This window comes from Thalassophryne amazonica, chromosome 10 (assembly GCF_902500255.1).
Source record: "Thalassophryne amazonica chromosome 10, fThaAma1.1, whole genome shotgun sequence".
NCBI lineage: Eukaryota > Metazoa > Chordata > Actinopteri > Batrachoidiformes > Batrachoididae > Thalassophryne > Thalassophryne amazonica.
Window position 1 is genome coordinate 113,252,283 of NC_047112.1, and position 72,089 is coordinate 113,324,371.

Genomic DNA, 72,089 nt, shown 5'->3' on the forward strand with positions numbered 1-72,089 from the left:
TTCCTTGTAGGAGAAGTCCTCGTAATCGAGTTATTGTGCCTTGGTGGAACAAAGCTTGTGACAAGGTGGTTAAAAATAGGAAGCAGGCATTTAAGAATTTAAGGAAGAATCCTACTCTGGAAAATGTTATTGAGTTTAAGAGGTGTAGAGCCCTGGCTTGGAAGACAATAAAAGTGGAAAAAAAGAAATGCTGGAGGGCATTTTGTAATACAATAAACTCTAATACCCCAGTGAAGCAGGTTTGGGCTAGAATCCATAAGATGTCAGGTAAGGTAAACAATTCTTCAATTCCGGTTTTAGTAGATGGGTGTAGAGAAGCTATTTGTAGTAAGGATAAGGCTGGAATGTGTGTTGAAGCATTCGAAGATGTTCACAATTCAAAATTATTAAGTGAAGAAAGCCTGAGATTGAGAGAAGAACTTTTGCATGTAGAAGGTTGGAAACCGAAAGGTAGTGTAGATACAAATGACTGTGCTTTTAATTTGTATTTTTCCCTTGATGAACTAAAAGAGGCAGTACAAGCTGGTGCAAACACGTCACCAGGACAAGATGGGATTAGTTACAAACTGTTGCAACACCTTGACAATGAAGTATTAATGGTGATTCTTGTCCTCTTTAATTATGTCTGGGATGCTGGAACTTTGCCAACAGCTTGGAAACAAGCTATTGTGCTCCCAGTTTTGAAGCCGGGAAAGGACCCTTCCTCTCCATCATTGTACAGACCCATAGCACTTACTGTGGTGTTGTGTAAGGTGATGGAGAGAATGGTAACAAACAGACTTCTTTATTATTTAGAAGTTGGGGGTTTCTTTGTTGATTATCAAAATGGCTTTAGAATTGGAAGAAATACTATGGACTCAGTTGCAGTGTTAGACCAAGATATAAGACGAGCTATAATCAATAAGGAAGCAGTAGTTGCAGTGTTTCTTGATATTGAGAAAGCTTATGATAGTTTGTGGAGAGAGGGATTGTTGATTAAGTTACATAATGCAGGTATTTGTGGTAGGATGTTCATATGGATCAAAGATTTCTTAAGTGACAGAACTATACAAGTAAGAGTTGAAGTTGAATTATCTGAAATAGTAAGTATTTTTAATGGTACTCCGCAAGGATCAGTTATTAGTCCAGTTTATTCAATGTTATGATTAATGACATTTTTTCTGATATCAATGTAGGATTCGGGAGGTCCTTGTTTGCTGATGATGGCGCCATTTGGAGAAGGGGTAGAAACATTGCGTTTTTAATGAAACACTCAAATTGCCTTAAATCAAATAGTGCAGTTGGCAAATAAATGGGGTTTTAAGATTTCTATATCAAAGAGTAATTATATGATTTTTGGACTTAAAAAGAAAATCCCAGATATAACCCTTATCATGTATGGCTGTCCTTTAGAGAAGGTGAAAGTTTTTAAATTTTTAGGTATGTGGATGATGAAAAACTAACGTGGACTACACATATAGAAAAAACTGTTGTGAAATGTGAAAGGATTAATAATGTACTTCGTAGTCTGTCTGGTAGTGATTGGGGGGCAGAAAGGTCAACGTTGCACATGATTTACGAGGGCTGTCAATAAAGTAACGGTCCTTTTTATTTTTTTCAAAAACTATATGGATTTCATTCATATGTTTTTACGTCAGACATGCTTGAACCCTCGTGCGCATGCGTGAGTTTTTCCATGCCTGTCGATGACGTCATTCGCCTGTGAGCACTCCTTGTGGGAGGAGTCGTCCAGCCCCTCATCGGAATTCCTTTGTCTGAGAAGTTGCTGAGAGACTGGCGCTTTGTTTGATCAAACTTTTTTCTAAACCTGTGAGACACATCGAAGTGGACACGGTTCGAAAAATTAAGCTGGTTTTCGGTGAAAATTTTAACGGCTGATGAGAGATTTTGAGGTGATACTGTCGCTTTAAGGACTTCCCACGGTGCGAGACGTCGTGCAGCGGTCCCAGGCGCCGTCGTCAGCCTGTTCAAGCTGAAAACCTCCACATTTCAGGCTCGATTGATCCAGGACGTCGTGAGAGAACAGACGTTTCAGAAGAAGTCGGTTTCAGCATTTTATCCGGATATTCCACTGTTAAAGGAGATTTTTTTAATGAAAGACGTGCGGATGGGTCCGCGCGTCGGGACGCAGCCGGCACGGTGCGGCGGCACAGTAAAAACACCTCCGTGTTGATAACCATTTGTAAAATCCAGGCGGCTTTTGATGGCTTTCAATGGAGTGCGTATATGAGAAATTGTTTAACAGCTGGACATGTTCCAACTTGTCCTTAAGGCTTCCAACAGAGGTGTTTTTCCTGTGGCAGAGCGTCGCGGCGACTGCGAGCCGACGCTGCAATCCGGATAACAGATTGGGACAGCATGGGATACCATCGGACATCGTATCAGATCGTGGTCCCCAGTTCTCTTCGCAGGTTTGGAGGAGTTTCTGTAAGGAGCTGGGGGCCACCGTGAGTCTCTCGTCCGGGTACCACCCCCAGACAAACGGCCAGGCAGAGCGGGCTAACCAGGAGTTGGAGCAGGCCCTTCGCTGCGTCACCTCCGCGCACCCGGCGGCCTGGAGTCACCATCTGGCCTGGATTGAGTATGCCCATAACAGCCAAGTCTCGTCTGCTACCGGCCTTTCCCCTTTTGAAGCATGTTTGGGGTACCAGCCCCCATTGTTCCCGCTGGTGGAGGGAGAGGTCGATGTGCCCTCGGTCCAGGCCCACCTCAGGAGGTGCCGCCGGGTGTGGCGGACCGCCCGCTCTGCCCTGTTAAAAGCCTGGACGAGGGCCAAGACCCATGCGGACAGCCGGCGTTCCCCGGCCCCCACATACCAGCCCGGGCAGGAGGTGTGGCTCTCGACAAAGGCCATCCCTCTCTGTGTGGACTCCCCTAAATTAAAGGACAGATTCATAGGACCCTTCAGGATCATCAAAATCATCAACCCGGCCGCAGTGAAGCTCCAACTCCCAGCTTCACTGCGGATCCACCCTGTGTTCCACGTGTCAGAGGGCGCCCTGCTTGGAGTGCGGGCTCCAAGCACGAGAGGGCGCCAGACCCAGAAGAAGTGACAGCTGTCACTCATCCTCAGCTCCAGCTGTCACTCATTCCTCATCATCACCATCACCATAAAGGCCGGACTGCAACTCCACCTCCTCGCCGAGAAATCAACTACCGAAGAGGTACTTTTCTCTGCTGACTCATATCGTTGAGTGATAATCTGAACTTCTTTTGCAGCCGTTATCCTGTGGTGTTTGTCCTTATCTGTGGGATTGGCGTTTGGTGTGACAGCGACGGCTTCGCCTCACACCCCAAACCAGATAAGTGGTTAAACAGGAGCTGCACGAGTGTGTGATTGGAGGTGGAGGTGCTCCCTCCTAACTGAGTGCAGACTGTGGATTACTGAGTGTGCGGATTCACACTCATTCAGCTTGTCTTTGTTTTCTGCCAGCAGTACCAGGGTCGACAGCCGAAGACAGAGGCCACCTGGGGATTCGGGACTTGGCGGCTCCGGTGTTCTTCAGACCGTTGGTGGTGGAAGCCGTGTGGGACGCGGCTCCTCTCTCGTCGGGGGTCTTCTATCTTCGAGCCTGCCCACACGTCACCTGGTGTTAATTGACTTTACTGATTTTGTGTGTTTAGTTGTGTGTTGTCACAACATTAAATTGTTACTTTTTGGCTTATTCATTGTCCGTTCTTTAGCGCCCCCTGTTGTGGGTCCGTGCTACGACACCTTCCCAACAAACTTACTGTCTCCTCTTCTGGAGAGAGCACAAAACTGGCTACCTGCTGTGCTGCCGTCTTGTGCTCCTTAACTGCAATGGCCGTGTGGCCCCTCTCCACCTGGATCCTGTTCTTCCACTCTTCAACCTGCAGAAAACACAGGACAGTGGATTAATTGATGCTGTCAGTGTTGCTGGCACGTAAAAAATAAAGCACTGGTGAACATTAAAGGCCAACACTCACAGTCATGTGCTCCACCACACCAGGCCTCTGCAGGTGCTTCAGGATGACCACAGCCTCCAAGTAGTACAGGACAAGGAGGCACTCTGAAGTCTCCAGTTGGATGGCGTAGCAGGGCGCAGCCTCAAAAATCTTGGTGATGACCTCTTTGCTGATGCCCTTGCTCAGCTGTGTCCCAAGTGCACCGATGTAGTCTATAAAATGCTTGGTGTCCGTGTGGAGCTCCCGGTCGTCAAACAGCATGTTGGTGCACACTGTGTGGTTCGTGAGGAATCTGTTCAACCAAGTCACAAACAGTTTTGTTGGACATTAGTAAGCAGCTAAAAACACCAGTCAGTCAATATTCAAACATTTTCCAACGTTTGACCTTGTGGTCACACGGGCAAAGACAAATGTTACCAACCTCTTCAAGCTCTTCAGGTAGTTCACCTGAGTCTGCTTGGCGAGCTGGGCCTCAGCAAGCTTTCCTCAGGTATTCCTTGGTCCTCTCTCTGTCACGCACAAACAGGAGAGAGGGGCGGGCTGGCTCCATATAAAACAGGAACCTAGCAACGTTATCCACCTGAGGGACACAAGACACACACACACATTTAGAAGTTACAGTGGGACCTGCTCTTCACTTCGATCTCACTCTGACTTTGTGACCTTATGAATAACAAAAACCAAGTAGCAGTTATTTTTAAATGGTCAAAAACTGTTTTTCTTGAAATACTCACTTCCTGTTTATAGTTCAGGCCACAGTGTGCTGATCCAAATCTGACCCAGGTCCCATAAAGCAGCATCAATATTCAAGGATTTTATATCTAATGAATGTGTGAGTTATGCCCTTTCCATCAAGAATAAGCTAGTAATTGTGGCAGAAACACTGTGCCTAAAATCAGCCAGTAAGTGTGGTCAATTGTTAAATTGTTTCTGCCGTCTCAGGACAAAGGGTTTGATATCTGCAGCCCTGTTCCTGCCAAACTCAATCTAAACCCTAAATCTCAGCTTCATGACTACACTGCTTTTCAATTTGGACACATTTTTCTTTGAATATGCACAGCTTATTCTCTTATTCTTTTTTAAAGTCAGGGAGGAGGGAACTTCACACAAAACACATAAACTATGAGTTGATATGGTTGCAAAGCTGAAACTTAAATGAACTGACAGAAGAGCACAACCAGGACTGGAGCCTGTAGCAAATGTTGAAGTCCCACAAGACAACAAACAGCACAGCAAACAATGCTGCAGAACAATCTGCAGAACAACAACCTTCAATAATGGACCCCACTGAGAGACAAAGGAGAAGTGCTTAAAGTCCCAGCAGGGGAGGACGACTGAAGAGGTACATGAATCAAAGTGCCAAGGAAAGTAACTGAACAGTCCAGACTGAGTGAAATAAGGAACCACAAAAAGAATTTACTACAACAAGCAGAACTGAAGAGGTGGAGCGATTTACTTTGGAGACCAAGCATTCAACACTGTTAAAACTATTGCATTTATTCATCCTATTAGCTCAACCAATAATTTACATCACTTTTTTACCAAAACTGGAGCAACTTTAACTTTTGACCCCTGTACAAAATGAACTGACCTTTGTCACCATCCTTGCTGTTTTTATCCTGTAAATGTTTAGATTTGATGGGTGGTGAACTTCATGCAGTAAGTCTTGTTCAGAGGCTCTGCAAACCACAGTGAGAGGGAGTGTGTGTTTGCTGCACTTACAATCAGACTTTCCATCTACAAGTACACAAGATATGATAAAATCAGTGGCATGCCAAAAAGTAAGACTCAATCCAAGGTCACTTGTAATGCAAAATGCACGACTGTCACTGTTCTGTTTGCTGTCCTGCAGGCTCCTGCACTTGGACTTCCAGGTCAGAGAGAAAGCTGACCCACCTTATGTCAAAAAGTGATTAATGACCCTGTCAGCCAATCAGAATCGACTATGTCACTAAGCCCCGCCCCTAATCCCGCCCCCTTACGACATCACAGCCAATCAGAATCGATTACGTCACTATGTATAACATTTATTGATTGCTTGCTTGCCTCTACTGGTGGTTGGCTCTCACTGCGGTATTGTATCACTTCCTGTTCCGGAGCACAGCGGTGTTTTTCTGTATCTGTTAGCTGTTTAATCTGCGCAGTTAGATTGATCTAGTTATCTAGATTACGATTTGTTTCCCAGTGTAATCTTTACGTGCCTTAACTAAAGCACTCCTTCTGCTGAATCACCTCTAAATTATTTACACATTATTCACTTTGCGTGTTTTTAGGAATCCGCTAGCCTAGCGTAGCTACTAGCTCTTAGCCGATTTAGCATGGCGGCTTCTCCTGTCTCTCCCGCACTTTTCTGCTCTGGGTGTGAAATGTTTAGTTATTCCTCGGCCTCCTTTAGCAGTAATGGTACTTGTAATAAGTGTAGCTTATTCGTAGCTTTGGAGGCCAGGCTGGGCGAATTGGAGACTCGGCTCCGCACCGTGGAAAATTCTACAGCTAGCCAGGCCCCTGTAGTCGGTGCGGACCAAGGTAGCTTAGCCGCCGTTAGTTACCCCCTGGCAGATCCCGAGCAGCCGGGAAAGCAGGCCGACTGGGTGACTGTGAGGAGGAAGCGTAGCCCTAAACAGAAGCCCCGTGTACACCGCCAACCCGTTCACATCTCTAACCGTTTTTCCCCACTCGACGACACACCCGCCGAGGATCAAACTCTGGTTATTGGCAACTCTGTTTTGAGAAATGTGAAGTTAGCGACACCAGCAACCATAATCAATTGTCTTCCGGGGGCCAGAGCAGGCGACATTGAAGGAAATTTGAAACTGCTGGCTAAGGCTAAGCATAAATTTGGTAAGATTGTAATTCACGTCGGCAGTAATGACACCCGGTTACGCCAATCGGAGGTCACTAAAATTAACATTAAATCGGTGTGTAACTTTGCAAAAACAATGTCGGACTCTGTAGTTATCTCTGGGCCCCTCCCCAATCGGACCGGGAGTGACATGTTTAGCCGCATGTTCTCGTTGAATTGCTGGCTGTCTGAGTGGTGTCCAAAAAATGAGGTGGGCTTCATAGATAATTGGCAAAGCTTCTGGGGAAAACCTGGTCTTGTTAGGAGAGACGGCATCCATCCCACTTTGGATGGAGCAGCTCTCATTTCTAGAAATCTGGCCAATTTTCTTAAATCCTCCAAACCGTGACTATCCAGGGTTGGGACCAGGAAGCAGAGTTGTAGTCTTACACACCTCTCTGCAGCTTCTCTCCCCCTGCCATCCCCTCATTACCCCATCCCCGTAGAGACGGTGCCTGCTCCCAGACCACCAATAACCAGCAAAAATCTATTTAAGCATAAAAATTCAAAAAGAAAAAATAATATAGCACCTTCAACTGCACCACAGACTAAAACAGTTAAATGTGGTCTATTAAACATTAGGTCTCTCTCTTCTAAGTCCCTGTTGGTAAATGATATAATAATTGATCAACATATTGATTTATTCTGCCTAACAGAAACCTGGTTACAGCAGGATGAATATGTTAGTTTAAATGAGTCAACACCCCCGAGTCACACTAACTGTCAGAATGCTCGTAGCACGGGCCGGGGCGGAGGATTAGCAGCAATCTTCCATCCCAGCTTATTAATTAATCAAAAACCCAGACAGAGCTTTAATTCATTTGAAAGCTTGTCTCTTAGTCTTGTCCATCCAAATTGGAAGTCCCAAAAACCAGTTTTATTTGTTATTATCTATCGTCCACCTGGTCGTTACTGTGAGTTTCTCTGTGAATTTTCAGACCTTTTGTCTGACTTAGTGCTTAGCTCAGATAAGATAATTATAGTGGGCGATTTTAACATCCACACAGATGCTGAAAATGACAGCCTCAACACTGCATTTAATCTATTATTAGACTCTATTGGCTTTGCTCAAAAAGTAAATGAGTCCACCCACCACTTTAATCATATCTTAGATCTTGTTCTGACTTATGGTATGGAAATAGAAGACTTAACAGTATTCCCTGAAAACTCCCTTCTGTCTGATCATTTCTTAATAACATTTACATTTACTCTGATGGACTACCCAGCAGTGGGGAATAAGTTTCATTACACTAGAAGTCTTTCAGAAAGCGCTGTAACTAGGTTTAAGGATATGATTCCTTCTTTATGTTCTCTAATGCCATATACCAACACAGTGCAGAGTAGCTACCTAAACTCTGTAAGGGAGATAGAGTATCTCGTCAATAGTTTTACATCCTCATTGAAGACAACTTTGGATGCTGTAGCTCCTCTGAAAAAGAGAGCTTTAAATCAGAAGTGTCTGACTCCGTGGTATAACTCACAAACTCGTAGCTTAAAGCAGATAACCCGTAAGTTGGAGAGGAAATGGCGTCTCACTAATTTAGAAGATCTTCACTTAGCCTGGAAAAAGAGTCTGTTGCTCTATAAAAAAGCCCTCCGTAAAGCTAGGACATCTTTCTACTCATCACTAATTGAAGAAAATAAGAACAACCCCAGGTTTCTTTTCAGCACTGTAGCCAGGCTGACAAAGAGTCAGAGCTCTATTGAGCTGAGTATTCCATTAACTTTAACTAGTAATGACTTCATGACTTTCTTTGCTAACAAAATTTTAACTATTAGAGAAAAAATTACTCATAACCATCCCAAAGACGTATCGTTATCTTTGGCTGCTTTCAGTGATGCCGGTATTTGGTTAGACTCTTTCTCTCCGATTGTTCTGTCTGAGTTATTTTCATTAGTTAGTTCATCCAAACCATCAACATGTTTATTAGACCCCATTCCTACCAGGCTGCTCAAGGAAGCCCTACCATTATTTAATGCTTCGATCTTAAATATGATCAATCTATCTTTGTTAGTTGGCTATGTACCACAGGCTTTTAAGGTGGCAGTAATTAAACCATTACTTAAAAAGCCATCACTTGACCCAGCTATCTTAGCTAATTATAGGCCAATCTCCAACCTTCCTTTTCTCTCAAAAATTCTTGAAAGGGTAGTTGTAAAACAGCTAACTGATCATCTGCAGAGGAATGGTCTATTTGAAGAGTTTCAGTCAGGTTTTAGAATTCATCATAGTACAGAAACAGCATTAGTGAAGGTTACAAATGATCTTCTTATGGCCTCGGACAGTGGACTCATCTCTGTGCTTGTTCTGTTAGACCTCAGTGCTGCTTTTGATACTGTTGACCATAAAATTTTATTACAGAGATTAGAGCATGCCATAGGTATTAAAGGCACTGCGCTGCGGTGGTTTGAATCATATTTGTCTAATAGATTACAATTTGTTCATGTAAATGGGGAATCTTCTTCACAGACTAAAGTTAATTATGGAGTTCCACAAGGTTCTGTGCTAGGACCAATTTTATTCACTTTATACATGCTTCCCTTAGGCAGTATTATTAGACGGTATTGCTTAAATTTTCATTGTTACGCAGATGATACCCAGCTTTATCTATCCATGAAGCCAGAGGACACACACCAATTAGCTAAACTGCAGGATTGTCTTACAGACATAAAGACATGGATGACCTCTAATTTCTTGCTTTTAAACTCAGATAAAACTGAAGTTATTGTACTTGGCCCCACAAATCTTAGAAACATGGTGTCTAACCAGATCCTTACTCTGGATGGCATTACCCTGACCTCTAGTAATACTGTGAGAAATCTTGGAGTCATTTTTGATCAGGATATGTCATTCAAAGCGCATATTAAACAAATATGTAGGACTGCTTTTTTGCATTTACGCAATATCTCTAAAATCAGAAAGGTCTTGTCTCAGAGTGATGCTGAAAAACTAATTCATGCATTTATTTCCTCTAGGCTGGACTATTGTAATTCATTATTATCAGGTTGTCCTAAAAGTTCCCTAAAAAGCCTTCAGTTAATTCAAAGTGCTGCAGCTAGAGTACTGACGGGGACTAGAAGGAGAGAGCATATCTCACCCATATTGGTCTCTCTTCATTGGCTTCCTGTTAATTCTAGAATAGAATTTAAAATTCTTTTTCTTACTTATAAGGTTTTGAATAATCAGGTCCCATCTTATCTTAGGGACCTCGTAGTACCATATCACCCCAATAGAGCGCTTCGCTCTCAGACTGCAGGCTTACTTGTAGTTCCTAGGGTTTGTAAGAGTAGAATGGGAGGCAGAGCCTTCAGCTTTCAGGCTCCTCTCCTGTGGAACCAGCTCCCAATTCAGATCAGGGAGACAGACACCCTCTCTACTTTTAAGATTAGGCTTAAAACTTTCCTTTTTGCTAAAGCTTATAGTTAGGGCTGGATCAGGTGACCCTGAACCATCCCTTAGTTATGCTGCTATAGACGTAGACTGCTGGGGGGTTCCCATGATGCACTGTTTCTTTCTCTTTTTGCTCTATATGCACCACTCTGCATTTAATCATTAGTGATTGATCTCTGCTCCCCTCCACAGCATGTCTTTTTCCTGGTTCTCTCCCTCAGCCCCAACCAGTCCCAGCAGAAGACTGCCCCTCCCTGAGCCTGGTTCTGCTGGAGGTTTCTTCCTGTTAAAAGGGAGTTTTTCCTTCCCACTGTAGCCAAGTGCTTGCTCACAGGGGGTCGTTTTGACCGTTGGGGTTTTACATAATTATTGTATGGCCTTGCCTTACAATATAAAGCGCCTTGGGGCAACTGTTTGTTGTGATTTGGCGCTATATAAAAAAATTGATTGATTGATTGATTGATGTTCCGCCCCTAATCCCGCCCCCTTATGACATCACAGCCAATCAGAATTGATTACGTCACTATGTCCCGCCCCTAAGCCCCACCCCTAACCCCTCCCCTAGTCCCGCCTCCAAGCCCCGCCCCTGGCTCCTCCCCTAGTCCCGCCCCTGGCTCCTCCCCTAGCCCCACCCCCAAGCTCCTCCCCTAACCCCGCCCCAAGCACCGCCTCCAAGCCCTACCTCCCCTCCCACCCGGGTCTAATATTTTAATGTCATTTTATTTCATGAATTAAAGAACGATTAAAAAATACCTAGATCTTTTTAATGTATTAAAGAATTAACTAATTCTGAAATAATTAAACATAAATCAGTGTCTATTATTTAATACCCCTTTAATATTTTTAATTCTTAAATTAAAGTGCGTCCTTTTATGGTTTTTAATGCCTCAATTAAAGAAGGAATAAAAAATACCGTATCTTATGCATAATTATGGGAGGTTTTCTTCAATTTAGTGATTAAACACGAATATTTTAATACGCCTTTAATATTTTTTAATTCTTAAATTAATGCGTCTCCTTTTCTGTTTTTTAATTCTTAAATTAAAGAAGGGTTAAAAAAAATAGCCGTCTCTCGGCTGTAAGTCTTTGCAGCAAGACGGTCAAATACCCACGCATAGAGCTCCTCACGGAAACATGACCCCACAGCTGTAATACCTGTTGCAGACGCTAACTGTGTGTGTGTGTGTGTGTGTGTGTGTGTGTGTGTGTGTGTGTGTGTGTGTGTGTGTGTGTGTGTGTGTGTGTGTGTGTGTGTGTGTGTGTGTGTGTGTGTGTGTGTGACCTGCGGAGCGGGGGTGTCAGGCCGGATGGTCTTTTATAACATAGTAGAGAAGCTTGAATCTTTGGTTGAAGCTTGAATGTTTTATTACCTCCGATTTCCTGATGACGGGGTCGTTCGCTGGGCTTGTTTGAAGACAGAAAAACAAAGCCCCTTCTCAGTTACGTGAGATCCAGTTTCTTTTAAGATATTAACCAATCGACAGCGGACACCCGCTGATCAGAGATGCTGCCCCGAGGTGATGAAGCCGGAAAAAAACGTTTCTTCTCACTCACGTCCGTGGGAAGGAGTCACCGCTCATTTCCACTACGACCGGTGAAGAGTGAAGGCGCCTGGACCCGCGATGGGTATAAAATAGAATTAATTTGCGGAAAAAAAAAATAAAATCCTGAAAAACCATGTTGTTTAATTAAGTTTTCTTGTCTTCGAGCAGAGTGCGAAAACCGCATCAGCTTTCAGGGTAAGTGATTTACGTAATATTTTTTGATAGAAATGACTGTTTTTAAATGATGCACGCCGTCTGAAACTGTGTCTTTTTTAGACAAAACCACGCAGACGCTCCAGAGTGCGTTCGGATCCGGCCTCGGTAATATATTTGAAATATTACAGAATATCTGCTTGCAAGGGTGATGCTTTTTATTGATTTATTTATGTTAATTCTAGAAATCAAGTCAGAGCCCCCTAAAGAAGTTCGAAGGCTGGAAGCCCCGACTTCACCACGCAGATGTAAGTACAGCGATCGAAATTAAATCACGGTTAAAACTCTGGAATAACCCGATTTTTTTCTGTCACAGCCCATGGAGAAGCGGGTCAGCGGCAGAGAACCGTAAAACGATCCACGGATTTACACGGTAAGGAGTTGGAGTTTATGTATTTATTTATTTTAAATATTTAATAACTAATGATTTTCTCTTTTTTTCAGCATGCGGTGGAGGGAGACCGTCTATTTTCCACCGAGACGCAAGGCTCGAAGATATTCTGAGCTGGGATTAACCTCATCACGCAACTTTCTTGAAAATGTGTATTCTGTTTTTTTTTTTTTTTTTTTTTTCTTATTCCGATGGAACGGGAGAATTCATTTTGAAGAGGTATATTAATTGATTTTCTTGAGGTAGATTCATCCTGGTACGGGTTTTAAAAGATGGAAGGAGAGAATTCAGGTCGGGAAAATAACTTCGGACGTGTATTGGATTTAAACGCTTCAATAATCGACTCAGCAGGGAGCGCTCCTGGAGCAGATGGTCCATTACCCGAGGCGTTAAATTCACCGCCTCGAAATAACATCGAGTCCGGAGAGAGACTTTTAAGCCGTGTTCATTTAACACCGTTTAAATGATGCTCTTAACAATTTGGCGGCTGAACGAGAATCGGAAGAAATTAACCCCTACATCATTTCTGCGATTAACGCTATAAATTCGACGGTCCAGTCTGATACTGAAGAGCCCCCTGACCCCCCGCACACCTCACCTCCAGACGAGTCCGGTCCCGCAGCGTTGAACCAGGTACGTCTGACTCCGTTAAATAACGCCGTAAACCTCCTCACATGTGAAGTTAATCCTCACATCCAATCCGCGGTGGATGAATTAAATCAAACGCCTAACGACACGTGCGTTTTTTCACCTTTAAGAAGTCCCTCCCCGCGCAATGCGCACGGAGAAGAGATTTTAAACAGAGCTCGTTTAACCCCGATAAACGCGGCGATCTCTGTTTTGATGGAAGGCGGGGATGATGCACGACCGGGACCCAGCCGACACTCTCCCATGACGGGCGGTGGGGCTGCTAACGTCATCAGGAGACCTGCTTTTAACAATATCGAAATCAGGCTGCCTCTAAATTTCCAGCGCGTCGACGAAATTCCTGACTACGTGGAATTTTACCGTAACGTCGTAGGGACTCTTCAGAACTCGGTCGAAAAGGCTTTAACACACGCCAGGGCCGGGGACTTTATCCAAATGGAGATTCGTGGGGACTCAGTCTACAACGAGGCCGCTTTGATCAGCTCATATAACGACGCGGGCGATGTGACGGGCTTCGAGAATCTGCTAGAACGATTGATACAATCGAATTCCAACGTTTTATCTGACGAGTCTCTGGAATTAGTGGTCCAAGTCATCCGCAACCAGAACGGCGCGGGGAAGCGCAGAATAGATGACCTCCTCCATCACGAGGTTCTGAGGAAAAAATCCAAATGCCTTAATATCGTGTATAATCCTGACAACAGTTTATGTTTCGCGATAAACCTCGTTCAGTTATTGAATCCTCATCTGACTACGCACGAGGCGGAGCAGCGCGGACTGGCGTTACAAATTAGTGTCGGATTAACGGCTGCTACGCCGGTATCTTTAGAGCAGGTGGGAAAATTTGAAAACGTTCTGGGTTGTAAAATTGTGGTGTTTTTCAGAGCTGAAGGGGAGAGAAAGCTGACAAAATTCCAGACAGGAATACCGGCGCTGCAGAAAACTCTTTTCGTTTTTCTGTTTAATAATCATTTTTACGGAATCACCGATTTAAAGAGATTTTTGGGAGTGAAATATGTATGTGAGTTTTGCTTTGAGGGGTACAATAACCCCGCCTCCCATAATTGTCCGTCATATTGTAAAATTTGTGAATCCACGCAGTGTTATGAGAAAAATAACCCTGTATTCTGCAGCGAATGTAACAAGAAGTGTCGCTCTCCCACCTGTTACAGCCTGCATAAACAGCCGAAGTATCGTCCTTCCGCCGGTAAGTTCGTTAATGTGTGTGATAACAGAAAAAAATGCTCTCGATGTAAACGCGAGTATTACATAGCGTTTACTAAAAACAGCGCTCCGCACGTGTGTAATCAAAAGAGGTGTCATATATGCGGCGAGGCTCTCCAGGAGCCGGGCGAGGGTCATCTCTGCTATATGACGCCGCTCAAAGCTGAAGAGACGCATTCAGAGAAATATGTTTTTTATGACTTTGAAACGTATGTCGATAATAACGGGGAACACGTACCGTTTTACGTCAGCGCTGTAACAAAGACGGGTGATTTTTGGAGCGCATGGGGGGCAGACTGCGTAGCCCGCTTCTTTAAACATTTTAGAACGAGAAAATTCAAATACGAGGTCTGTCCATAAAGTATAGGTCCTTTTTATTTTTTTCAAAAACTATATGGATTTCATTCATATGTTTTTACATCAGACATGCTTGAACCCTCGTGCGCATGCGTGAGTTTTTCCACGCCTGTCGGTGACGTCATTCGCCTGTGAGCACTCCTTGTGGGAGGAGTCGTCCAGCCCCTCATCGGAATTCCTTTGTCTGAGAAGTTGCTGAGAGACTGGCGCTTTGTTTGATCAAAATTTTTTCTAAACCTGTGAGACACATCAAAGTGGACATGGTTCGAAAAATTAAGCTGGTTTTCAGTGAAAATTTTAACAGCTGATGAGAGATTTTGAGGTGATACTGTCGCTTTAAGGACTTCCCACGGTGCGAGACGTCGCGCAGCGCTCTCAGGCGCCCTCGTCAGTCTGTTTCAAGCTGAAAACCTCCACATTTCAGGCTCTATTGATCCAGGACGTCGTGAGAGAACAGAGACGTTTCAGAAGAAGTCGGTTTCAGCATTTTATCCAGATATTCCACTGTTAAAGGAGATTTTTTTAATGAAAGACGTGCAGGCGGATTGCAGCGTCGGCTCGCAGCCGCCGCAACGCTCCATCACAGGAAAAACACCTCTGTTGGAAGCCTTAAGGACAAGTTGGAACATGTCCAGCTGATAAATAATTTCTCATATACTCACTCCACTGAAAGCCATCAAAAGCCACCTGGATTTTAACAAATGGTTATCAACACGGAGGTGTTTTTCCTGTGCCGCCGCGCCACGTCGGCTGCGTCCCGACGCGCAGGGCGTCACCCTCAGCGTAATTTGGGAACATCAGTGGCTTGAAATGAGGCTGAGGGATGAGAGCGTTGTTTCCTTGCCCGCAGGGGGTTACCGTCGCCCCTCGAACCTCGCGACACTTTATACGGTGGTCGGACTTGCGCGTCCCGTCTGAGGTACACGGCTAAGCAAGATGAGAGGGTCTATTACGTCGACGTGACCTCGCTGTATCCTTACGTTAACGTAAATTTCACATATCCCACGGGGCATCCGGAAATTATTGAGAGAAATTTCCGAGACCCCAGGACTTATTTCGGGCTCATCAAAGCCGTCGTGTATCCGCCCCGGGGGCTAAAATTCCCCGTCCTCCCACACAGAACTCCTCACGGTAAACTGGTGTTTACTCTGTGTCGCACCTGCGCTGATGAAAATAATCAAGCTGCAGTGTGCACACACAGTCAGCAGCAGAGAGCTCTGTCTGGGACGTGGACGACCCCGGAATTCCACAAAGCTCTGGATACAGGCTATGTTGTAGCTAAGATTTTTGAAGTCTGGCATTTTGAGGAAAAAAGTGATAAAATCTTTGAGGGGTACATAAACACCTTCTTAAAACACAAGCAGAAAGCCTCTGGTTTCCCTCCCGAATTTGATAAAGACCCCGAGAGCAGAGAAAAATATATCACGGACTACTGGCTGAATCAGAAGATTCGTTTAGACCCAGAAAAAATCAGTCACAATCCGGCAAAACGACAGATGGCTAAGATCTGCCTCAACTCCTTCTGGGTCAAATTTGCCCAGAGGGCAAATCTGACGCAGACCGCGTTCGTTAAAAACGCTGACGATCTGTTCAGGTATCTGTTTTCTGAAGAGTATGAGGTCACATATCTAACATTCCTCAGCAGTCAGGCGGCTATGGTTCAATGGAGGTACGGTCCGCGGTACATCAGCCAACCGGGTAAAGCCGTCAATATTTTCATCGCAGCGTTTACAACGGCGTACGCGCGTTTGACCTTGTACGGTTTTATGGAGGCTGTGGCAAATCCTGACAGGATTCTGTATTATGATACCGATAGCCTGATTTACGTTTGTAGGCGGGGTGAAACCCCGCTGCCTACCGGTAATTATCTGGGGCAGCTCACCGACGAGTTGAACGGTGACGTCATCACAGAGTTTGCAGCAGCGGGGCCTAAAAGTTACGCATATAAAACTGTACGAGGTAAAACGGTCATGCGTGTGAAGGGGATCACTCAAACCCACGAGAGCTGTCAGAAAATAAACTTTGACAGCGTCAAAGATCTGGTCAAGGGTTATATAAAACACCCCGCCCTCGCTGCATCTATCAAAACACCGCAGCAGGGAATTAAACGTCATAAAAGCAGTTTCAGCTTGACAAACGTGTCATTTCAAAAATCCTTCAGGGTGGTGTATGACAAGCGGTGTCTTTTAAAGGACGGGGAAACCGAACCGTTCGGATTTTGAAATATGTCTCACTCTGGAAATATGGTGGAGATTGACCCCAGACTTCAGCCCCCATTCTCCTGTCTTATCGTTGGACCGAGTGGTTCGGAAAGACTGTGTTTGTGAAAACATTGCTGGAAAATTGTAGCCACGCTATGAGATATGTGCCTGACAACATTGTATGGCTGTATACGTCTGAACAACCTCTGTATTCTGAACTGAAGAATAAAAATATTAAATTTGTAAGAGGACTCCCTGACTCATTTCTGGACGACAGCCTTTTCCCTGAAGGTCAGAGCCATCTGGTTATTTTGGACGATCTCATCTTTCAAGCAGCGGATCATCCTGAAGTTGTAAGAATTTTCACCCAGTACAGACATCACCGGAATATGAGCGTCATCATGATCACACAGAACGTGTTTCATAAAGGGAAATACAGTCGAACCATCAGTTTGAATTGTAATTATATGGTGCTGTTTAAAAACCCCAGAGACAAGTTACAGATGAACATTTTGGCTCAGCAAATGTTTCCCGGCAGAAAACAATTTTTTTTGGAGGCTCTTGATGATGCTACGAGCGTACCTTACGGGTATTTATTACTGGATTGCACGAAGGAGTGTCCAGATCAGTTCAGACTGAGATCGGGATTACTCCCGCACGAGTGGCCCACAGTTTATTTACAGAAAGATAAACGGACATGAGCTCTCTTTTAAAAAGGAACGCCCCCGCTCTTAAAGCGCTAATCAGAGCCAGGGCGAGGGAGCGTCACCACAGCCTGAAGACCTGCAGGCCGGAGCTTCTGAAAACTTTATCCGAGATCGCTTTGAATATATTAAAGGGGAATATCGCCTTGAGCGACTCTCAATTCCGTGCCTTGAAAAAACGAAAAAGTTTTACATCTTCTGGCCGATAGAAAAACCAGTTACAAAAGGAAGCGGGGAGCGTTGATTCAGACGGGCGGCTTTCTCCTGCCTCTGCTCGCCGCGGCCCTGCCCGTTATAACGAGTCTAATAGTACCCAGAGGATAATGGCGTTCAAAGCGGCGCAAAAGATGTTTTTACTGACTCCTCAACAGATGCTTCAACTCGGAGATTCCGTTCCGCCGAGCGGAAATAACATCAGACAAACGGCGGAAAATGATTTAGACTCGCGAATGCGGGGCGTGCTGGAAGAACGTACTCACTCCCCTTATGAAAAAATTAAAAAGTATGAGGCTCTGCTGCAGCTCTATTTAATCCTGATCAAACAGGGGGAACTCGAATCACGCGTTTCACCCCCGCAAGAGACTCGCGTCGCTAAGCAACCCGAGGAGGAGGGGGTGGAGGAGGAGGAGGAGGAGCTGGATGAGACTGTCACAGAGGTCCTGAAGAATATCCCCTCCAGAGAGCGTAGAAACGCTGAATATATTATGAGGAAATTGTCGATGGGTGATACGCGCTGGAGTCCGTCGGGGGAATTTATTTACAAGGGGAAAGTCGTGAGGGGGTCTCACGCCATAGATCTTATGAAACATCTCGGATCCCCGTTCAAGAAATCGAGCCCCCCTACAGGCTGGTTGAAGTTCCTCAATATTTTACAGGAGCGGAACATTCCGGTGGCGTGCGTATCAAACCTGCAAGCCCGCGAGCAGTTTCAGAAGCTTAAAAAAGGACGGAGCAGCTCGCCGGATGAAACCCTTCTTTTAACCGATTCGCCGGCCAGGAAGAAACTTAAGAAAAAAAAAGACTTCCAACGCTGGGAAGGTTTCTCACCATAAAAGGAGGGTATCGAATTAAAAACTGACTGGATATTATGATCAAGATTCTTTAAAATACATCGCAGTCAGACACGTTTTTGTATATTGTTACTAATAAAACACCGACTGAAACTCATCTCCGGCCTTCATCACTTTTATTCGGCATATGGTTTAAAAAACAACTTTCAACACTTCTCTGCTTAATAACAACGATGCAAAAAATGAAAAACATTAAAGGTATGATCGGGGGTGCATTTTCTACACATCCGGAACATTTTTCACAAAAAAATATAAAAAAATCAGAGGTCAACGCTTCTTTCTACGCTTAATAACGGGGGTTTAAATTATGCAAACGCGATAAAACTTTAAAGGTATGATCGGGAGACCGCTCTCACACATCCATCCCGTTTTCAGGCGAAAAAAAACACAAAAAAAATCAAAGGTCAAAGGTCGATGCATCTTTCTACGCTTAATAACGGGGGTTTAAATTATGCAAACGCGATAAAACTTTAAAGGTATGATCGGGAGACCGCTCTCATACATCCATCCCGTTTTCAGGTGAAAAAAACACATAAAAAAAATCAAAGGTCAAAGGTCAACGCTTCTTTCTACGCTTAATAACGGGGGTTTAAATTATGCAAACGCGATAAAACTTTAAAGGTATGATCGGGAGACCGCTCTCACACATCCACCCCGTTTTCAGGCGAAAAAAAACACATAAAAAACATCAAAGGTCAATGCTTCTTTCTATTCTTAATAACGGGGGTTTAAATTATGCAAACGCGATAAAACTTTAAAGGTATGATCGGGAGACCGCTCTCACACATCCATCCCGTTTTCAGGCGAAAAAAACACATAAAAAATCAAAGGTCAAAGGTCAACGCATCTTTCTATGCTTAATAACGGGGGTTTAAATTATGCAAACGCGATAAAACTTTAAAGGTATGATCGGGAGACCGCTCTCACACATCCATCCCGTTTTCAGGCGAAAAAAAACACATAAAAAAAAATCAAAGGTCAAAGGTTGACGCATCTTTCTACGCTTAATAACGGGGGTTTAAATTATGCAAACGTGATAAAACTTTAAAGGTATGATCGGGAGAACGCTCTCACACATCCATCCCGTTTTCAGGCGAAAAAAAATACATTAAAAAAAATCAGAGGTCAAAGGTCAACGCTTCATTCTACGCTTAATAACGGGGGTTTAAATTATGCAAACGCGATAAAACTTTAAAGGTATGATCGGGAGACCGCTCTCACACATCCACCCCGTTTTCAGGCGAAAAAAAACACATAAAAAAAAATCAAAGGTCAAAGGTCGACGCATCTTTCTACGCTTAATAACGGGGGTTTAAATTATGCAAACGCAATAAAACTTTAAAGGTATGATCGGGAGACCGCTCTCACACATCCATCCCGTTTTCAGGCGAAAAAAAACACATAAAAAACATCAAAGGTCAAAGGTCAGCGCTTCTTTCTACGCTTAATAACGGGGGTTTAAATTATGCAAACGAGATAAAACTTTAAAGGTATGATCGGGAGACTGCTCTCACATATCCACCCCGTTTTCAGGCGAAAAAAAAACATAAAAAAAATCAAAGGTCAAAGGTCAACGCATCTTTCTACGCTTAATAACGGGGGTTTAAAGTGTGCAAACGCGATAAAACTTTAAAGGTATGATCGGGAGAGCGTTCTAAGACGGGGGTTACATTTTCACACGGACAAACATAAAAAAAATAGGAACGCCGGTTAACACAAGCCGTGACAATATTTAAACTCATGCAAAGGCCCTGCTAGCTGGTTACAGGAGGTATTGCAGCTTTTCTTAAGGCAATAACGATATCTTTTCACAAAATCAGAAACCAAATCATCGTTCGCGATAGTATTTTCGGTGTATAAAGACACCACGTCCTGGTACGACTTCCCAGTGGCTCTGTTATACAGATAATACACGCAGTGTTGTCCACATACGTCCGATAACTCGTGCTGAAGCTGTTTGTTGTGATACAGAATGTTTTTAACATCTGGGAGATTCTCCAGATATCGCAGGATGCTTTTAGGGTAGTATTCAAAGTCCGGGCTGAGGCCGAACGAGTCAAAAAAATGTGGCTCGACCATTTTTTTCAACGGTGAGCGCTAACCAGTGTTCCCCCGGTAAATGTCTAGGGTGGGTGTTTACAATGAAATATATGGGAGGGCCCGGCTTGATCCGGAATAACTCGTCAGACGCAAAAACACCGGCAAACAGGTCTCCTATTAAGCCCCTCATAACAGCGTCCAATTCCAGGGTGTTCATCAGTAAGAATCCACAAGGACCTGTCGCTTGGAATTAATCTCCAGGAGAGAATCGTAACACGCGTACACTATCAGCGTGGTGGTATGCGGAGTCGCGACTTTGAATCTCATCTCAAGTTGCAGGGTCCCTGTGGAGACGGGGCTCAGAGCGCCGCTGTCCTCCTCCGGGTTTAAATTGAAGACGTACAGCGCATAGCCGAGCGCAAAATCCTCCCGGTCTATACAGAGAGGCAGGTCCTTGATGTGTCGCCCGGTCGCGGTGTAGAGATTGTAAAACTCCCTGACAGAGAGTCCGTTGTTAAATTCAGGCTGGAAAGCTTTAGCCGGCAGCTGTCTCCCGTTTTGACTGAGTGCGAGGTACTCCAGGTCATAGTGTGCAAATTCAAACGGGGACAGATCTCTTCTCCCGCTGAATGCGTTGTGATTCACCATACCCAGAACCACATATTTGGGCATGGTTCCTAAAAACAGGTTAGGTTCTCCTGGTTGCATATCCTGGAATGGCTGGGGATCACGTAAGTCTTAACGTTGATTCGTGATAACGGGTACACGGCGTTCCCTTTCATGAGAGCTGCGGAGTGACCCAATCTCACTGCAGGGGATACGGTGACTTTCTTAACGAATAGGGACGCGCCCAGAATTTTCAGCTTGAAAGTTGAGGCTACCAGCCCCATCAGGCAGAAAGCATCGCTGGCCCGAATTAATTTAACTCTTAGATCAATGTTATTCAGAAGAAGCCTCTCGCAGAAAAATATGTCCGCATGCAGCGGACCCTGAACTTGAAATTCACGCGATTCGGCGCTAAAGCGCGCTCTGCTCACGAGGCCTTTATTCGGGCCTGCGTCATCCACAGCGGTCGAATTGTGCTGACCCGGGGTGTCCTTGTAAAACAGGGGTGGGCAATTAATTTTTACAAGGGGCCACATAGGGAACCTGAATTATGTCCGAGGGCCACGCCATCGATAACTCGGCTGTCTCCCATTACAAATTTTACAAAAAATTACCTATTTAATAGCTTTTATAGGTAATTTTTATTATTGTAATAATATGTAAATATTTAAATATACCTAAATAAACCTCTCTAATGATTTGCAACACACAAGCTTGACATTTTTAATATATGTAATAATAATCACAGACCTCATGAGGGCCAGACAGAGACATGCAAAGGGCCGCATGTGGCTCCCGGGCCGCAGTTTGCCCAGGTCTGTTGTAAAACAAACCGCCCGTGAACTGCGATTTCAATGAAGCGGGCGAAAAGTTCAGCAGCGTCTCAATCATCGCCCTGTACGGGTGCGTCGCGCTGGACTGGGAAATCAGCCGGTCACCCAGAGTCACGTCGACTTGAGAGAAAATCGTATTGAGAGGATAATTTATTACGCCCACGCGGGTGTCATTAGCCAGGTCAGTCCCGTCGGCGTTTGTAATTTTCAATCGCAGATAAAGCAGCGTATTATTGAGGTCTAAATACCTCTCACCGTCTCTGGGGATAAAAAACTTGATAGGGCCCATGTTCATGTTTCAGATCCCGATCCATTTCTCATATGTCGGTTGAAGATAGATGTTCTCATATTTATACGGCCATCAGCTGGTCCGCGGGAACCCAGGAGTTAAATTTCTCGGGCCAATTTTTCCATCTGACAAATACAAATTTCTTCCCCTTGGTAAAACGTTCACGAATAATTTCTTGAACCTGATACGGTCTGTCTTTTGCTATTTTAACCTTCTGCAATTCTGGTTCATAGAATGAACCTTCAATGATCTCGCCGTCATAATCTTTCAATTTATAAACGGGCGGCGCACGTTGTATACATTCTGACACCGTGAACATTTCATCCGTAAAACTTTGTTCATATTTTTTTATCAAAAACTCCCCTGAGCTTGGAGACCCTGACTATATCTCCGACCTTATATTTAAACTTCGCAGGCCTCCTGCGTAGGGTGGATGCCCCATACAAATTTTGAAACACTTGATCCACCTTTCGAGCATTAACCTCATTCGGTCTCATCTTAATGCTTTTATGATAACTCTCGTTATAAGCCGTGAGTAAAGACGGTAGGACGTCGATGTATCTTCGCGTGTTTTTAGCAGTAAAATATCTCCACATTCTCGTCTTTAGCGTGCGATTAAACCTCTCGACAACCGAGGCTTTCAGATCACTGGCCGTGGCAAAATGTAGAATCCGGTGTTTTTTCATTAAATCCTTGAACGGTTTGTTAAAAAACTCTTTCCCGGCATCAGTCTGCAGCTTCAGAGGCACCCCGCTCTGCTTTAAGAGTGAGGCAAAGGCCTGTGAGACTTCGCGCCCTTGCTTTGACTTCAGGGCTCTGGCATACGCTTTTTTTGAGAAGATATCGATAACGGTCAGCAGGTACTTGTACCCGTCGTTAAAATCTGATAACCCCTGCATGTCGCATAAATCCGCCTGAAATTGGTTAAGCGGGTTTGTGACAAATACTCTATTTCCCGTAACTGAGAAGGGGCTTTGTTTTTCCGTCTTCAAACAAGCCCAGCGAACGACCCCGTCATCAGGAAATCGGAGGTAATAAAACATTCAAGCTTCAACCAAAGATTCAAGCTTCTCTACTATGTTATAAAAGACCATCCGGCCTGACACCCCCGCTCCGCAGGTCACACACACACACACACAACACACACACACACACACGCCTCCGAAACACACACACACACACACACACACAGTTAGCGTCTGCAACAGGTATTACAGCTGTGGGGTCATGTTTCCATGAGGAGCTCTATGCGTGGGTATTTGACCGTCTTGCTGCAAAGACTTACAGCCGAGAGACGGCTATTTTTTAACCCTTCTTTAATTTACGAATTAAAAAACAGAAAAGGAGACGCATTAATTTAAGAATTAAAAATATTAAAGGCGTATTAAAATATTCGTATTTAATCACTAAATTGAAGAAAACCTCCCATAATTATGCATAAGATACGGTATTTTTTATTCCTTCTTTAATTGAGGCATTAAAAACCATAAAAGGACGCGCTTTAATTTAAGAATTAAAAATATTAAAGGGGTATTAAATAATAGACACTGATTTATGTTTAATTATTTCAGAATTAGTTAATTCTTTAATACATTAAAAAGATCTAGGTATTTTTTAATCGTTCTTTAATTCATGAAATAAAATGACATTAAAATATTAGACCCGGGTGGGAGGGGAGGTAGGGCTTGGAGGCGGTGCTTGGGGCGGGGTTAGGGGAGGAGCTTGGGGGTGGGGCTAGGGGAGGAGCTTGGGGTGGGGCTAGGGGAGGAGCCAGGGGTGGGACTAGGGGAGGAGCCGGGGGTGGGACTAGGGGAGGAGCCAGGGGCGGGGCTTGGAGGCGGGACTAGGGGCGGGGCTTAGGGGCGGGACATAGTGACGTAATCGATTCTGATTGGTTGTGATGTCATAAGGGGGGCGGGATTAGGGGCGGGGCTTAGTGACGTAGTCGATTCTGATTGGCTGACAGGGTCATTAATCACTTTTTGACATAAGGTGGGTCAGCTTTCTCTCTCAGGTCATCTGCTACAAGTTCATGGTCATTGTGAGTCTAATATCATCATCATCATCAATTTTATTTATATAGCGCCAAATCACAACAAACAGTTGCCCCAAGGCGCTTTATATTGTAAGGCAAGGCCATACAATAATTATGTAAAAACCCCAACGGTCAAAACGACCCCCTGTGAGCAAGCACTTGGCTACAGTGGGAAGGAAAAACTCCCTTTTAACAGGAAGAAACCTCCAGCAGAACCAGGCTCAGGGAGGGGCAGTCTTCTGCTGGGACTGGTTGGGGCTGAGGGAGAGAACCAAGAAAAAGACATGCTGTGGAGGGGAGCAGAGATCAATCACTAATGATTAAATGCAGAGTGGTGCATACAGAGCAAAAAGAGAAAGAAACAGTGCATCATGGGAACCCCCCAGCAGTCTACATCTATAGCAGCATAACTAAGGGATAATATCTATACAGTCTGCATTGTTTTAAACTACACTCTGTTTTAATCTTTTCTCTTTTGAGTCTTAAGCAAAGTCACATTAAACTCCAATAATGCAGAGCAGCAAGGACACCAGGAGTAAAACACCAACCAGTGAGCTGATTATGACACATATTTCTAACATGCAGAGGTCAATCAGCAAATGCTGGCTGAGGTGGGATCCCGGCCGGGTCGGGAAGGCCGGGGTGACCCCACAGGGGGCTGCCGCGGGCGGTCTCGGCCGCTCGCCTCCTCCCGCACCCCCCCCGGCCGCGCCGTCGGGGAGGTGGAGCATGAGCGCGTGCGATAGGACCTGAAAGATGGTGAACTATACCTGGGCAGGGCGAAGCCAGAGGAAACTCTGGTGGAGGCCCGCAGCGGTCCTGACATGCAAATTGGTCGTCCGACCTGGGTATAGGGGCGAAAGACTAATCGAACCATCTAGTAGCTGTTTCCCTCCGAAGTTTCCCTCAGGATAGTAGGCGCTCAGATGCTCGCAGTTTTATCTGGTAAAGCAAATGACTAGAGGCCTTGGGGCCGAAACGATCTCAACCTATTCTCAAACTTTAAATGGGTAAGATGCAAAGATATCATAATCTAATTTTACAACAATAAACAACAACAAAGAAACACATCACTGTGGAGTCCAACCAGCATTCTACCAAAACCGAACGTGAACATACGGACGGTCCCGTTAGTCCACGCTGTAGTTTACGATGTGCTGGAGCGTTTGAAGAAACTTACTTTCAGCTCTTGAAGCATCCGTACATTCCATCCATGGTGTGATGGTGTCTTTCTCTCTGCCTGAAGACTAAAGTGTGCTTTTCCCCTCGTCTGTCCAAAAGAGGAACACCAAACCATCAAATTCAGCACCTCGTGGTTTTGTTCCACATCACATGAACATGACTGATTTCTGTCTTTTAGCAACAGAGAAGATGCCAAAAACACTTTCTCTCTTCCAAGTCAAACCATCTTCTGATGTTCTGTCCCTTTTCAGCTGTGCTAAATTCTTCACACAAAGCTCCTACGAGTGTAAAGCGCAGGAGCAGGACAACATGTACCGGTCTTAACTGATCTGGCATTCACGTAACAGACCCAACGCAGGATCCGAACAGGATACGATGATCAGCCAAGAAGAAGGAGAGAATGACAGAAATCCCCTTTTCTTTGTTGTCTCCAAAAGTAGCAAAGATGTGATTGTCAGTTCAAAACCAACTGAGGAGCTGCTACACGGTTCACTCACCTCCCCATGTTCACCAGGAGGGAGGGAAGGAGAAAAAGAGGAAGGACTGAGGGAGGAGGCAGAGTGAGCAAGGACTGTCCCCTATGACCTCATCCTCCACCCTATTCTCTCTCTTATCACAAAAGAATTGGCTGTGTGCGAACACAATTCTTCTCTAAACTAATCGCTGCCGCACGCTGTGCAGTGTTGACCTTCTGGTGAGATGAGCTGATGTCACCCTGTGAGATGGAGAAACTGGAAAAGCTTCATTCAGAAGCTGAAGTGACACTCCTGACCTGTGGAGAGTCACCTCTGGAGTGCACACTGTCTATGTGCACCTCTGGAGTGCACCCTGCCTGTGCGCCTCTGGAGTGCACCCTGCCTGTGCAAGCCACTCAACTGGCAAAACGGACCCACTGAGTAGAATGGAAACAATCAAGCGTGCACCCAGAAGCCCTGATGAGCCGGTGGAGTTCTGCGTACAATCAGACAGTGTTCTCACCTAATAAATGTGATTTCTGCTTCTGAACATCACTGCAGAGTTTCTTCAAATCGGGTTTGTATTTTAAATGTGTAATTTTTATTCAGCATTCATTTATCCACTGATTTTATTGAATTTTGACTATTTCTTATGTCTGTTACGATGCTTTAAACTGTTTTCAATGTTGTCTCATAAATGTGGAATAATTGACGCGGGCAGGTGTTGCTTGTGACACATCATGTGCACTTTGGACGTGCGCACACAGCGTGCACAGCTCAGAACCTCACCAGTAATGAAAATGGACCAAGAGATCAGGTGGTTCTGCAGTGTGTTTGATTTTCAGACATGTCGCACCACACTCGGGCTAAAATCCGCTCTCTGTCTCACATGACCTGGTGCGCTCACCCTCTGTCAACAGAACACAGCACCTGTTATCGCCTTCGTGAAGATACTCCGTGTGGTTGGCTGCATGCAAAGGTGCTACAGTTATATCACAGTGTCACTCTGTCTGAAAACATCTGATTTTTTCAAGTCAGAAGACGCCGCCGCCCGGTGGCGGTTGGGGGGACAAAGAGATTAACATACACAGATATTAAAGCTACCGGGAGCCACTGTGGGGGCTTGACAGAGCCACTGTGGCTCTGGAGCCGTGGCTTGCTGACTACTGTCCGAGATGGAAAAGTGCTTTAAAATGAGGAACCTGCTGTGAACATCCGGCTCTCCGTGTGGACACCACAGGCTCTGATTGGTGCTGTCCACATGGAGAGACGGTGCCACTCTGAGGCTTGGAGGCAGCCGGGAGTGTGCAGCCCCACTCCGCCGGTCTTCCACACACATCCAGGTCCCAACACCTGTTATTTTTCATGTGGAGTAAGCAGGAGCTTCGATGGCCTCAGATGAAGCCCTACAGGAAGAAGAAGAAGTTGCAGTTCCTTGACTGGCAGCTTTAGGCTCGATCCAAAACAGAGCACATTCCAAAAGGAGTCTGTGTTAAAATGTCCAACTTTACAGAAGAAATAAAAATGTTTACAACGCGGTACAGTAACATTTTTGGTCTATATACATAGTTTCCTCGTCCATGACAACTGTATGGGGGGGGGGTTTGTACTTTTTAGTTTAAGACTCTTTAAAGGACATGTCTCACGTTTTTAACATCCCTGTTAGTAAGACAACATAAAAGTACTCATGATTGTAAATGTCATTGCACACATGGTAATAATTAATGACGTCTGATGTATTTTATTCCTCTCACTTTAAGCGTTAGCGGGTGCATTTCCGGAAACATTTCACTCTGCAATTCTCTGCATTTTTAAGTGTGACAATTATTATCAAAACAGAAACATCCCAGTGACTGACAGACAGAAGGAAACAAACCTGCTCTGTCCAAAAACGAAGCTTCTGGGCTCCTGTTCAAAAGTGATGGCTCAGATTTACAGGAGATTTACTCAGATTTAGAGGAGACGACACACTTCACCCTGAAACTCTTAACTTTTTCAGAGTGTCCGATTTTGGAGCCTAAAGTGTGGTGACGCGCTGTTTGTGTAGATGCTAGTTTACTAAAGCTGTGGACATGGACGGGGGACATCTGACTTTGCTTTTAACAGACTGCCTGGACACAGAGATGGATTTGTTACACTGGAAAAAGTCAGAATACATTATATCCAGGAGTTAATGGACATTTTATTTTATTTTATTTTACGTGCCACAATAGAGAGAGGCAGAGCTGCAGCCGGCCATCTCGCACACATGCTTCTTTGATCGCATGGCGTTTACATTTGGAAATTAATCCATAACACGACAGTGAGTCTGGCATGTTCAGGATTTTACCCCTTTTGTATTTTGTGGCTAGATTTTTTTTTCTTTCAGAGAGTGAATTTGGAGCTGAATGTGTGTATGTGAGCTGCAAAGCTCACTCTGTGTGTGTGTGTGTGTGTGTGTGTGTGTGTGTGTGTGTGTGTGTGTGTGTGTGTGTGTGTGTGTGTGTGTGTGTGTGTGTGTGTGTGTGTGTGTGTGTGTGTGCGCGGGCAGTGTAGTGGATGAGATGATCATTTTCCCCGGCAGCAGATGTATTTTTTTAGATTTTATTGAGAACAGCACTCATAATTAATGGTGCACAAAACTGATCCTGCAGGAGAGATGGTTACTGACAGGCTGCAATTATGACTTATGGCTGTGCAGCTGCACATCAACCTTCTTGGAGCTGCAGCTTTTAACATGACTACATCAAAATTAACAGTTATCACTTAAAAACAAGTCATCATAACACAACATCACACTTTTGTCAACTTTAGAATTAATCTGTAGCTGCTAGCAGCTACATTCCATTGAAGAGCACGCTGGGACGCTTCTCGTAGCGACGTCACTTGTCAGAAACACTTGAGTACTCACAAGTACTTTGTTTTCGGACATCTCCGTAGCTGTTTGTTGTGAATGCCGTACACTTTGAATCCGGTCATGGAAGTCCACAAAGTAATCCAGGTGGATCATTGGATGGTCACTAACAGCCTAAATCTAAATTGTTATGATTTTGGTGTGACATGTCTTTTAAGCCATAAAGTTGGAACCTTCAAAGCAGCAGAAATGTTTCTGTACCTAATCCAGATTTGAGCCTCGAGACAATACTGTCTCGGAAATCTATAGACAATTTCTTTGACTTAATGCCTGGCTTGTGCTCTGACATGCACTGTCAGCTGTGGGACCTTATATGTAGACGTGTGTGTCTTTCCAAATCATGTCCAATCAACTGAATTTACCCCAGGTGGACTCCAATTAAGATGTAGAAACATCTCAAGAATGATCAGTGGAAAAAGGATGCACATGGGCTCAAATTTGAGCTTCATGGCAAAGCCTGTGAATATTATTATGTTCATGTGATTTCTTAGTTTGTTTCTTTGTTTTGTTTTTAATTTTTAATAAATTTACAAAAATTTAAAAAAATCACATTGTCATTATGTGGTATTGTGTGTAGAATTTTGAGGAAAAAAATTTATTTCATCCATTTTGGAATAAGGCCATAAAAAATGTGAAAAAGTGAGGCACTGTGAATACTTTCCAGATACACTGTAACTGATTGTATACATCTTGGTTCTAGGACTTATTTCCTTGTAAACTGTATATATTTCCAGGTTGCATTGGTTTTTTCCATGGAGAAAAAAAAACTGTTGTAATGGGGATAATCTCGGCTATGTATCTCACAGGAGTACACCCGATTTCAATGAATATTTACTAAGTTACTCATCAAATACAGTGGTGTTGAAAAAGACTAATACCAAAACTCTACATAACCACCTATGGACCTATCACCCTGCCAAATCCACTGAACGTTGCAGGATAACAACTGCAAGTCAATCCGGGCAACTGGCTCTTAATGAAGCTTTCCGACAACAAAGTGATTTTGTCACAAGTTATGGACAAAACGACCATATTCCAGTGAACCTAAGATGCTTAATATTTCTCCTTTTTTACACAGTGAAAAACTAGTATAATGATTAACATCTTGCCTATGTATTTTTGATGTGTCAGGGGTCGAAATACATTTTTTAACCTACTTGCACTGGTGCTAATAACAAAAAAAATTACTTCAGTCAGTCTTATAATAAACCTTAAAACTGTTATGTGCTGACGCGGGTTGAGGAGCGGACCTGCGTCTGACTGAACCCAGCGCTAAATAATCAGAAAGCGGTTCCAAAAACAAAACAATTTTATTGTCCCCTCTTGTGCAATACTCTGTGTACAACATAACAGTGCGTTTGTCTGGCGGAGTGAAGGACGGCGCGCTCTCCAGCACCCAAAGGGATCGAAGCCCGGCACTTCTGGACTCAAGTTACCACCAAACACCCCCCAGGTGGACACGACAAACTGACTCTGTGAAGGATAGAAGAGGTGAGGTAAGTCAACAGCTACAGCTAATATCTTTCAAAGGCACACACTATCAGCAACACATTCAGGTCTGAATTTAAGCTTTATGTAAATGAGCAGCTTCTCACAACAGGTGGAGGATCATCAGCCCGCACGCCATGGCCGTGAGAAGCGAGCTGCACAATTCTCATCAATGTTCAAATATACTGCGTAACAAAATACCAAATTACTATTAACACTTATTCAGACAATCAATCACCTCTGATGTGTGCTGACAGCATGTGTCCCCCACCCGTCCTCCTTCACAGGCACGATGTGTCAAACCCAGGCGCGGTCCTCAGCGTCTCACAAACGAACGTCACAAGGTCGAGTTCCCGGCAATTCTGCTTGAATCACTCATGGCTTAAATGCAGAACGCCATCTCATTATCTGCTTCAGCTGAAAGTCTTTAAGTCTGCACGTGAGCATCATCCACAGGTGCTGCGAGTCATTAGGCCTGCACATGAACATCCTCCACAAGTGCAGCCAATAATGTTGATGAGGGTGAAGGATTCTTCTGCCAGCACCATCTCCACAGACAAAAACCAGTTTGCATACCACCTGGAGAGCAAAGAAAAGAAAACAACACAAAAACATCCAGCCAAACCCCCCAACACACAACAGTACCCCCCCCCCCCCCATCAACGGGAAGCCTCCCAGCGACCGAACAGACCAGGCCCGAGAACAGCACCTCCATCCGGGGTCCATGACAGCAAGCAGACGGCGTAACGCTCCCAAGGTCCACAGCAGACAGCAGGACAGGGCACCGCGGCTGGAAGGCCGGCTGGCATCAACAAAACCCCACAAAAGTCCCATATACAACCCAACATACAAGAAAAAACACAAAACCCACCCAAAACCTCCCCAGGGGACCGTCCCATCCAACCCCGGGAAGAAAAGAAAAAACCCAACACAGCCCCAACAACACAATACAAACACAAATGCACAAAGAAAAATAACAAACAACCCCCCCCAGAACGATATGCAGAGCCCAACCCCCCCCCCCCCCCCCCCCCCCGAAGACCTTTACCGCCAGTTCCAGGAGAGACAACCAAAACCGGAATCCTACAGAGGTCCCCAGGTTTACATGGAGGAGCAGCTCCCCCCAGAGGACCGTACCATCAACCCCAGGAGGCCCCCTCCCCACAACCCAGGAACCCCAGACCCGGCCACACTTGGTTAGTCGGCCCCACAATCAATTCCTCCCCAGAGGACCGTCCCATCAACCCTGGAGGTGGAACCTGGAAGGAAGCATAAAAACACAAAAATCCAACCCCCGGCGGACTTCATTAAAACACCCCGGGGGCAAATAAAACAACTGGAAAACCCTGTTACCTTCCCCAGCACCCCGAAAGACCCCAGATCACTCTCAGAGCCAGTCGTTAGCTCCATTTTGGCGAACGGCACAAAATTACTAAGCCGGGGAAGGAAACAGGAAAAACTAACCCGGTCCCAACCCCGAAGCGCAGCGGAAAACCGGAAATACGTCCGGTGCCCCTAACCGACCATACCACCAGCCTATCGGGAGGGGCGGAACTACCGAAATGGCGAACGGCAACAGATCGGCCCACCCCTCCGACTGAGGTATGTTCCTGCTGCACCACACCCCGGTAACACCAATGACGAACGGTCAAAGGCCCACCAAGGCTGGAGTGGAACCGGGCCCTAACCAAACCCAAAAAAACGCCCCTGACAACCCCCCCTAGGTGCAGAGGTCTTCTGAGAAACACTCAGCGTGACCAACCTGCACCACCCCACAACCCACAAGACGAACAGTCTTAGGGCAAGTGAGGTTGGGGTTAGGGAAGCAGGGAAATAAAAAACAACAAAACAAAATGACCCAATCCCAAACAGAAAATACCTAAGTTCAAATGATAAACACCAACGATTGGCTGAGTCCAGCCGAGCTCCGAACCGCCAGTCGTTCACTCCACCAGAACCGCCTCTAAACACCCAAACAATTTATAACCCCTTACAAAAAACAAAAACAGCCCAAACAACTGAATTTTTTTTTTTTTTTTTTTGTCCATTATTGTGCCTGTCCCAGAACACCTGGAGATACGTCATTACTATCTTTCTTGACGCTTATGTGACAGGGCAATATAGCGGCTTCAGCTCGTCCGAGCTGCATGGGCTCATCAGCAAGAGGAGCCAGAGGTCCTGTCGGAGGAGTCTCAGTGGGGCGAAGAAGAGGCAGCCTTGATCTGTGTCGGGGAAAGCCCCGAAATGAAAAGACCCGCTCTGATGTCCGCCCTCTCTCGCATCCACGCTCCTTTATCTGATCATCTAGACGAATAACCAAAGATATCAGCTCATCTAAATCTTTTGGTTCGTCACGGACTGCTAGCTCGTCTTTTAATGAATTGTTCAAACCATCCACAAACACTCCTCTTAAAGCTGTGGCATTCCAACTGGACTGAGCAGAAAAAATTCAAAAATCCATGGAATAATCCGCCACACTTCACCTCCCCTGCTTGAGATTCAGCAACCGTTGGGCAACGGTATTTGTTTTCACCGGATGGTCAAAAACCAATCGGAACTCCAGGGAGAAATCCTTAAAGGATCCTAACAATGGAGAGTTATTAATCCACAACGCAGTGACCCAAGCTAAGGCGTCACCTCGGAGCAAATTTGTCACATATGAGACACGACTACCATCAGAAGAGAAGGAAGCCGGTCGCTGAGCAAAAACCAGAGAACATTGCATCAAAAACGGAGCACAGGCTTCAACGTTTCCCGTATAAGGCTCCGGATGACAAATAATTGGTTCGGAAGCCGAATCTCTGGGTGATGGAGTTATCTGCACCGGTATCGATGGTGCCGCAGCTGGAGCAGCAGGAAGCGGAACGGCTTGCGCTGCAAGCTCCGTAACGTGGGCATCTGTTTGTTTAATTTGGTTTGCGAGATGCTGTAATTGCTCCCATATTTTCTCCAAGTGTTCTTGAACTCTTACGGCAAATGGAACCGCTTCTGCCGCTGGGTCCATTTTGGAATGGCCGGGAACTACTGTTATGTGCTGACGCGGGTTGAGGAGCGGACCTGCGTCTGACTGAACCCAGCGCTAAATAATCAGAAAGCGATTCCAAAAACAAAACAATTTTATTGTCCCCTCTTGTGCAATTCTCTGTGTACAACATAACAGTGCGTTTGTCTGGCGGAGTGAAGGACAGCGCGCTCTCCAGTGCCCAAAGGGATCGAAGCCCGGCCGCTTCTGGACTCAAGTTACCGCCAAACACACCCCAGGTGGACACGACAAACTGACTCTGTGAAGGATAGAAGAGGTGAGGTAAATCAACAGCTACAACTAATATCCTTCAAAGGCACACACTATCAGCAACACATTCAGGTCTAAATTTAAGCTTTATATAAATGAGCAGCTTCTCACAACAGGTGGAGGATCATCAGTCCGCACGCCATGGCCGTGAGAAGCGAGCTGCACAATTCTCATCAATGTTCAAATATACTGCGTAACAAAACACCAAATTACTATTAACACTTATTCAGACAATCAATCACCTCTGATGTGTGTTGACAGCATGTGTCCCTCACCCGTCCTCCTTCACAGGCACGATGTGTCAAACCCAGGCGCGGTCCTCAGCGTCTCACAAACGAACGTCACAAGGTCGAGTTCCCGGCAATTCTGCTTGAATCACTCATGGCTTAAATGCAGAACGCCATCTCATTATCTGCTTCAGCTGAAAGTCTTTAAGTTTGCACGTGAGCATCATCCACATGTGCTGCGAGTCATTAGGCCTGCACATGAACATCCTCCACAAGTGCAGCCAATAATGTTGATGAGGGTGAAGGATTCTTCTGCCAGCACCATCTCCACAGACAAAAACCAGTTTGCATACCACCTGGAGAGCAAAGAAAAGAAAACAACACAAAAACATCCAGCCAAACCCCCCAACACACAACAAAAACTCCTCCTCTGATGTGTCAGACTCTTAATTCCTCTCTGGGGAGAGTTTGCTGCTGCTGCTGCTCTCCCCTCAGTTTTTTTTTCCACGTGTGCGTGCGAACGAATCGTCCGTGTAGATTATTTTATTTATTAACTACACACATGTAAAATAAAACAAATGGTGACTGATTTATAACACAATTATGACAAAGTTTCAGGGGAGAGAGCGCGAGGAACTGCGGAGCCCTGGAAGTGTCATCCCAAAATGTTTTACATGTGGAGAGAATGTGCGCACATTTTATTATATTGTGCACCCGTTTTATTATATTGTGCGCCCGTTTATTATATTGTGCGCTCATTTTAAGCATCGTTTGAGTAAAACAAGGGCATGATCTACTTAAACGTGGCCACAATTTGTAAAACGTGCACTCAATATTGTCTTGACACATAAATGTTGACTATTAGCCATCAAACCAGCAGACAGTGTGATACATTTCCCCATGAGAAATGGATCTGATCAGAGTGTATCATCATGGTTTGGGCGCACAAGGACATACAGAGAACTGTAGCTTTAAGCACATTAAAAAGGATGCTGAGGATGAAGCATCTCCCCATCGTGAGGATGACAATTTAGGTCATATTGTAAAGTTAATTTTGAATGAAAAGAAAACGTGCACACGTTTTATTAATTCAAGGGCTCAATTAAAGGAAAATGTGCACACGACTTATCAATTCGAGGGCTCGATTAAAGGAAAACATGCACACGAATTATCACAGCCAGGAAAACATGCACACGTTCTATTAATTTGAGAGCACGTTTTATTAATTTGTGTGGTCAATTAAAGGAAAACGTGTGCACAAATTATCATGGCCAGAAAAAATATCACTTTAAGTGACGTCTCCCGGGTTCCGTAAAGGAACCACAGCGGTTCCTTTTTTTTTCACGTGCTCACACAAACTAATCGTCCGTGAAGATCATTTTATTAACTACGCAGATGTATAATAAAACAAATGGTGACTGGTTCATAACACAATGATGACAGAGTTTGAGGGCAGAGAGAGAGGAACCGCAGCCAGCCAGTTTTTGTTTTATTTTCTTTGTTTACATGTGCGCGCGAACACAAAAAATGGAGCACAGCAACTTGTTCCGTGTGTCATTAAACGCAGGGAAGACGAAGAAAACACACTGAAAATGTTTTTTTTCCTCTTTTATTCCTTTATTGGGTCATTTTACTGGTGCTTATAGTTGATAAAAAACTTGGATAAAGTTAATTGCACTAGTGCAAGTGCAGTATAAAATTATGTGCACCGCTCAAATAATACGTGCACAAACTAGCACATGCACGTACTATTTCGAGCCCTGTGTGTACACCCAAGTGGTTTTGTGGCCAATATGGCGGGTATGCATTCTCATGGCAGTAAAACTCGCATATGAATTCAGATGGACCAGTAAATTTTGTCTGGTATGATCGAAATCCATTATATGTATAAAACAGAAAATTGATGCATTGATGTACACGTGATCCTTTTAAAGTTCTCCGTCGTGTCTTTATGCAATTTGCCACAGGAACAGTGCTTTTTCTGGATTAATTTGTTCCTCAAGGAGCTCCACTTCTTTTTGCAATCATCAGTCTCCAAACCAAAGATCCGGTACGTATTGGTTCCTCCGCACGTTGTGGGTCATTTGAGCATCTTTTACTGAGGCCTTGTTGTAAAGTTGGTCATATTTGCAGACTTTTTGCCAAACGTATTTGATCCTTAATTGAAATGTAATCAGCGGGCGCACTGCAAAAACTTAAAATATGATGGGAGAGGAAGGAGTGAAAGAGGAAAAGTGACAAATCGCAGCCCTTGCAGACTCAGTTGTTTAGCGGGTGTGCGTCAGGCTCCAAGCAGGGTTTGCAGCCCCACAGAAGGCTGTGATCTAAAGCGGTTTGGTTTGTCACACCCAGGGATATGTGTGAAACCTAACACGATATTACAGTGCAGGCAAGCAGCATTTTTTTAAATAATCGCCGGCCTTGAATTACACCCGAGCGGTAATACACAGGTTGGGAAAAAAAAAAAACAGCCGGTCTTTTAATCATGGAAATACAGTGCCGTTTCCTTGAATCGGTGAGTGTCAGTGCTGAACTTCATTTTCTACCTGTTACTGGGCACCGCTCTGTCCATTACATGCGAGGGGTTTTTAATGGAAATGCATTACAATCGGATGGGACGTTTTATCCAATGTGAGCAAAAGTCCATTATGCAAATTTTGTTATATACAGTGTTTATTTCATGGAAAACCATACAATAGCACTGGGATGTTTGCTTTTGTCCGGTGAGTGTGAATATCCAGTTTATATGATAATGGTTTTGGTGGGTTTTACTATACAGTGGTCCCTCGTTTATCGCGGGAGTTACGTTCTAAAAATAGCCTGCGATAGCGAAATCACATTACGTTATTTTTTACAATTATTATAGACGTTTTAAAGCTGTAAAACCCCTCACTACACACTTTATACACTTTTCTCAATCAGGCATGAACATTTTCTCACTTTTCTCTCGTGTGTAAACACTCTCAAAGTTCAAACCTGAGTAGAAAAATAAGACCAACCTGTTTTCAGGCCCAAACATTTGTTTGAGAAATAAAAATAGAACGTTTTCCTATAAATAATTATGATGGCTTTTAGAACTAACAAATTTTAACGATCAACCTACGAGGTTGGACACATAAGAAATGATTAATAGTGACTGACTAGTATTTCACAGTTCCGCGAAACTGCGAGGCCGCGAAAGGTGAACCGTGTTATAGCGAGGGACCACTGTATTACATTTCCATTGTTTTTGTCGGCACTGCTTGCGAGGAGCTGACATTGTTTGCATGTACTGAGTGACCTGAAACCAACACAGCAGACCTGCTGAAGTTCACGCTAAGACTGGTGTGTTTCAGCTGCTTCTGGCATTGTAACCACATGGGTAATATTTTCCCCAAATAATGTGTTTGGATCACACCTCAGTTGTGAAATTTTGGTTTTCAACACAACAAAACACTATTAAAAATAATGTGCATCAGTGATCTGAAAATCAAATCAATTCAAATCAAATCAATTTTATTTATATAGCGCCAAATCACAACAAACAGTTGCCCCGAGGCGCTTTATATTGTAAGGCAAAGCCATACAATAATTACGGAAAAACCCGAACTGTTGTATGGCTGGGGGGCCTGGCTGCCTTTTTGTTTCTGTCTTTTGTTTTTCCTTCCAGGTGGCTTGCATTTGGGACTGAGTGGCTGTGTAGCTGAGTTTATCAGGACCTCACCCTGATCACCTGCGGCTCGTCAGGACTCACAGCTGTGGTGCATCTACATGGATTGGAACATGGTGGCATTTAAGACTGGAGTACACAGTGTGTATTTGCCAGAGACTCGACCTTGTGACCAGACGGGTGAGATCGTCGTCTCGGGAGCCATCTCATCATCAGTGGATGCAGAGAACGTCCAGGTTTGATGCATGGTCTGTGAAAGAGGAGGGGTGAGGTCTCACGCTCGTCAGCACACTTCCTGAGGTATGTTAGATTTTGTGACTAACATTTATACAGTCAGTAAATGTGGTGTTCGTCACACCTTATTATATTGAGCTGTATGTTGGTCGTTTAAATCAGCTTCCGCTGCAGTGAGTTTGTGAACTGGATGTTCCATGCCTGCAGGGTGGGAAGCTGATTAGTAATTAAGCCAGGAAGTGTTTGCTGTTTGTGCACCTTTGAGCGTTCTGTGTGTTGAGTGTGGACTCACATAATGATTCCTTCTTTCACAGACTCAGTTTGTCGCGGCCACCTGGGGGGTGTCGGCGGGGTCCTTGGGTCCGAACCGGTTCTGGCTCCGGACCGTTAGCGCTGCTGGGAGCACACCGCAATCCACCACGCCAGACCGCGCACTTTTATATTTTTCACAGCACTGTTATGTTCATTAAACTCTGTTATCCTTTGTACCGTGCTCTGCTTATTTTATACTGGGTCCTTCAAACGCTGGTCGGTTCTCCGGGCTGCGTCCGACACATAACAGTAGTCTCTGGCCAAACATCACGGACCCAGCGGTAGCAGAGACGGTAACGCGCCGGGAAGGCGGCAGCAGACGTTCAGAAGTTATCCGCATTAGTTGCGGGTGCTCTCCGCCCGGATGGTGCGCGTTGGAGAACCCATTACTGAATACTGATTTGAGCGCTCATGCAGCCGTGTTCCTGTGTGTGCCTTATCCGAGGGTCGTGGTGGAGTGTGACTGGCGACAGCTTCGCGTCACGCTCCGACCGGATAAGAGGTTTAAACGGGAGCTGCAAGAGTGTGTCTGTAATGGGTGCACGCGCACGGCGGAGCTCTGTGGCACGGGTCGCTGTGCTTCCCGTGTGACAGTTGTAGCCCCGTTTCCCCGGATGAAGATAACTACTGCGTCTGTTGTGTCAGCTCCGGTGTTATTTAGTTAAATCACATTTTTGGTTGTGTGTTACACAGAGCTGCGCACAGAAAGGCAGCATGAGTTTGTTTTCTCAGTTACCAAAGGGGGTTTTTCATTTTTAGCACTTTGGCTCCCTCTTTTGGTGACTGAGTCACATTACCGTCAAGCTCTTAAGTTGGAACAGGTGTGTTCCATTTCTTTGAGCTTGACGGTATAAATCACTTATTAGTTTTGTGTGGGTGTTTTTTGAGTTGGTTTTTGTGTGGGGTTTTTATTTGTACACTATTTAGTGTCTGGGGTCGTGACCCTGCAGTTCTGTCTGGAAAAAAAAAAAAGGACCCAAGCAACTTTATGTTAGTCTTAGTCTTTCTTTTTATTTCTTTCAGTTTCACCTCCCAAGGTTTGATGGGACGGTCCCCTGGGGGGTCATGGGGGGGTAATTGGGTTGTTTTTTTCTTTTTTTTTGTTTTGTTTTTTGTTATGCCCTCTCTTCTCCTCTGACTCCAGCCGGGTGAGCCGTAGTGTCGGCGTTGCTGGAGTGGTGCAGTTTGGTTATGCTGGGCGTTTCCCAGGTAACCTCTGCACCTGGGGGGGGGGGGGTTTTGTTTGTTGTTTCCCTGTTCCACCTCCGGCTTCAGCACGCCTTTGAGCCGTCTGCCATCGGCGTGGCTGAGGTTTGGGGCAGTGGGATATACCCGCAGCTGGTGGCTGGTTTAGAAGTCGGAGGAGTGGCGCTGTTTTGTGCCGTCTGCCATAACCGCTGTTCCACTCCTCCCGGTTGGCTTCTGGGGTATAGTCACGGTTGGTGACACTGGATGTGCTTCCAGTTTCCACTGCGCCAAGGGGGTGGGGTTGGGGTTGTTTTGTTTGTATGTTTTTTTTTTTCCTCCTTTTGTTTTTCCCCCCAGTTTCCGCCCTCAGGGTTTGACTGTGGTGTCCTCTGGGGGGGAAAGGGCTGTGGGTCCATCTAGCCATAGACGGCCGGGGCTGGGTCCGTTGGTCATGAGGGGAGGCGTCTCCTGGGGTTGATGGAATGGTCCTCTGGGAGGCGCTGGGAGTCCCCGTGGGTGGCGTTGGATCCCAGAGGGACCTCGGCTGTGGTTATTACTCCTGGAGCTGGTGGGATGTCCTCTGGGGGGTGTTGGTCCCTACATGTTGTTGGGGGGGGGGTGTTAGCAGTTTTATTTGCAAGCTTAAGTTTGGGTTTTTCTTTTCTCCCCTTCCCGGGGTTTGATGGAACGGGCCTTTGGGGAGGGGGGGGTGTTTTGGTTGTTTGTGTTTGTCTTTTTTGTTTTATGACTAATCAGACTGTGAACATGGTTGGACAAAGGCTGACCGCACAGGTTCAAGAACTCCTGGCCACACCTGTGCTAATTGACTGATAGAAACAAGGGCAAAGATGCAGCCAGAGGAGAAGACATCTACCGTTCTGTTAGATGAAGATTCTGTTGGAAGATGAATGCGGATACGGTTTCCAGCCATGGTCCCTGGAGGGGGGTGTTTCTCCTGGACCAGGTTTGTGTGGTCGCCGGGAGGCTTCCCGTGAGGGTGGGGTACTGTTGTATGGCTGGGGGGCCTGGCTGCCTTTTTGTTTCTGTCTTTTGTTTTTCCTTCCAGGTGGCTTGCATTTGGGACTGAGTGGCTGTGTAGCTGACTTTATCAGGACCTCACCCTGATCACCTGCGGCTCGTCAGGACTCACAGCTGTGGTGCATCTACATGGATTGGAACATGGTGGCATTTAAGACTGGAGTACACAGTGTGTATTTGCCAGAGACTCGACCTTGTGACCAGACGGGTGAGATCGTCGTCTCGGGAGCCATCTCATCATCAGTGGATGCAGAGAACGTCCAGGTTTGATGCATGGTCTGTGAAAGAGGAGGGGTGAGGTCTCACGCTCGTCAGCACACTTCCTGAGGTATGTTAGATTTTGTGACTAACATTTATACAGTCAGTAAATGTGGTGTCCCTCACACCTTATTATATTGAGCTGTATGTTGGTCGTTTAAATCAGCTTCCGCTGCAGTGAGTTTGTGAACTGGATGTTCCATGCCTGCAGGGTGGGAAGCTGATTAGTAATTAAGCCAGGAAGTGTTTGCTGTTTGTGCACCTTTGAGCGTTCTCTCTGTGTGTTGAGTGTGGACTCACATAATGATTCCTTCTTTCACAGATTTGGTTTGTCGCGGCCACCTGGGGGGTGTCGGCGGGGTCCTTGGGTCCGAACCGGTTCTGGCTCCGGACCGTTAGCGCTGCTGGGAGCGCACCGCAATCCACCACGCCAGACCGTGCACTTTTATATTTTTCACAGCACTATTATGTTCATTAAACTCTGTTATCCTTTGTACCGTGCTCTGCTTATTTTATACTGGGTCCTTCAAACGCTGGTCGGTTCTCCGGGCTGCGTCCGACACATAACACGAACGGTCAAAACGACCCCCTGCGATTAAGTACTTGGCGACAGTGGGAAGGAAAAACTCCCTTTTAACAGGAAGAAACCTCCAGCAGAACCAGGCTCAGGCTGAAAAGAGGCATCAGGGAGGCCAAGGCTGCCTACAAGAAAAAGATAGAGGACCACTTCACTGTAAATGACCCCAGAAGGATGTGGCAGGGAATAAATCATATAACAAACTGCAGAAGCAGCAACCCAGAAAATGCCCGGTCTGACGCCTTGGTGGCAGAGGAGCTGAACCGCTTCTTTGCTCGCTTCAAAGCAGACAGACCAGCAGCTACTCCACACCCACCACCCTCCAGCACTAGCATGCTAACACTTCAGGAACATGAAGTGAGATGTGTGCTGAAGGCGGTGAACCCCAGGAAGGCAGCCGGCCCCAATGGTGTACCTGGAAAGGTACTCAAAGCGTGTGCTGAGCAATTGGCTGGAGTTTTCACCTGCATCTTTAACCTGTCTCTGTCGCAGCCCATCATTCCACTCTGCCTCAAACCTTGACCATCATTCCAGTCCCACAGAAGTCAGCAGTGGAGAGCATAAATGACTACAGGCCTGTTGCACTTACGCCTGTGGTCATGAAGTGCTTTGAAAGACTGGTCTCTCAGCACATCAGAGCCTGTCTGCCTCCCACTCTGGACCCCCACCAGTTTGCCTACAGGGCAAACCGCTCCACAGAGGACACTATCACCACAGCGCTCCACACCACGCTGATCCACCTGGAGCACCAGTGGAGCTATGTGAGGATGCTCTTCCTGGACTTCAGCTCAGCCTTCAACCACATCATCCTGGAGATCCTGGTCCAGAAACTGATGCATCTGGGCATCTCCACCCCATCTGCCAGTGGATCAAGGACTTCCTCACAAACTGCCCACAGTCCCAAAACTTGGCTTCCACCGTCACACTCAGCACCGGTTCCCCTCAAGGCTGTGTACTGAGCCCCCACCTGTTCACCCTTTACACACACGACTGCTCTCCGACCCATCCCACAAACACCATCATAAAGTTTGCAGATGATACCACCGTGATTGGGCTCATCTCAGGGGGGATGAGACCGACTACACAGACAAGGTCAATCGACTGACAGCGTGGTGTTCAGCTAACAACCTGCTGCTGAACACCACAAAAACAAAAGAAATAATCCTGGACTTCAGGATGAACAGGGCTGACCCAGTCCCGCTCTACATCCAAGGGGACTGTGTGGAAAGGGTCAGCTCCATCAGGTTCCTGGGAGTGCAGCTCTCTGACAGCCTCTCCTGGACTGCCAACACCACAGTGGTGGTGAAGAAAGCCCAGCAGCGACTCCACTTCATGAGGATGCTCAGGAGAAACAATCTGGAGGAGAAGCTGCTGGTGTTGTTCTACAGAGCCACCATCGAGAGCATCTTGACGTACTGCATCACAGCATGGTACGGCGGGTGCTCAGCAGCAGACAGGAGAGTGCTGTAGAGGGTGATCAAAACGGCTCAGGGGATCACTGGCTGCTCTCTGCCCAGCCTGGAAGACATTGCCAGCTCTCGCTACCTCAGCAGAGCTGCCAGCAAAGACACATCCCACCCCAGCAACCACCTGTTTGACCTACTACCCTCAAACCAACGGTATAGGTCATTCAAAACTAGGACAAACAGACTCAGGGACAGCTTTCTCCGCAGAGCAATCACTGCACTGAACAATAATAAATCACTCTAATCTGCACCTTCAAGTTTCTTGTGCAATATCTGTAAACCATGTGCAATATTCCCGTGCAATAGGATTCCACAGTTGTATATAATTCTTGTTTTACATTTTACTTGGTCCACATTTTATTTTATTTTACCTTATGCTTATATTAGTTGTACATATATTGTGAAACATTTACCGTTAAATTTCACTGTCTTTATATTGACTAAAAATCACTCGCACCACGGAAAGCACCTTTTTGGAGTTGCACTCAAATTTCGTTGTAATGCAAATTACAATGACAATAAAGGAGATTCTGATTCTGATACTGATGAAGAAAAGCATTCAGGGTGGTGGCCACTTAGTGGGCTTGTTTCCAGAGCAGAAGGTCACCTCTGCCCATTCTTCATGTGGAGTTGCATCAGGAAAGGCATCCAGCTTAAACCCTGAGTCTAATTAACATGCAGATCCAGCTTTCATCTGCTGTGAGTGAAAACAAGAGAAGCTGAAGGGATTTATTTACCTTTACTACTGAGAAAAAGAAAAAAAACATGTCCACTGCATTTTATTTTCAGAAACTGAGCACCACTGGACAAAGTTACTGCTCAGAAAAAAAAGCTGCATGAGTTGGAAGAAGACATCTAATGGAGATCTGCTGCTTTTTGTTCTTCACGTGTTTCTCTTGGTCTCCTCCTCTCCACAGCCACATGGAGACTCTTCACTAATTTGTTAATAAGTGCTGTTGAACTCTCTGGTAGTTGTGTAATCTTTCTCTGCTGTTTGTCAATTATTCTTCCATTCAACAATCACTGTGCACTGATATTTCACTCTATTACTGTTATGTGTCGGACGCAGCTCGGAGAACCGACCAGCGTTTGAAGGACCCAGTATGAAATAAGCAGAGCACGGTTCAAAGGCTAACTGAATTTAATACATAACAGTGATAATAACAAAAAGGTGCGGCCTGGCATGGTGCGCTCCCAGCAGCGCTAACGGTCCGGAGCCAGAAGCTGTTTCGGACCCAAGGACCCCGCCGACACCCCCCAGGTGGCCGCAACAACCGAGTCTGTGAAAGAAGGAACCATTATGTGAGTCCACACTCTACACACAGAACACTTAAAGGTGTACAAACAGCAAACACTTCCTGGCTTGATTACTGATCAGCTTCCCAACCTGCAGGCATGGAACATCCAGTTCACAAAACTCCACCACAGTGGAAGCTGATACATGACTAACAAACAGCTCAATACAATAAGGTGTGAGGGACACCACATTTACTGACTGTATAACTGTTAGTCACAAAATCTAACGTACCTCAGGAAGTGTGCTGACGAGCGTGAAACCTCACCCCCTCCTCTTTCACAGACTGTGCATCAAACCTGGACGTTCTCAGCATCCGCTGTTGATGAGATGGCTCCCAAGACGACGATCTCACCCGTCTGGTCACAAGGTCGAGTCTCTGGCAAATACACACTGTGCACTCCAGTCTTAAATGCCAACATGTTCCAATCCATCCAGATGCACCACAGCTGTGAGTCCTGACGAGTCGCAGGTGATCAGGGTGAGGTCCTGACAGCCTCAGCAACACAGCCACTCAGTCCCAAACGCACGCCACCTGGGAGGAAAACCAAAAAACAGAAACAAACCGGCAGCCAGGCCCCCCCAGCCATATAACAATTACTTCATGATTTATTCAATAAAATGCCAAGGAACATGTAACACTTAATATCACTTCCAGACATTTTACAATTTAAAAAGCTCAGTTGAGGATTTAATTATTGGAAAATTCGGTTGTCAACTGTGCTCGACTTGTGTTGTGTAACAATCCTGTGACACAAACAAATCATCTTAGCACCAACAAAATGCAGAGATTTGGGCCTGGAAAGCAACAAACCTCCAAATCCCATGAACCAGCAGAGCGTTCACAGCCGAGTGGAATTACGAGGTCTGTCCATAAAGTATCGTACCTTTTTATTTTTTTCAAAAACTATATGGATTTCATTCATATGTTTTTACGTCAGACATGCTTGAACCCTCGTGCGCATGCGTGAGTTTTTCCACGCCTGTCAGTGACGTCATTCGCCTGTGAGCACGCCTTGTGGAAGGAGTGGTCCCGCCCCCTCGTCGGATTTTCATTGTCTGGAAATGGCGGAATAAAAAGGACTTTTTTTCCATCAGAATTTTTTCAGAAGCTGTTAGAGACAGGCACCTGGAAACCATTCGAAAAATGTATCTGGCTTTCAGTGAAAATTTTATGGGCTTCACAGAGAATAAGGACTTTAACTACAGCTTTAAGGACCCCTTTAAGGACGGTCGGTGCGCCGCGCTGCGAGCTGCGACAATGCGGCACAAACCACTGGATCATTTCTAAGCTGATGGCTCTGTGGATACGAGACCGTCGTGTGCTCTTTCTCTGGTTATCACAAGACCTGGACATCAGCCATTTTCCGGCAGATTTCACTTTTAACAAGAGATTTTGTCATGGAAAGCCGTGCGGAGGCTTCGCGCGTCACGACCGATTCGCTGATGAAGCGAGACAAAGGAACACCGCCGTTTCGGAGTGTTAGAGGACAAGTTGGGACATGTCCAGCTCTCCACAAGTTCTTTTATACTCACTCGACTGGTAAGCACTGAAAGCTGAGATAGGCATGTCCCAACTTCACAGGCGAATGACGTCACTGACAGGCGTGGAAAAACTCACGCATGCGCACGAGGGTTCAAGCATGTCTGACGTAAAAACATATGAATGAAATCCATATAGTTTTTGAAAAAAATAAAAAGGACCTATACTTTATGGACAGACCTCGTAGTGCAATGCATTTCTCAACCTCAACAAGTCCAGACCGCCTGGAGTTTGTGTGATTCAAACATGCTGACTGAAGCCTGCAGCCGAGCCAGAGTTCAGCTGCTCCGTTACAACAAAAATACATACACACACTGAGATCTCCGCTGGCTTTGACACATGCCTTCAGAAAAGGACCAAACCACACTGAAGTTAACTTTAAAAAACAAAAGCTGCACTAATAACCGCATATTGTATGTATTGAGCTGCTTTGACTGATGTTCATACTGATAACCACGATCCTGGGCGGGGCTGATCACGATGAATGAAATTTCGGTGATGATTAACTGTCATGCAAGTAAGTGATGATTAATTATTTAATAGTCTTTTCCCACATTTGGGCATATTATCTGCGTTTTATTGTAAAATCCACTATAAACTTCAATAAACAAAAACTCTGCATCACCCTGTCTGTTAATGTGCACCATGATTAATACTGTCACATTTATACTTTGTGGTCAGCTTCATTACTGTTATCCTGTGACGTTCAGTGGATTTGGTCCACACACCTCTTATTTAGTTCTGCAAATCTGACTGATATCCTTCTCCGGGTTACTGAGATGTGCTTTTCCTTCTGGCTTACAAGCCAAAATATATCCACAGCAGCTCTGCAGAGTTTGTCTTTGTCTTCAACATACCAAAAAGTGATGGCAGTTCTTCAATCAAGAGAAAAAGGAGAGGGCACAAAGAGATGATGCCCTCCAGTTGTACCTTCTTTCTTCTTCTTCTCCTCCTCAAACAGTCGAACTGTGGTTTCTGTTTCATGCACCTGTTTATCATACAGATGATAATTTTCATGATTATACAAAAGAATCATGGTTAATGCAAATTATCACCATCAGATGACTATTTAATACCTTTGACTGCCTGAATCATGGAAGTTCCCATTCTTACTCTAAACTGTGTGGAGTATTGTCATGTATTGCCATATGTACCATATGGCAATGTATGACCAGACAAATGCATCATGGCCCATATGACATCATGATGTCCTGGCCAATATCCAGCCTTAATCTAGGGCAGACCTGGGCAAACTGCGGCCCGGGGGCCACATGCGGCCCTTTGCATGTCTCTGTCTGGCCCTCATGAGGTCTGTGATTATTATTACATATATTAAAAATGTCAAGCTTGTGTGTTGCAAATCATTAGAGAGGTTTATTTAGGTATATTTAAATATTTACATATTATTACAATAATAAAAATTACCTATAAAAGCTATTAAATAGGTAATTTTTTGTAAAATTTGTAATGGGAGACAGCCGAGTTATCAATGGCGTGGCCCTCGGACATAATTCAGGTTCCCTATGTGGCCCCTTGTAAAAATTAATTGCCCACCCCTGATCTAGGGAATAATTTAATCATTTACATAGACGGGTCTAAGCACACCCGTCGCTATGGGCGGGCCCTAGGGGGCAGTGCCCGCCCACTGATATGCTTGGGCCCGCACTGGCCCGCCCACCCAAGCCAGATCACAGTCAGATCTCAAATAAATAAATAGATAAATAAAATCCTAATTTCATTTTATTGTACTTGCTTTGGGTTAAAACGGCCAGTGTTGCATAATCACTAAGACATTAAATATATTAAAACCGTGTGAGTTTGTTGTAAAGTTTGTCTACGTATGTAATCACGTCAGTGTTGCCCAGCAACAGTCAGTTACCGCGTTTATGGGGGGAAATGAAGTGTGAGTTTTTGCCAGCAGACAGCAGCTAGTTTTTGTGCTTTCCTAAATATGGATATACGTAACTGGTTTAAAACCCCAACAGTGGTAACTTCGGATAAACCAACACATGATGTCGTTGGCAAAGAAAACCCTGGATCCATTTCTACCTCCGTGGATCCTGTACTGACACAGGGTGGACGAAAGAGAGGACAGCGCTGGCACTCAACTCAAAGTAGGTCCAAATCTTTATTGTGTGTATGTGCGTGTGTGTCAGAGGCGACTGCAAGGGAAGCTCAGCTTCCCCTAAAATGTAAAAAAATAAGTGATCAAATATACGGTATACTGTTGTGTGTACATGTCATTGACGAAATATGCGCTACAGCGGATTTCCTCTCACTCAAACCCGCAGCTTCACAGTGCTTTAAACCGTGTGGATGCTGAGCGACACAAAGCATGCAGCGAAACGAGACGAGTCATTGGATAAATGCTGGGCTTTGTCCCGCCCATCGGACGCTCAGCGTGTCTGGGGGTTCATATCTGTGTGGGGGTCTATGGGGCAGTGGGCGGGCATCGGCTGGCCCGGACGCTCAACTTCTGCATGATGATTGGATGATCTGTCTGAGGCTGAATCTCTTTTTGATTGACAGCGAAATGAGCGAATCAGCGATCTTTTGGTGTAAACATCCGTGGGAGCATTTTCATTCTGTTCTGAGTTGAACCGGAGACTTTCCTAATCCTCTTACCGGCATTTTCTTTGTTAAAAACGACTAGCGACAAATCGAGGTTCTATTTCTGGTGTTTTTTTGTAGCTGCTTGTGTTTGAGACTGACTTCTATCACTCTTCCTGACTTCCATCGCAGTTTCTGTCCCTTTTTTTTTGTGGCTCTGTCGACAGGCTTAGTGCCTCTACTGGCCTCTACTGGTGGTTGGCTCTTACTGCGGTATTGTATCACTTCCTGTTCTGGAGCACAGCGGTGTTTTGCTGTATCTGTTAGCTGTTTAATCTGCGTGGTTAGCTTGATCTAGATAACGATTTATTTCACAGTGTAATCTTCACGTACCTTAACTAAAGCACTCCCTCTGCTGAATCACCTCTAAATTATTTACACATTATTCACTTTGTGTGTTTTTAGGAATCCGCTAGCTTAGCGCAGCTACTAGCTCTTAGCCGGTTTAGCATGGCGGCTTCTCCTGTCTCTCCTGCACTTTTCTGCTCTGGGTGTGAAATGTTTAGTTATTCCTCGGCCTCCTTTAGCAGTAATGGTACTTGTAATAAGTGTAGCTTATTCGTAGCTTTGGAGGCCAGGCTGGGCGAATTGGAGACTCGGCTCCGCACATTGGAAAATCCTACAGCTAGCCAGGCCCCTGTAGTGGGTGCAGACCAAGGTAGCTTAGCCGCCGTTAGCTGCCCCCCAGCGGATCCCGAGCAGCCGGGAAAGTAGGCCGGCTGGGTGACTGTGAGGAGGAAGCGTAGTCATAAACACAAGCCCCCTGTACACCAACCCGTTCGCATCTCTAACAGTTTTTCCCCACTAGGTGACACACCCACCGAGGAACAAACTCTGGTTATTGGCGACTCTGTTTTGAGAAATGTGAAGTTAGCGACACCAGCAACCATAGTCAATTGTCTTCCGGGGGCCAGAGCAGGCGACATTGAAGGAAATTTGAAACTGCTGGCTAAATATTGGCTAATATTGAAAAATTGGCTAATATTGAATCGGTGTGTAACTTTGCAAAAACAATGTCGGACTCTGTAGTTTTCTCTGGGCCCCTCCCCAAACGGACCGGGAGTGACGTGTTTAGCCGCATGTTCTCCTTGAATTGCTGGCTGTCTGAGTGGTGTCCAAAAAATGAGGTGGGCTTCATAGATAATTGGCAAAACTTCTGGGGAAAACCTGGTCTTGTTAGGAGAGACGGCATCCATCCCACTTCGGATGGAGCAGCTCTCATTTCTAGAAATCTGGCCAATTTTATTAAACCCTCCAAACCGTGACTATCCAGGGTTGGGAGCAGGAAGTAGAGTTGTAGTCTTACACACCTCCCTGCAGCTTCTCTCCCCCTGCCATCCCCCCAATACCCCATACCCGTAGAGACGGTGCCTGCTCCCAGACCACCAATAACCAGCAAAAATCTATTTAAGCATAAAAATTCAAAAAGAAAAAATAATATAGCACCTTCAACTGCACCACAGACTAAAACAGTTAAATGTGGTCTATTAAACATTAGGTCTCTCTCTTCTAAGTCCGTGTTAGTAAATGATATAATAATTGATCAACATAAATAAGAAGTGCCTGACTCCGTGGTATAACTCACAAACTTGCAGCTTAAAGCAGATAACCCGTAAGTTGGAGAGGAAATGGCGTCTCACTAATTTAGAAGATCTTCACTTAGCCTGGAAAAAGAGTCTGTTGCTCTATAAAAAAGCCCTCCGTAAAGCTAGGACATCTTACTACTCATCACTAATTGAAGAAAATAAGAACCACTCTGCATTTAATCATTAGTGATTGATCTCTGCTGTCTTCCACAGCATGTCTTTTTCCTGATTCTCTCCCCTCAGCCCCAACCAGTCCCAGCAGAAGACTGCCCCTCCCTGAGCCTGGTTCTGCTGGAGGTTTCTTCCTGTTAAAAGGGAGTTTTTCCTTCCCACTGTCGCCAAGTGCTTGCTCATAGGGGGTTGTTTTGACCGTTGGGGTTTTTCCGTAATTATTGTATGGCCTTGCCTTACAATATAAAGCGCCTTGGGGCGACTGTTTGTTGTGATTTGGCGCTATATAAATAAAATTGATTTGATTTAATACGTTATTTGTACTTGTGTGTGTGTGTGTGTGTGTGTGTGTGTGTGTGTGTGTGTGTGTGTGTGTGTGTGTGTGTGTGTGTGTGTGTGTGTGTGTGTGTGTGTGAGAGAGAGAGAGAGAGAAAGAGACAGAGAAAGAGCTCTGGTCCGGTCATGGTTAATGTGATGATTATTGTGAGGGATTAGGGCTGCGTGAATAGTAAAAATAAGCAAAAATAAGTTATTAATAGTGGTGCCCACCTGGTGGATTTCATAAGCCTGAGATCTTAAGACTGAGATCTGGCGACGGGACTGGGTCTAAGCACAATGAACGGCCCATTTCGTTTTTTGCATGGAGAAAGTAAATTCAGGACCTTCTGTTTTGTGTAAAAACAAACAATACCAAAAAAATGCCAACTGATTTATTTCATACAATATACATGTCATGCTGCATAATTTCTGAATGTTTCTGCAGCCTTCTGATAAAAATAAATATTTGAACCCCTTTTAGGCTTTACCAATGGTTTTTGTGCAGCTGCCAGTCAACAGATGGACACACATATTTACTGCCAGTCCTACCCCATCTGCAGTGACCATTGCTGGAATTCCCAGCATTCTCTGGGAGCACCCTTTTTGGATGAAAATGTGCTTTGCTGTTCCGCCTTTCCCAAGCTGTCAACAGATGATTGTTCAAAGGTCTGGTAAGTAAACAGTGATGTGATCATTAATTTTATTTACAGGGTTTTGATGGTTTTATTAAATTAACAGGAAAAATCCAACTAACATAAAATTTTGGCAAAATATTAGTTTTATGATCAGTGTGCAGCCAAAAACTGTGACCCAAGTGCAGCAAAACTAAACATTATGAAGTGCAAAGGAACAGAGTGACCTCTGAAAACTGTGACCAAAGTACTGCCAAAAGAAACACTGTGAAGTGCAAAGCAACAGAGTCACTTCTGAAAACTGTGAGCCAAGTACAGCAAAGTGATACATTGTGAAGTGCAAAGCAACAGAGTGACTTCTGAAAACTGTGACCCAAGTACAGCAAAAGGAAACATTGTGAAGTGCAAAGCAACAGAGTGACCTCTGACAACTGTGAGCCAAGTACTGCAAAAGGAAACATTGTGAAGTGCAAAGCAACAGAGTGACCTCTGACAACTGTGAGCCAAGTACTGCAAAAGGAACCATTGTGAAGTGCAAAGCAACAGAGTGACTTCTGAAAACTGTGACCCAAGTACAGCAAAGTGATACTTTGTGAGATGCAAAGCAACTGAGTGACTTCTGAAAACTGTGACCCAAGTACTGCAAAAGGAAACGTTGTGAAGTGCAAAGCAACTGAGTGACTTCTGGAAACTGTGACCCAAGTACTGCAAAAGGAAACGTTGTGAAGTGCAAAGCAACTGAGTGACTTCTGAAAACTGTGACCCAAGTACTGCAAAAATAAACATTGTGAAGTGGAAAGCAACAGAGTGACTTCTGAAAACTGTGACCCAAGTACTGCAAAAGGAAACTTTGTGACGTGCAAAGCAACAGAGTGACTTCTGAAAACTGGGAGCAAAGTACTGCAAAAGGAAACATTAAGTGCAAAGCAACAGAGTGACTTCTGAAAACTGTGAACCATGTACTGCAAAAGGAAACATTGTTAAGTGGAAAACAACAGAGTGACTTCTGAAAACTGAGACCAAGTACAGCAAAAGGAACCAGTGTCAAGTGCAAAGCAACAGAGTGACTTCTGAAAACTGTGAGCCAAGTACTGCAACAGGAAACATTAAGTGCAAAGCAACAGTTTGACTTCTGAAAACTGTGACCCAAGTACAGCAAAGTGATACATTGTGAAGTGCAAAACAACAGAATGACTTCTGACAGCCGTGAACCATGTACTGCAAAAGGAAACATTGTCAAGTGCAAAGCAACAGAGTGACTTCTGAAAACTGTGAGCCAAGTACTGCAACAGGAAATATTGTTAAGTGGAACGCAACTGAGTGACCTCTGAAAACTGTGACCGACCCAAGTACAGCAAAAGGAAACATTGTGACATGCAAAGCAACAGAGTGACTTCTGAGAACTGGGACCAAAGTACTGCAAAAGGACAGCGTGCAAAACAGATATGACGCGTGCCCAGCACGGCCACATCGTGGTCGCAAATGGTATGTCGCACATGCAGACAGAGTGGGCACAGATGAATCGAGTGCATCACGGCCGCTGTGCCCCTCATGGGGGCGCCTCCGCGGTCGCCTTCGCTTCTGTTCCCTGTTATATCCACTTTTCCTCCTCATGTATTTGTTGATCCACCCCGGGACATTTGTCATTTCTGCCCACCTTTGTTGCGGACGCTCAGCTTTTGTCTCCTCATTTCATGCGCAAATCCTCCTAAACGCCAGTGGGACAGGGCCCTCAAATAACATGACAAAACTGACTATCCAAACGGAACCGTGTGCAAGGAGACTTACGACGCCCACGTGAGTGTATAAACCACCTAGGCGCACTCTGTGCAAAAGTCAACCAACAGCATCTTTTGTTTTAAACACAACTATCCCCCAAATGTGTCCTTCCAAATGCACACCAATGGAACACACATCAAACCTGAACCTAATGCATGCTGCAAGAGTGTGTGTGTCTGTGTGTGTGTATGTGCGCGCACATGCATCAATCACACGTTGTGTTTACAGAGCCAGGAGTGTCGGTCAGGTTCACTTTGGAAAAAATGGATGCTGGTATTTCCTGAAACAGCCTGAATGTGGACACACTGACGGACGTGGTGCAGACAGATGGGTGTGGGGCAGAGAGACGGGCGTGGTGCAGACAGATGGGCGTGGTGCAGACAGACAAACTCCAGTCTGTGCTCAGAATATTAATCTGACTCTTTGAAGCTAATCCATCAGTCTTTCACTGTCTTCCCTTTCTTCCTTTTCTCATATTCCTTCCTTCTCTGTCAGCTGACTTTAAATCAAATCAATTTTATTTATATAGCGCCAAATCACAACAAACAGTTGCCCCAAGGCGCTTTATATTGTAAGGCAAGGCCATACAATAATTACGGAAAAACCCCAACAGTCAAAACGACCCCCTGTGAGCAAGCACTTGGCGACAGTGGGAAGGAAAAATTCCCTTTTAACAGGAAGAAACCTCCAGCAGAACCAGGCTCAGGGAGGGGCGGTCTTCTGCTGGGACTGGTTGGGGCTGAGGGAGAGAACCAGGAAAAAGACATGCTGTGGAAGAGAGCAGAGATCAATCACTAATGACTTCAGTTGGTCTAACTCGCCCTGCAGTCAAACGTTGTTCTCTTCTCCAGTTTGTGGTTTTTCTCTTCGTCTCTGATTCTCTCCATTACAACATGCAGCCAGATCTCACTCTTTTTTTCTTCTTTTCCACAGAGGAGAGCTGCTGTTGAGTGCTCAGAATTCCAGCACATCACATCTAGAAGCCATTCTTTCTCTGACTGGTGCATGCTGGGAGTCTGAGCGTGAGTGGAGGGTGCGGGCGTGAGTGTGATGCAGCTCAGGTGAGGTGGCGTTTTTTCCTTCCTTTTCGGGAGTTTGTTGCTTTTCGGTTTGTTTGTTGGTTGTTTATTGTTTTGATTGATTTGTGGGTGTTTGTGTACTTTTTGCGGCGGGTCTCGGTGCGGATGGCGGCGGGGCCGCCGCCGGCCCTCTCGCTCCGTCACGGGGTGAGGGTGGTTCCGGACCCAGCTGTGTCGGTGGAGGATGTTCTTTTGGCGGTGGGTGAGCAGGTCGGCCATGAGAACTTCATGTTTGCTTCCAGAATGAACAGAGCCGTGGTGGTTTTTTTGTCGGAGGAACGTTTCTCAGCTCGGTTAGTGGAGAGTGGGGTTTATCTAAATGACTCTTACTTGCAAGCCTCTCCTCTCTACGCTATGTCTACCAAGATCATTATTTCCGGGGTGCCGCCGTTTGTTTCGAATGAGGCTCTGAGTCAGGAGTTGCAGAGGTTTGGTAAATTTGCTAGCGGGTTTAAGACGATCGGGTTGGGCTGTAAGAGCGAGAAACTTCGCCATGTTCTGTCCTTCCGTCGCCTGGTGTTTATGTTCCTGAACTGTTCAACTCAGACTCTGGACGTGTCTTTCAGAGTCAAACATGAGGACTCTTTTTATATGGTTTATGCTAGTTCTGGTAGCATGAAGTGATTTGAATGTGGGGATGTCGGTCATAAACGCTTCGTGTGTCCGCACAAATGCGACGTTCCCGGGGCGTCGGTGTCGGGCCCAGTTCTGGGGCCCGCGGCCTCGGGACTAGGTGTCCCGGCGACGGCGTCTGCTTTAGGTGCGGGGCCCGGTGGGTAGGTGGAGGTTGTCCGTCCGCGGCAGGGCAGCTTAGTGCCTGATACTGTTACTATGTCTACTGAGCCGTTGCTAACTGAACATTCTGGGGTGGCTGATGCTGCGGTGACAGAGGGTTGTGTGGGTGATGTAGTTGGAGTTTCTGTTCCTCCCTCTGTGGCCGACGCTGTTGGTTCTGCTGCAGTTGGGTCCTCGGTTACTGTTGGACGGGGTGGAATGGTTGGAGAGGCGGTACCGGCTCTAGGGGTCTCACAGCCCTTGCTGAGTCAAAGTCTGACTGATGACGACCTGGATTATGATTCGGATTCTAGCATGTCTACCGCCGGTTCTGTTTTCCACAGCAGCGATCTGTACACGTTGCAGGACATTAACAGTTTTCTGGATGAATCATTCGGTAAATCAGTGAGAGTTGTGGATTATTTTCCTGATACAGAGAAATTTGTGAAGTCTGTTAAAGTATTGAGGCGGCTTGTTGGTGTGGACTTGTTGGATGAGAAGAAAAGGTATAGACTCAGGAAATATATTACGGCCTTGGGGAAGGACTCCTTGCCCAAACGGGGGCGCGGTTGTAGGGGTCGTAAATCTACCAGATAGAGTATGACTGTGTTTCACTGGGTGTTCTCTCTTTTCTGTTTTTCTTTTTGTTCTTTTTTTACTCAGTCCCCATGCAGTATCTGAAGGTGGGCTCCTTGAATATGAATGGTGACGGGTTTATTTCCTTTGTTAAGGTACTGTACCACGGGGCTTCGGTTTTGGTTAAGGTGGGGGGAGGGCTGACCCGCCCTGTCCCCGTGACACGGGGTATACGACAGGGCTGCCCCATTTCAGGTCAACTGTATTCTATAGTTGTTGAACCGCTTTTGTGTCGCCTCAGGGCCCGGCTGTCTGGCCTTGTTTTGCCGGGCCTTCACCAAGGTGCTCCTCTGGTGCTCTCTGCATATGCAGATGACATCACGGTTTTTGTTAGGAATCAGGCAGACGTTGATGAGTTATTGGATAGTTTACGGCTTTATGAGACGGGGACCGCTGCTAGGGTGAATTGGGGGAAGAGTGAGGCTGCTCTGATGGGGAGGTGGCGGGATGCTGCTGCTCCCTGTCTGCCGCATGGTTTGCGGTGGGGAGTGGAGGGGTTGAAGGTGCTGGGTGTGTTTCTGGGGACGGAAGGGTATTGTCAGAAGAATTGGGAGGGCATGGTGGAGAAGGTGTGTGCCAGACTGTCCAAATGGCAATGGTTGCTGCCCCAGTTGTCTTACAGGGGGCGGGTTCTGGTCGCTAATAACTTGGCTGCTTCGGCGCTGTGGCACAGACTGTCTGTTCTCCCTCCACCACACGGCCTTATTGAGCAGCTGCAGCGGATGTTGGTGGATTTTTTCTGGTCGGGACATCACTGGATCAGGGCTCCCGTGCTGTATATGCCTCTTCACGAAGGAGGTCAAGGGTTGGTGGACATTGCTGCTCGGGTGTTGGCCTTCAGGTTGCGGGCCGCTCAGAGACTGTTGTATGGCTCGGGTTTGAGCTGGCAGGATACTGCCTGTGTCCTGCTGAGAAGGGAGGCTACTCTGGGATATGATAAACATCTGTTCCTCCTACGTCAGTGGGACGTCGGTGGGACGCGTACCTCAGTTTTTTACCAGTCTGTTCTCCAAGCATGGCGGGTCCTCTCCGTGTGCAGGGACGCTGTCGGTACACCAGGGATGTGGCTGTTTGAGGAGCCCCTCTTCTTCAATGACTTTGTTTGTTCTCCTGCTTTGTCATCTGCCACTCTGCGGTCCCGCCTGAGGGCGGTGGGGTGCACCAAACTGGGTCATCTGCTGCGCACGTCTGTTGGGAGGCTGAGGGAGGCGTCAGGAGTTCGGTCCTCCAGGATGCTGCTCAGGGTGGTGGAGGAGGTCTGTGCTTCCCTGCCGGGGCCCCACAGAGCGTTTGCTGAGACTCGTATTCTGTCTGACCAGTGGGATGATGACTGTGAATACGTGTTCCCCTCTCTAACTGTCTCGCCCTCGGTGGGGGGGTGGCAGGAGGAGCAGGGGGGCTCTCCTATCTTTCAGGTCACCTGTTTTGGGAGAGTTTGAGGGTATTGGCAAAAGGGCGCTCTACTTTGCCTGCGTTAAGGTGTCACACTTACGCTCGTTGGCAGGGTTGGCGGCGTCGAAGTGGTCAGGGTTTTTTGGTGCCGCCGTGTCTCCTGTGGGGTGCTGGCATAGCCTGTACAAACCCCCGGTCGACAAACGTACAGGGGATCTTCAGTGGAGGATTGTGCATGGGCTTTTGGCTACGAACGGGTATCTGGCACACCTGGATCCAGGGGTGGATGGGGTTTGTCCATTCTGTCCGCTCAGGGAAACTATTTACCATGTTTTTGCGCAGTGTACTCGCTTGGGAGGGCTGTTTGGGTTGCTGGGGAGGTGGTTTCGCGAGTTGGGGTTGCCATTCACTATGGAATTGTTTATTTTTTGTCTGAAATATCGCGCACACTCCAGGGGTTTGCATGTGTTGATTAACCTGCTTTGTGGACTTGCCAAGTTGGCCATCTGGAAGACTCGGAAAAACTGTGTTTTGGCTCTGGGGTCGGTGGACCCTGAGCTTATGCTGAAGGGACTCTTGGCGGCCCGGATTAGGGTGGACTTCCAGTTTTATGCTCTGACTGATAACATGGACACCTTTCGGACAATGTGGTGTAGGAATGATGTTCTTTCGTCTGTACGGACTGGGAGCTTGGTGCTTCATTTCTGATGCCTGGGAGGAGAAAAAAAAAAAAACACAGAAGCCCATGTCACCAATGTAAATGATGTACTTCACCTGTTGTGAATAAAGGTGTTTTAAAAATCAAAATCTGTTATATTCTCTCTCTCTCTGTCTCTCTCTCATATTCTCTCTCTCTTTCTTATATTCTCTCTCTGTCTCTCTCTCTCTCTCTCATATTCTGTCTCTCTCTCTGTCTCTCTCTCTCTCTCTCTCCTATTCTCTCATTCTCTGAGTGTAAATAGTTGTTTCCTGCTCTCTGCGCTCTTTGTGAGATTCAATCCTCCAGTCAGCTCTGATCATCTGTTTTCTGCTCTGACTTCACAGGATCTGGTGGTTGAACGTGTTTAACTATAAATCAAAATCTGACACTTTTATAGGGCATGAAACAACAAAATTATGCCTTTTATTGTTCAAGTTTGTCACCTGACTGTAGGGTAAAAATCACAGTATTGCAGTATTGAATTTTACGATATGAGAATTCAAATCCATTTGGTGGTTGAAATGAGGTGGAAATGTAGTTCCACTTTCATTCAGGAGGACGCACAGTGCTGTCGACCTGAGGATTACATGTTGTCACCTCAAATCAAAACTAATCACTGATGATCACATATAGATTTAAGGGAGTGGCTGCCCGAGACTGGAAGTGTTTATGATGGGGGCAAGTCTTTCCTTGTAACTTTAATTTTTCAAACATTTATTTATCATTTTTTCACCAGAAGACAAAACACACAGCCCCTTTGCTGTGTGTTATGACAGTCCGTTTCAGACTGCCATTGTGCACGCCGTGTGCGCTCGCTGCAGCCCATTGCAACAGCGACATATATGTTTTTATGTATGTCCACATGAGGACAGCCAGCACACACGCGCATCACACTGGACAGTTGTTAGTTCATGTCCGTCCAAACACAGTACGTACATCCCTCCAGGCCTGCCATCTTGGATTTTAACCACTCATCCTTTGGGAGTGCAGAGTATTCGGCCTTGAGCTGATCCAAATGTTGATCAAAGTCAGTATGCGCGGATTCAAGAGAACTGATACATAAACTGTGGTCACATACTAAAGTTGTGACAGACGCGCGTGGTGCAGACAGACGGGCGTCTGTTCTTATCTGTTCTGTCTGAGTTATTTTCATTAGTTACTTCCTCCAAACCATCAACATGTCTATTAGACCCCATTCCTACCAGGCTGCTCAAGGAAGCCCTACCATTAAGTTACTGGCACCCTTTGTTGAATTTACAGTGAACCATCACTTGGGAAGTTTTTTTTAGACAGGTCATGGGATGGATATATGAACATTTCCAAGTCACTGAATATATCCTGGACGTCATTCACATAAATCACATAAAAACACAAACGGTATAGTACTTGATGTTACCATATATGTACCATACAGTGCCATCTGTCTGGAGGTAGTTCTCAAAAACTGAGTGAGGAAAGCCACCAAGACAACTCTGAGGAAGTGAAGGGCTTCCGTGGGTGTGGTTGGATCATTTATCTTGCATTTCCATGTTTTTGATTCATTTAATCATGTTGTAGAGATTTGTTTTCACATGAAGATTACAAAAGCTTATATTTTTTTTAAATCATTGACTAAAGAAGCTTTGTGTTTGTTTTCCTTTGAGTGTCATGAAAATAAAACAAGCAAAAGAGGATGAATAGTTTTTTAGGTGTTGCAAATTAAAATTTAGATCATGTTGAATCTCATGAAAGGAAGGTTATTTGTTTAGTGTCAAGGAGTGACACATCACAGCGATCGTCAACATCAGTACAATGAGGCAAGAAAGAGGAGAGCGTTGACTTTTACGTGCACACCTTGAACACGACACAGTAAACGTGCCACGTCTCACGTGTCTGATAATGTATGACAGAAAGATCAGGATCGGACCAGAACAGCAAACAGGATCTGAGAAAAAACCTCTGAGGGTTTGTTTGATGGCTCGGTGACACATGACCTCATCAGCCCTCTAATCACGATGACTGTGACATCTGAAATCCCATACACACACAAACACAAACATTTAATGAGCCTCTGAGTCAGATTAGCAGCGCTGACACCCTTAAACTCATGTATCCTCAAACGGCGTGCCAACGTGCTGATTTATTGGGGTTTAAAGACGACAGCAGTGCACGCAGGCATCATGTTATCATAGTGGAATGATGAGAAAAAAGGGCCACCCACTGATCAATCAATCAATTTTATTTATATAGCGCCAAATCACAACAAACAGTTGCCGCAAGGCACTTTATATTGTAAGGCAAGGCCATACAATAATTACGTAAAAACCCCAACGGTCAAAACGACCACCTGTGAGCAAGCACTTGCCGACAGTGGGAAGGAAAACCTCCCTTTTAACAGGAAGAAACCTCCAGCAGAACCAGGCTTAGGGAGGGGCAGTCTTCTGCTGGGACTGGTTGGGGCTGAGGGAGAGAACCAGGAAAAAGACATGCTGTGGAGGGGAGCAGAGATCAATCACTAATGATTGCCTCTACTGGTGGTTGGCTCTCACTGCGATATTGTATCACTTCCTGTTCCGGAGCACAGTGGTGTTTTGCTGTATCTGTTAGCTGTTTAATCTGCGCAGGTAGATTGATCTAGTTACCTAGATAACGATTTGCTTCACAGTGTAATCTTCACGTGCCTTAAACTAAAGCACTCCCTCTGCTGAATCACCTCTAAATTATTTACACATTATTTATTTTGTGTGTTTTTACGAATCCGCTAGCTTAGCACAGCTGCTAGCTCTTAGCCAGTTTAGCATGGCGGCTTCTCCTGTCTCTCCCGCACTTTTCTGCTCTGGGTGTGAAATGTTTAGTTATTCCTCGGCCTCCTTTAGCAGTAATGGTACTTGTAATAAGTGTAGCTTATTCGTAGCTTTGGAGGCCAGGCTGGGCGAATTGGAGACTCGGCTCCGCACCGTGGAAAATTCTACAGCTAGCCAGGCCCCTGTAGTCGGTGCGGACCAAGGTAGCTTAGCCGCCGTTAGTTTCCCTCTGGCAGATCCCGAGCAGCCGGGAAAGCAGGCCGACTGGGTGACTGTGAGGAGGAAGCATAGCCCTAAACAGAAGCCCTGTGTACACCGCCAACCCGTTCACCTTTCTAACCATTTTTCCCCACTCGGCGACACACCCGCCGAGGCTCAAACTCTGGTTATTGGCGACTCTGTTTTGAGAACTGTGAAGTTAGCGACACCAGCAACCATAGTCAGTTGTCTTCCGGGGGCCAGAGCTGGCGACATTGAAGGAAATTTGAAACTGCTGGCTAAGGCTAAGCGTAAATTTGGTAAGATTGTAATTCACGTCGGCAGTAATGACACCGGTTACGCCAATCGGAGGTCACTAAAATTAACATTGAATCGGTGTGTAACTTTGCAAAAACAATGTCGGACTCTGTAGTTTTCTCTGGGCCCCTCCCCAATCGGACTGGGAGTGACATGTTTAGCCGCATGTTCTCCTTGAATTGCTGGCTGTCTGAGTGGTGTCCAAAAAATGAGGTGGGCTTCATAGATAATTGGCAAAGCTTCTGGGGAAAACCTGGTCTTGTTAGGAGAGACGGCATCCATCCCACTTTGGATGGAGCAGCTCTCATTTCTAGAAATCTGGCCAATTTTCTGAAATTCTCCAAACCGTGACTATCCAGGGTTGGGACCAGGAAGCAGAGTTGTAGTCTTACACACCTCTCTGCAGCTTCTCTCCCCCTGCCATCCCCTCATTACCCCATCCCCGTAGAGACGGTGCCTGCTCCCAGACCACCAATAACCAGCAAAAATCTATTTAAGCATAAAAACTCAAAAAGAAAAAATAATATAGCACCTTCAAATGCACTACAGACTAAAACAGTTAAATGTGGTCTATTATACATTAGATCTCTCTTATAAGTCCCTGTTAGTAAATGATATAATAATTGATCAACATATTGATTTATTCTGCCTTACAGAAACCTGGTTACAGCAGGATGAATATGTTAGTTTAAATGAGTCAACACCCCAGAGTCACACTAACTGCCAGAATGCTCGTAGCACGGGCTGAGGCGGAGGGTTAGCAGCAATCTTCCATTCCAGCTTATTAATTAATCAAAAACCCAGACAGAGCTTTAATTCATTTGAAAGCTTGACTCTTAGTCTTGTCCATCCAAATTGGAAGTCCCAAAAACCAGTTTTATTTGTAGTTATCTATCGTCCTCCTGGTCGTTACTGTGAGTTTCTCTGTGAATTTTCAGACCTTTTGTCTGACTTAGTGCTTAGCTCAGATAAGATAATTATAGTGGGCGATTTTAACATCCACACAGATGCTGAGAATGACAGCCTCAACACTGCATTTAATCTATTATTAGACTCAATTGGCTTTGCTCAAAATGTAAATGAGTCCACCCACCACTTTAATCATATCTTAGATCTTGTTCTGACTTATGGTATGGAAATAGAAGACTTAACAGTATTCCCTGAAAACTCCCTTCTGTCTGATCATTTCTTAATAACATTTACATTTACTCTGATGGACTACCCAGCAGTGGGGAATAAGTTTCATTACACTAGAAGTCTTTCAGAAAGCGCTGTAACTAGGTTTAAGGATATGCCATATACCAACACAGTGCAGAGTAGCTACCTAAACTCTGTAAGTGAGATAGAGTATCTCGTCAGTAGTTTTACATCCTCATTGAAGACAACTTTGGATGCTGTAGCTCCTCTGAAAAAGAGAGCTTTAAATCAGAAGTGCCTGACTCTGTGGTATAACTCACAAACTCGCAGCTTAAAGCAGATAACCCGTAAGTTGGAGAGGAAATGGCATCTCACTAATTTAGAAGATCTTCACTTAGCCTGGAAAAAGAGTCTGCACTATAAAAAAAAAAGCCCTCCGTAAAGCTAGGACATCTTACTACTCATCACTAATTGAAGAAAATAAGAACAACCCCAGGTTTCTTTTCAGCACTGTAGGCAGGCTGACAAAGAGTCAGAGCTCTATTAAGCTGAGTATTCCTTTAACTTTAACTAGTAATGACTTCATGACTTTCTTTGCTAATAAAATTTTAACTATTAGAGAAAAAATGACTCATAACCATCCCAAAGATGTATCGTTATCTTTGGCTGCTTTCAGTGATGCCGGTATTTGGTTAGACTCTTTCTCTCAGATTGTTCTGTGTGAGTTACGAGGTCTGTCCATAAAGTATAGGTCCTTTTTATTTTTTTCAAAAACTATATGGATTTCATTCATATGTTTTTATGTCAGACATGCTTGAACCCTCGTGCGCATGCGTGAGTTTTTCCACGCCTGTCGGTGACGTCATTCACCTGTGAGCACTCCTTGTGGGAGGAGTCGTCCAGCCCCTCGTCGGAATTCCTTTGTCTGAGAAGTTGCTGAGAGACTGGCGCTTTGTTTGATCAAAATTTTTTCTAAACCTGTGAGGCACATCGAAGTGGACACAGTTTGAAAAATTAAGCTGGTTTTCGGTAAAAATTTTAACAGCTGATGAGACATTTTGAGGTGATACTGTCGCTTTAAGGACTTCCCACGGTGCGAGACGTCGCGCAACGCTCTCAGGCGCCGTCGTCAGCCTGTTTCAAGCTTAAAACCTCCACATTTCAGGCTCTATTGATCCAGGACGTCGTGAGAGAACAGAGAAGTTTCAGAAGAAGTCGGTTTCAGCATTTTATCCGGATATTCCACTGTTAAAGGAGATTTTTTTAATGAAAGACGTGCGGACGGGTCCGTGCGGACGGGTCCGTGCGGACGGGTCCGTGCGGACGGGTCCGTGCGGACGGGTCCGTGCGGACGGGTCCGTGCGGACGGGTCCGCGCGTCGGGACGCAGCCGGCGCAGTGCGGCGGCACAGGAAAAACACCTCCGTGTTGATAACCATTTGTAAAATCCAGGCGGCTTTTGATGGCTTTCAGTGGAGTGAGTATATGAGAAATTGTTTAACAGCTGGACATGTTCCAACTTGTCCTTAAGGCTTCCAACAGAGGTGTTTTTCCTGTGGCGGAGCGTCGCGGCGGCTGCGAGCCGACGCTGCAATCCGCCCGCACGTCTTTCATTAAAAAAATCTCCTTTAACAGTGGAATATCCGGATAAAATGCTGAAACCGACTTCTTCTGAAACTTCTCTGTTCTCTCACGACGTCCTGGATCAATAGAGCCTGAAATGTGAAGGTTTTCAGCTTGAAACAGGCTGACGACGGCGCCTGAGAGCGTTGCGCGACGTCTCGCACCGTGGGAAGTCCTTAAAGCGACAGTATCATCTCAAAATATCTCATCAGCTGTTAACATTTTTACCGAAAACCAGCTTAATTTTTCGAACCATGTCCACTTCGATGTGTCTCACAGGTTTAGAAAAAATTTTGATCAAACAAAGCGCCAGTCTCTCAGCAACTTCTCAGACAAAGGAATTCCGACGAGGGGCTGGACGACTCCTCCCACAAGGAGTGATCACAGGTGAATGACGTCACCGACAGGCGTGGAAAAACTCACGCATGCGCACGAGGGTTCAAGCATGTCTGACGTAAGAACATATGAATGAAATCCATATAGTTTTTGAAAAAAATAAAAAGGACCTATACTGTATGGACAGCCCTCGTATTTTCATTAGTTACTTCATCCAAACCATCAACATGTCTATTAGACCCCATTCCTACCAGGCTGCTCAAGGAAGCCCTACCATTATTTAATGCTTAAATCTTAAATATGATCAATCTATCTTTATTAGTTGGCTATGTACCACAGGCTTTTAAGGTGGCAGTAATTAAACCATTACTTAAAAAGCCATCACTTGACCCAGCTATCTTAGCTAATTATAGGCCAATCTCCAACCTTCCTTTTCTCTCAAAATTCTTGAAAGGGTAGTTGTAAAACAGCTAACTGATCATCTGCAGAGGAATGGTCTATTTGAAGAGTTTCAGTCAGGTTTTAGAATTCATCATAGTACAGAAACAGCATTAGTGAAGGTTACAAATGATCTTCTTATGGCCTCAGACAGTGGACTCATCTCTGTGCTTGTTCTGTTAGACCTCAGTGCTGCTTTTGATACTGTTGACCATAAAATTTTATTACAGAGATTAGAGCATGCCATAGGTATTAAAGGCACTGCGCTGCGGTGGTTTGAATCATATTTATCTAATAGATTACAATTTGTTCATGTAAATGGGGAATCTTCTTCACAGACTAAGGTTAATTATGGAGTTCCACAAGGTTCGGTGCTAGGACCAATTTTATTCACTTTATACATGCTTCCCTTAGGCAGTATTATTAGACGGCATTGCTTAAATTTTCATTGTTACGCAGATGATACCCAGCTTTATCTATCCATGAAGCCAGAGGACACACACCAATTAGCTAAACTGCAGGATTGTCTTACAGACATAAAGACATGGATGACCTCTAATTTCCTGCTTTTAAACTCAGATAAAACTGAAGTTATTGTACTTGGCCCCACAAATCTTAGAAACATGGTGTCTAACCAGATCCTTACTCTGGATGGCATTACCCTGACGTCTAGTAATACTGTGAGAAATCTTGGAGTCATTTTTGATCAGGATATGTCATTCAAAGCGCATATTAAACAAATATGTAGGACTGCTTTTTTGCATTTACGCAATATCTCTAAAATTAGAAAGGTCTTGTCTCAGAGTGATGCTGAAAAACTAATTCATGCATTTATTTCCTCTAGGCTGGACTATTGTAATTCATTATTATCAGGTTGTCCTAAAAGTTCCCTGAAAAGCCTTCAGTTAATTCAAAATGCTGCAGCTAGAGTACTAACGGAGACTAGAAGGAGAGAGCATATCTCACAAATATTGGCCTCTCTTCATTGGCTTCCCGTTAATTGTAGAATAGAATTTAAAATTCTTCTTCTTACTTATGAGGTTTTGAATAATCAGGTCCCATCTTATCTTAGTGACCTCATAGTACCATATCACCGCAATAGGGCGCTTCGCTCTCAGACTGCAGGCTTACTTGTAGTTCCTAGGGTTTGTAAGAGTAGAATGGGAGGCAGAGCCTTCAGCTTTCAGGCTCCTCTCCTCTGGAACCAGCTCCCAATTCGGATCAGGGAGACAGACACCCTCTCTACTTTTAAGATTAGGCTTAAAACTTTCCTTTTTGCTAAAGCTTATAGTTAGGGCTGGATCAGGTGACCCTGAACCATCCCTTAGTTATGCTGCTATAGACTTAGACTGCTGGGGGGTTCCCATGATGCACTGTTTCTTTCTCTTTTTGCTCTGTATGCAGTATGTAGTTTCTAATTTTAGAGATATTGCGTAAATGCAAAAAAGCAGTCCTACATATGTTTAATATGCGCATTAAATGACATATCCTGATCAAAAATGACTCCAAGATTTCTCACAGTATTACTAGAGGTCAGGGTAATGCCATCCAGAGTAAGGATCTGGTTAGACACCATGTTTCTAAGATTTGTGGGGCCAAGTACAATAACTTCAGTTTTATCTGAGTTTAAAAGCAGGAAATTAGAGGTCATCCATGTCTTTATGTCTGTAAGACAATCCTGCAGTTTAGCTAATTGGTGTGTGTCCTCTGGCTTCATGGATAGATAAAGCTGGGTATCATCTGCGTAACAATGAAAATTTAAGCAATGCCGTCTAATAATACTGCCTAAGGGAAGCATGTATAAAGTGAATAAAATTGGTCCTAGCACCGAACCTTGTGGAACTCCATAATTAACCTTAGTCTGTGAAGAAGATTCCCCATTTACATGAACAAATTGTAATCTATTAGATAAATATGATTCAAACCACCGCAGCGCAGTGCCTTTAATACCTATGGCATGCTCTAATCTCTGTAATAAAATTTTATGGTCAACAGTATCTAAAGCAGCACTGAGGTCTAACAGAACAAGCACAGAGATGAGTCCACTGTCTGAGGCCATAAGAAGATCATTTGTAACCTTCACTAATGCTGTTTCTGTACTATGATGAATTCTAAAACCTGACTGAAACTCTTCAAATAGACCATTCCTCTGCAGATGATCAGTTAGTTGTTTTACAACTACCCTTTCAAGAATTTTTGAGAGAAAAGGAAGGTTGGAGATTGGCCTATAATTAGTTAAGATAGCTGGGTCAAGTGATGGCTTTTTAAGTAATGGTTTAATTACTGCCACCTTAAAAGCCTGTGGTACATAGCCAACTAATAAAGATAGATTGATCATATTTAAGATCGAAGCATTAAATAATGGTAGGGCTTCCTTGAGCAGCCTGGTAGGAATGGGGTCTAATAGACATGTTGATGGTTTGGATGAAGTAACTAATGAAAATAACTCAGACAGAACAATCGGAGAGAAAGAGTCTAACCAAATACCGGCATCACTGAAAGCAGCCAAAGATAACGATACGTCTTTGGGATGGTTATGAGTAATTTTTTCTCTAATAGTTAAAATTTTATTAGCAAAGAAAGTCATGAAGTCATTACTAGTTAAAGTTAAAGGAATACTCGGCTCAATAGAGCTCAGACTCTTTGTCAGCCTGGCTACAGTGCTGAAAATTATTTTCTTCAATTAGTGATGAGTAGTAAGATGTCCTAGCTTTACGGAGGGCTTTTTTATAGAGCAACAGACTCTTTTTCCAGGCTAAGTGAAGATCTTCTAAATTAGTGAGATGCCATTTCCTCTCCAACTTACGGGTTATCTGCTTTAAGCTGCGAGTTTGTGAGTTATACCACAGAGTCAGGCACTTCTGATTTAAAGCTCTCTTTTTCAGAGGAGCTACAGCATCCAAATTTGTCTTCAATGAGGATGTAAAACTACTGACGAGATACTCTATCTCACTTACAGAGTTTAGGTAGCTACTCTGCACTCTGTTGGTATATGGCATTATCAAGCAATCAACTTTTTTCTTGTATAGCGCCAAATCACAACAAACAGTTGCCCCAAGGCGCTCCAGGCATTAGAGAACATAAAGAAGGAATCATATCCTTAAACCTAGTTACAGCGCTTTCTGAAAGACTTCTAGTGTAATGAAACTTATTCCCCACTGCTGGGTAGTCCATCAGAGTAAATGTAAATGTTATTAAGAAATGATCAGACAGAAGGGAGTTTTCAGGGAATACTGTTAAGTCTTCAATTTCTATACCATAAGTCAGAACAAGATCTAAGATATGATTAAAGTGGTGGGTGGACTCATTTACATTTTGAGCAAAGCCAATTGAGTCTAATAATAGATTTACTGCAGTGTTGAGGCTGTCATTCTCAGCATCTGTGTGGATGTTAAAATCGCCCACTATAATTATCTTATCTGAGCTAAGCACTAAGTCAGACAAAAGGTCTGAAACTTCACAGAGAAACTCACAGTAACGACCAGGAGGACGATAGATAACTACAAATAAAACTGTTTTTTGGGACTTCCAATTTGGATGGACAAGACTAAGAGTCAAGCTTTCAAATGAATTAAAGCTCTGTCTGGGTTTTTGATTAATTAATAAGCTGGAATGGAAGATTGCTGCTAATCCTCCGCCTCGGCCCATGGTACGAGCATTCTGGCGGTTAGTGTGACTCGGGGGTGTTGACTCATTTAAACTAACATATTCATCCTGCCGTAACCAGGTTTCTGTAAGGCAGAATAAATCAATATGTTGATCAATTATTATATCATTTACTAACAGGGACTTAGAAGAGAGAGACCTAATGTTTAATAGACCACATTTAACTGTTTTAGTCTGTGGTGCAGTTGAAGGTGCTATATTATTTTTTCTTTTTGAATTTTTATGCTTAAATAGATTTTTGCTGGTTATTGGTGGTCAGGGAGCAGGCACCGTCTCTACGGGGATGGGGTAGTGAGGGGATGGCAGGGGGAGAGAAGCTGAAGAGAGGTGTGTAAGACTACAACTCTGCTTCCTGGTCCCAACCCTGGATAGTCACGGTTTGGAGGACTTAAGAAATTTTAGAAATGAGAGCTGCTCCATCCAAAGTGGGATGGATGCCGTCTCTCCTAACAAGACCAGGTTTTCCCCAGAAGCTTTGCCAATTATCTATGAAGCCCACCTCATTTTTTGGACACCACTCAGACAGTCAGCAATTCAAGGAGAACATGTGGCTAAACATGTCACTCCCGGTCCGATTGGGGAGGGGCCCAGAGAAAACTACAGTGTCCGACATTGTTTTTGCAAAGTTACACACCGATTCAATGTTAATTTTAGTGACCTCCGATTGGCGTAACCGGGTGTCATTACTGCCGACGTGAATTACAATCTTACCAAATTTACGCTTAGCCTTAGCCAGCAGTTTCAAATTTCCTTCAATGTCGCCTGCTCTGGCCCCCGGAAGACAATTGATTATGGTTGCTGGTGTCGCTAACTTCACATTTCTCAAAACAGAGTCACCAATAACCAGAGTTTGATCCTCGGCGGGTGTGTCGCCGAGTGGGGAAAAACCGTTAGAAATGTGAACGGGTTGGCGGTGTACACGGGGCTTCTGTTTAGGGCTACGCTTCCTCCTCACAGTCACCCAGTCGTCTTGCTTTCCCGGCTGCTCAGGATCTGCCAGAGGGAAACTAACGGCGACTAAGCTACCTTGGTCCGCACCGACTACAGGGGCCTGGCTAGCTGTAGAATTTTCCACGGTGCGGAGCCGAGTCTCCAGTTCGCCCAGCCTGGCCTCCAAAGCTACGAATAAGCTACACTTATTACAAGTACCATTATTGCTAAAGGAGGCCGAGGAATAACTAACATTTCACACCCAGAGCAGAAAAGTGCGGGAGAAACAGGAGAAGCTGCCATGCTAAACCGGCTAAGAGCTAGTAGCTGCGCTAAGCTAGCGGATTCCTAAAAATACACAAAGTGAATAATGTGTAAATTATTAAATTTAGAGGTGATTCAGCAGAGGGAGTGCTTTAGTTAAGGCACGTGAAGATTACACTGTGAAGCAAATCGTTATCTAGGTAACTAGATCAATCTAACTGCGCAGATTAAACAGCTAACCGATACAGCAAAACACCGCTGTGCTCCGGAACAGGAAGTGATACAATACTGCAGTGAGAGCCAACCACCAGTAGAGGCAAGCAAGAGCCCCTTGCTTATGCAGTGTTCGCTCGTCTTTGCACAGCGTCCCGTGATGTACACGTCTGAAGCCAGTAAGGTGGCTTACGTGATTAATTTGCTTCGAGGTAAGGCACGCGCTTGGGCTACAGCGCTTTGGGAGCAAAGTTCACGACTCCTTGCCTCTTATACTGGGTTTGTGAGGGAGCTCAGAACTGTTTTTGATCACCCTAACAGAGGCTAAACCGCATCTACCGTGCTGCTGTCAATGAGACGGGGGCGCCGGAGCGCAGCCGAATATGCAGTCGACTTCCGCATCACGGCTGCGAGATCCGGCTGGAATATGACTGCGCTCCGCGCCGCCTTCATAAACGGACTGTCGTCGGTCCTGAAGGAGCACCTGGTGGCTAGGGAGGAACCGCGGGATTTGGCTGAGCTTATCGATTTGGTTATACGATTGGACAATCGCTTAGAAGAACGCGGACGGGAGCGAGGCGAAGGGCATGGTCAGGCACAAGCCGTCCCTCTTCCTCCCGTGTCCGAAAGGTAGCCGTCTTCCCCACGCTCCACAGCCACAGCGCTCCGTGTGGCTACAGCTCCCCCTGCTGACGATGCTAGGGACACGAGCAGGGCCACATTCAGACAGAGGAGGCTGGTCTGCGGGGAGTGCTTTGTCTGCGGCTCCAGTGAGCATCAGCAGAGAGACTGCCTCAAACGGTCAAAACACAAACGCCCGCCCTTAGAGACTGGGCTGAGGGGGGGGGGGGGTCAAAACATTCACGTGGGTCATACACATCTTTCAACACGACTCCCAGTTACAATCCTGAGCGGGGATTTAACCCTTCAAGCCCCAGCACTGGTGGACACGGGGTCAGAAGGGAATCTGCTGGACTGCAGATGGAAAAGGGAGGTAGGGCTCCCTCTGGTGGCGCTTTCTTCGCCAGTGAAGGTGCGAGCGCTAGATGGCACTCTTCTCCCTTTTATCACACACAAGACACTACCTGTAACCCTTGTAGTGTCTGGGAATCACCGGGAGGAGATTGAGTTTTTTATGACTCCTTCTACCTCCCGTGTGACTTTGGGCTTCCCATGGATGATTAAACACAATCCCCGGATTGATTGGCCGTCTGGGGTTGTGGCTCAGTGGAGCGAAACCTGCCACCGGAATTGTTTAGGATCAATCAATCAATCAATTCTTTTATATAGCGCCAAATCACAACAAACAGTTGCCCCAAGGCGCCTTATACTGTAAGGCAAGGCCATACAACAATCACGTAAAACCCCAACGGTCAAAACGAACCCCTGTGAGCAAGCACCTGGCCACAGTGGGAAGGAAAAACTCCCCCCCAACAGGAAGAAACCTCCAGCAGAACCAGGCCCATGGAGGGGCAGTCCTCCGCTGGGACTGGTTGGGGCCGAGGGAGAGAACCAGGAAAAAGACATGCTGTGGAGGGGAGCAGAGATCGATCACTAATGATTAAATGCAGAGTGGTGCATACAGAGCAAAAAGAGAAAGAAACAGTACATCATGGGAACCCCCCAGCAGTCTACGTCTATAGCAGCATAACTAAGGGATGGTTCAGGGTCACCTGATCCAGCCCTAACTATAAGCTTTAGCAAAAAGGAAAGTTTTAAGCCTAATCTTAAAAGTAGAGAGGGTGTCTGTCTCCCTGATCTGAATTGGGAGCTGGTTCCACAGGAGAGGAGCCTGAAAGCTGAAGGCTCTGCCTCCCATTCTACTCTTACAAACCCTAGGAACTACAAGTAAGCCTGCAGTCTGAGAGCGAAGCGCTCTATTGGGGTGATATGGTACTACGAGGTCCCTAAGATAAGATGGGACCTGATTATTCAAAACCTTATAAGTAAGAAGAAGAATTTTAAATTCTATTCTAGAATTAACAGGAAGCCAATGAAGAGAGGCCAATATGGGTGAGATATGCTCTCTCCTTCTAGTCCCCGTCAGTACTCTAGCTGCAGCATTTTGAATTAACTGAAGGCTTTTTAGGGAACTTTTAGGACAACCTGATAATAATGAATTACAATAGTCCAGCCTAGAGGAAATAAATGCATGAATTAGTTTTTCAGCATCACTCTGAGACAAGACCTTTCTGATTTTAGAGATATTGCCTAAGGGAAGCATGTATAAAGTGAATAAAAGTGGTCCTAGCACAGAACCTTGTGGAACTCCATAATTAACTTTAGTCTGTGAAGAAGATTCCCCATTTACATGAACAAATTGTAATCTATTAGACAAATATGATTCAAACCACCGCAGCGCAGTGCCTTTAATACCTATGGCATGCTCTAATCTCTGTAAAAAATTTTATGGTCAACAGTATCAAAAGCAGCACTGAGGTCTAACAGGGGTAGTCCATCAGAGTAAATGTAAATGTTATTAAGATCCTCGGTTCCTCCCGGTGTAAATGCTAATGAGGAGGTTAAAGTCCCTCACAATCTGACGGCGGTGCCGGTTGAGTACCACGATCTTGCTGACGTCTTCAGCAAGGATCTGGCGCTCACCCTTCCCCTGCACCGTCCGTACGATTGTGCCATTGATTTGGTCCCGGGCGTTGAGTTCCCGTCCAGCAGGCTGTACAATCTCTCACGTCCTGAGCGCGAATCAATGGAGACCCACATCCAGGACTCATTAGCTGCCGGGCTGATCCGGAATTCCACCTCCCCAACGGGTGCAGGTTTCTTTTTTGTGGGCAAGAAAGATGGCGGACTCCGTCCATGCATTGATTACAGGGGGCTGAACGACATAACGGTTTGTAAACTATACCCTTTACCCCTGTTGGATTCAGTGTTCACGCCCCTGCATGGAGCCCAAATTTTCACCAAACTGGACCTTAGGACTGCTTATCACCTGATTCGGATCCGGAAGGGAGACGAATGGAAGATGGCATTTAACACCCCATTAGGTCATTTTGAGTACCTGGTCATGCCGTTCAGCCTCACTAACGCCCCCGCGACGTTCCAAGCTTTGGTAAATGACGTCTTGCGGGACTTCCT

At 45.3% G+C, this 72,089-nt stretch overlaps 1 protein-coding gene and 3 long non-coding RNA genes across 4 annotated transcripts in view; 1 reads left to right on the plus strand and 3 right to left on the minus strand.

Annotated features, from left to right (window-relative positions):
- Positions 1-8,620: 8,620 nt before the first annotated feature.
- Positions 8,621-25,147, minus strand: LOC117519371. The gene is made up of 3 exons (XR_004563263.1): positions 25,065-25,147; positions 22,469-22,471; positions 8,621-8,632 (listed from the first exon to the last, which is right to left on the minus strand). It is a non-coding gene; the product is annotated as an uncharacterized LOC117519371 (long non-coding RNA).
- Positions 25,014-31,497, plus strand: LOC117519377. Its single transcript, XR_004563270.1, has 3 exons — positions 25,014-25,229; positions 30,641-30,645; positions 31,486-31,497. It is a non-coding gene; the product is annotated as an uncharacterized LOC117519377 (long non-coding RNA).
- On the minus strand, positions 25,136-41,807 carry LOC117519376. The gene is made up of 3 exons (XR_004563269.1): positions 41,798-41,807; positions 32,817-32,821; positions 25,136-25,236 (listed from the first exon to the last, which is right to left on the minus strand). It is a non-coding gene; the product is annotated as an uncharacterized LOC117519376 (long non-coding RNA).
- A 14,649-nt stretch (positions 41,808-56,456) lies between these two features.
- Positions 56,457-72,089, minus strand: part of LOC117518186 (glomulin-like) — a 45,718-nt gene continuing 30,085 nt past the window's right edge. The window contains exon 5 of the mRNA XM_034179243.1: positions 56,457-56,568. Coding sequence (XP_034035134.1) covers positions 56,457-56,568 — 112 coding nt within the window. The remainder of the gene's footprint in view (positions 56,569-72,089) is intronic.